At 36.8% G+C, this 72,089-nt stretch overlaps 6 protein-coding genes across 7 annotated transcripts; 4 read left to right on the top strand and 2 right to left on the bottom strand.

Moving 5' to 3' along the window:
* The first annotated feature begins 6,172 nt into the window (after positions 1–6,172).
* Positions 6,173–7,316, top strand: LOC111898546 (uncharacterized). Its single transcript, XM_023894446.2, has 3 exons — positions 6,173–6,325; positions 6,750–6,943; positions 7,023–7,316. Exons 2-3 carry the CDS (start codon positions 6,761–6,763, stop codon positions 7,146–7,148), a joined length of 309 nt encoding a protein of 102 aa, XP_023750214.1. The 5' UTR covers positions 6,173–6,325; positions 6,750–6,760; the 3' UTR covers positions 7,149–7,316.
* On the bottom strand, positions 7,308–16,167 carry LOC111898545 (protein NRT1/ PTR FAMILY 6.4). Its single transcript, XM_023894445.2, has 4 exons — positions 16,042–16,167; positions 8,911–9,243; positions 8,264–8,805; positions 7,308–8,184 (listed from the first exon to the last, which is right to left on the bottom strand). Exons 1-4 carry the CDS (start codon positions 16,165–16,167, stop codon positions 7,371–7,373), a joined length of 1,815 nt encoding a protein of 604 aa, XP_023750213.2. The 3' UTR covers positions 7,308–7,370.
* A 14,154-nt stretch (positions 16,168–30,321) lies between these two features.
* Positions 30,322–34,387, top strand: LOC111898547 (probable plastidic glucose transporter 1). The gene is made up of 12 exons (XM_023894447.3): positions 30,322–30,736; positions 30,807–30,927; positions 31,077–31,277; positions 31,419–31,518; positions 31,734–31,846; positions 31,940–32,033; positions 32,186–32,342; positions 32,431–32,577; positions 32,671–32,744; positions 33,288–33,376; positions 33,456–33,570; positions 33,637–34,387. The coding sequence occupies exons 1-12, from the start codon at positions 30,529–30,531 to the stop codon at positions 33,829–33,831; spliced, it is 1,614 nt and encodes a 537-aa protein (XP_023750215.1). The 5' UTR covers positions 30,322–30,528; the 3' UTR covers positions 33,832–34,387.
* Positions 34,388–35,543: 1,156 nt separating this feature from the next.
* On the top strand, positions 35,544–38,894 carry LOC111898548 (uncharacterized). 2 transcript variants are annotated; one of them, XM_023894450.3, is made up of 10 exons: positions 35,544–36,022; positions 36,224–36,377; positions 36,647–36,821; positions 36,942–37,057; positions 37,469–37,528; positions 37,654–37,786; positions 37,861–37,927; positions 38,017–38,088; positions 38,177–38,242; positions 38,546–38,894. In XM_023894450.3, the coding sequence occupies exons 1-10, from the start codon at positions 35,822–35,824 to the stop codon at positions 38,684–38,686; spliced, it is 1,185 nt and encodes a 394-aa protein (XP_023750218.1). In that variant the 5' UTR covers positions 35,544–35,821; the 3' UTR covers positions 38,687–38,894. The 2 variants fall into 2 exon arrangements, with proteins under 2 accessions (XP_023750218.1, XP_023750217.1); XM_023894449.3 differs by having other exon boundaries at positions 37,651–37,786.
* A 23,761-nt stretch (positions 38,895–62,655) lies between these two features.
* On the bottom strand, positions 62,656–63,504 carry LOC128126019 (protein Ycf2-like). The gene has a single exon (XM_052763698.1). It carries the CDS (start codon positions 63,502–63,504, stop codon positions 62,716–62,718), a length of 789 nt encoding a protein of 262 aa, XP_052619658.1. The 3' UTR covers positions 62,656–62,715.
* A 3,982-nt stretch (positions 63,505–67,486) lies between these two features.
* LOC111898549 (nucleobase-ascorbate transporter 1) lies at positions 67,487–71,450 on the top strand. Its single transcript, XM_052771668.1, has 14 exons — positions 67,487–67,765; positions 68,478–68,575; positions 68,657–68,833; positions 68,914–69,014; positions 69,100–69,175; positions 69,287–69,346; positions 69,448–69,635; positions 69,735–69,831; positions 69,923–70,009; positions 70,111–70,169; positions 70,342–70,433; positions 70,536–70,613; positions 70,719–70,876; positions 70,967–71,450. The coding sequence occupies exons 1-14, from the start codon at positions 67,690–67,692 to the stop codon at positions 71,177–71,179; spliced, it is 1,560 nt and encodes a 519-aa protein (XP_052627628.1). The 5' UTR covers positions 67,487–67,689; the 3' UTR covers positions 71,180–71,450.
* The last annotated feature ends 639 nt before the right edge of the window (positions 71,451–72,089 follow it).

The raw sequence follows: 72,089 nt of genomic DNA, 5'->3' as shown, positions 1-72,089 counted from the left end.
TACGTCCCAGAATCATCAACGAAAATAGGGCTTGTATAATGATTTCATACGTTATCTTTCCATCCTAAGTATTAATCGTAATTTCTATGTTCCTTCGAATGAGTATCTAACTCTTGGACTTCTTAACCGTAGGCGATGCTAAATCTTGCATCTGCTCTTCGTACTATGTTGGACTTTCAATCGTAACCTACGAGTTACAAAATAAATCCTTATTGAGGACTCCTTCTTCTTCTTAGGATAAGTACTTTCCCTTATCTATTGTAACAGATCGATGGGTCATGCTCTAATGATCTCTCATCGTATGATGCAACGCTTAGACTCAAGTCTCTTAGAGTCAAATTCCAGAATGGAATACACCTTCATTGATATAATCACATTTTAGCATGTAGCATTTCTAGCTACAAGCTTCTTTAACAACGAGCGCGATGCTATTGATCGCATTGATTTCAATCTTCTGAATTAAGTCAGATGTTACATCGAACTTGGTTCTCCGAACCACATAACAAACTCATCATAGTCGGACTCAATTTGATATGACCACTAGGGTCAGATTATCAATCATCTTGTTAGTCATTACCAAAACAATGGTGACGACATACTTGAATAAAAAACGGAATCAATCACTAGCTTCTTGGTAACCTTGTAACTTTCCCTGATCCAAGCGTGAGTCATGTGCTTCCAGTAGTATAGATCTCTACTACTATTCACACCTACTCATACTCGTCCCAAGTATTGTCTCGCAGTCTCCAAGTCCTAAAATCATAAAACAATTTAACACATACGAATGTGTCCAAATAATCATAGAAATTTTACTAGACTCTACTAGGACTTCTTCCATGCGTATCTTCAATCATCAATTCTATTTCAGCTCGGTTGGTGATGGAAATTCCAGACGATGGGACAACTTCAAGAATTGCACCAATCGTTCCATCATCCTGCCAATCGAAGGTATACTTCAGACGTACCGTACTCCTCTAAACGTTCCATTATTTTATCAGACATATTCTAAGGCAAGATAACACCTTCGATATCATCCGATAGGTGTCATTCAACACATCTGATAACAAAACTAGGGTTTATATTAATTCTTCAAACTATTACACAAAAGTTCAAGTTCACCCTATACTATGCCTCTAATAGGCTACACTTCCTGATACTAGCTATACCTTGATACGAAGTCTTCATCCTTGATTCCTCGCATTGTCATCTGCTTCGTCAAGGATCATTTAAAATGCTTCTGCCTTTGGCTATGGCAGTGCATTTGGTTTTGCTCCCTCATTCTTCTTCAGGTAGTCCCTAGATAAATTCCCTTCTTCTTGGCATTCATAGCACACCCTCTTTTTGGATACACACTTGATGGTGTAATGCCCTGTCTTTCCACATATGTAACAAATCACCTCTTCGTCACATCTCTCATAATGCTTCAGTGGTACATTTGGATTTGTAGCTTCTTCCCTCTTTGGGCAGTCCTGCTTGAAGTTCCCTTCCTCATTACATTCGTAACATACCCTTTCGTTGAATGAACATTCGTCAGCGTAATGACCATGCTTTCCACACTTAAAACATGTCAGCTCCTCGCCACTTTTTCTAGAGTTTTTCTTTTTGCATTTCCTGCACCATTTTTCTTTACCTCCTCTTTTTCTAGACTTCGAGAACATGTTGCTCTTGTTAGACCTTGAAGACCCCTCAAATTTCCTCTCCTTGCCAACTTCAACCTTGTTGGCAATACTACCATTGATCACTTCTTCGACTGACTTAGCAACCCTGATAGTTATCTCATGAGTAGGTGCCTGGTGTATTGGCACAGTAAGTTCGTCCTTACTTTGTTGAAGTACACGTTTTGTTTCTTCCATCTTATGATCCAACATCATTCACACCATTACGTATACTCCTGCCATCGTGATTGGCTCAGGTGCGGCTGTTAGCTCTGGTGCACTCCTAATCACTTGTGGCTCAGGCTGCGGGTTGTTGTTTCCCAATCCACTTTGTGTGCTTACCATTTCGATCTATACACCAAATTATGCGAATTTCGATCTCTATCATGATAGACATTCAAATCATCCTTATCACTGCGAAACATTTACATGCTAGTTCTAATATCGTAGTCGTACTCCTAGAATCCTAAACACATAAGATTTCCAGATCCGGTCGGCAACAGACCATAGATCCGAACAAACAATTTCATATATGGCAAACATATAGAATTTAGCACATAAAAGCATTTTAGGCATATTTCCAAAAATTTACTCGTGCTCGTGTCTAAAATATGGTAGACACGCATCTCACAATCATCACTTAGCATTCTAAGTTTAAGTCTAGAAATCCTACAAATTCCTAGTTCGCTTAAACTAATGCTCTGATATCAACTATGACATCCCCAATTTCACACCCAGAAAAGAACGATTTGTTTATGCTTTGTTTTAAAATCAGAGTAATCTTTTAAAGAAAACAGTTGCAGAATTTGTTCTCAAACAGAATGTACTTTTCATTAAATAATAAAACATCGGGATGTCATGTTCCGATACAGACCAAAAGCATAAACAATACCATATAGGCCTTACAACATTTATTTATATCTAATGGCCTATAATCCAAAATCCCTCATCATCGTCCAACTATGCTCTTTTTTTCCACTACCTGTCATACATAAAAACTGAGTGGGTCAGGCTTGGGAGTCTGGTGAGCAGTAGGGTTTTCAACCCACAATAAAATATTATATTATATTTAATCATCACAAAATCAACCCAATTACCCACCCCATTGTCTTTTTTTTATTTCTTAAAGATTACCCTACGAATCAACTATTCCTCTTTCATATATTCCTAAGGATTATTCTAAGGAATCGGCACGAAATCCATCGTTGCCAGGGTTTTCTCAACAAACACTATATCCGTAGTTACCACGCGCTAACTCCATAGTCGCCGGGGTTTATCTCGTTTATTGACAGTATTGGTTCCGAGACTCTTCTAGCAATACATATCAATGGGTTTTTAGAGTACACCGGTGATCATCAAGTCCACAACACCTACAAGTTGCGAACTTGCTAGTGTTCCACAGGACTGTCTAGAATAGCCTATGGTTGTCATCCTTACTTTGCTGAATGACATGGGCCATCGTTTGGGTAAAGGTTTCACTCGTTTTTCACCTGTCACCCTCATCTCATGATCTATATCATCTTTCATCTCATCCTCAAACTCATCTTTCATCACACACCAACTATTTCATCTACCCATGTTATACCCAACATATTTGTATATATAAATTACATATATAGTTTACATCATTTAAAAACCTGTATAAAACATTCATTCAACAACCATATCAAGTAAACAAACAACGTATAAACACATAGCACGTATTTCATAGCAAATACTTCATATCTATGCGGTAAAAGAAAGTAACTACACACTCACATGATAATACGATGACCGGACAACACTATGGCTCTAAATGTAGTATTCTTCGGTGAAACTGTGATCTCTTCACATACCGGGCTTCTCGCGGGCAGAACTTCGGCTCGGAAACCCTTTTCTTCTCGGGATCTTCGGAGCTTCGGGACTCGCTTCGGGTCTCGGGATGATGTCGAGGCTTCGAGGGTACTTTAAGAGGTCTAGAGAGGGTATCGGGAGTGAGAGGGGGGGGGGGGGGGGAATTAGCAACCATGGCCGGCTGCCCTTCAACTTCTATTTATAGGGCTGAAATTTTATGCTCACGTTGTGAGCCACTGTGCTCACGTCGTGAGCTCGATGTCATGGCGTTCGTCATCAGGCCACCTTCCCTGGAAGATGTCTATCTCCTGCTCACGTCGTGAGCCACCATACTCACGTCGTGAGCTTTGACACAGGGGTTGAAGTTCGTGCCCTGAACTTCAGAAATTCATATCTTTCGCATATGAGCTCCGTTTTCGACGTTCTTTACATCCACACGTAGGTGAGATTATGCTCTACAACTCTCATTTAGACTTCGTTGGCTAATTTTGATTTTAACTTTAATTATACTATTCTTAGTTGGCGAGGACAGGAAAACTCCATTAAAAATATATAACTCCTTTATCTGACATTCGTTTTCGTCTGTCTTTTTACCGTTGCGTTACTATCGACGAGATCTTCGATTCTCGTTTAGATTGTTTCGGCTAGAACCCACTCGATCTCATATTCGAACTTTTGGCTACATACTGCTAAGTCGAAACTTCAAAAAATCATAACTTCCTCATACGAAGTTAGATTTAGACGTTCTTTTTATGCACACTCTCGGTTTAACGTATTCTACGACTTTCGTTTGGATCACTAAGGCTAAATATCGTTCAATCGTAAATTCACCATTTACATCACACCGTTTCGTACCGAATCTGTCGCGAAACTTCAACAGGTCATAACTTCTTCGTTATAACTCGGATTTCGGCATTCTTTATATATTCGGAAACCTCGCCACGACCACTACAACCTGGTTACGATTATTCATTCTAAATAATCTTTTATCAAAAGTCACTTTTGATGTTTATCGTCTCTAAATTGACTTTCCCGGATCTACGGGCGTTACAATTAAAATATCATTAATCTTATCCAAATATGACACATGTCATCATTTTACATGGGTAAGAAGATAAGTATGAAGAAAAGGTGGGAGAATATTTAATTTCTTTTAAAATTTAGGTTAGGATGTGAAGAGAAGAGCGTATTCTAGCGAGAAACAGAAGAGACGAAGTTCAATGAGTGTTTCTAAATTCGTTCCTAATTTTAAGACATAAGATTCGTGATTTATTGTGATACGATAGATTGTTTCAAAATTTAGTTCTTGGTTTTAAGTTATTCAAGAAAGAATTATATTTTAATTTCAAGGTGTATAAAGTTGTCGTGTTACAAGAATAAACTCTAGAAAGGATACGTGTCATTTCAAGAAGAGTCTTATTAGGATTGTATAGATATAGATATATAGATTATAGAATTTTTTACAAATTTATTATTACAAAATTTATTTCTTATGATCTATAACTTTTTATTTCCATGAAATTTATTATTACAAAATTTATTTCTTATGATCTATAACTTTTTATTTCCATCATTTTTATGCCTTTCATTAATTCATTTCTATGGTACCCTTAGTTATAGGGGTGGAATTGGTATGGTACCGACTTTTTTTTTCAAACCGCGTACCGTACCAACTATAGTTGGTAGGAGAATTTAACTACTAGTACCATACCAACTATACTTGCTACCGGTTTATTTGGCTACCAAAAAAATTGGTTGGTACATATTGGTACTGGTATATACCAAATGTTTTAACTAATTTTTATATTTGAAGAGTTTGACACATGATTAACTATATTAGGCTTCACATTGTAATCATCATCCAACCTAACGGTTAGAAAAATTTTCATAATCGAAAACAAATTAAACAAAAAAAATTGTCATTGATGTTTAGCACCTTTTATATGCATATAAAATAAAATAACTATCATGCACAATACAAAGTAAATGTATTCAACTATGACGTTATATAGTAACTATACCTGTCTTAATTGTAAACATTATATATAAAGAATTAACAAAAAAAAATATATACTAGTCTAAGAAGTGATTAGTTAATTGTTTTTTATTTTCTTGTTTTAAGTAATATACAAGTAATCGAGTAATGTATACGTAATGCCAAACTTGCTACTCTTAATTGAAACATAAAAATGTGATAATTAATATTTCATATATATATATATATATATATATATATATATATATATATATATATATATATATATATATATATATAGAGAGAGAGAGAGAGAGAGTTAGGTTCAAATGTTTTCACTATTTATTGTGTGCCCGTATGATTAATTCTGGACCAATCATTTTAGTTATTTTAAGAAAGTAATTAATGTATTTTAAATGCTAAAGATGTAATTAATACGTATTATATCTTCAACATGTAATATGCATTAATTACTTTCTTAAAATAACTAAAATGATTGGTCCAGAATCAGTCATACGGACACACAATAGATAGTGAAAACAAAATAACCTAACCCTATATATATATATATATATATATATATATATATATATATATATATATATATATATATATATATATATATATATATATATATATATGAATTGGTTGGTACGGTACAACTGTGGTATTCAAAATTTTATATTGTTACTGTATCAAATTTACTTAATTGGTATGGTAATACCGACCAAACGTATTTACATTTTGTTCGGTACAAAATACATTGTTTGCAGCGTTACCTAGTACCACCGTCCACCAAAAGTGTTGATATTCCCGTCGGCGGCGACTCGACTTGTATTTTCTTATTGCAGCGCTCTCTCAGGTTCCTCCCCCACTCCCTCATCCGTTTTTTTTTTTTTTTTTTTTTTTTTTTTTTTTTGTTTCTCGTATTCGGGTGGAATTGATTTCTGTTTGTTGGAAACTAGGCTTATTCAATCATGATTGAAATTAACGAGCTTGCTATTTAGTTACTCACTTACTCTATAAAGTGTTAATCTTGGGTATATGTATATGATGAAGCCTGATCAATTATTTGGTCGAATGCCTTATGCCCCCAAACTGTTTGTAGAAATGCCACCTTGATTATCAATAGTGCGTTCACGTAGAATCAAGAGTCGAAAACCACATCGCAACTACAAAATCAATATGTTTAAGCAAAAGAATTCACAACTACAATTAACAATTACTGCAAATACCGTTATAATTTAGGTCATTAGGTGTTGTAATGATGTAAATCTTATGTGTAGGAAGAAGAAAGATGAATGCTTACAAAGCATGTGCTCCAATCGCATGGAGTCCCAACCTGTACATAACTCTAGTGAGGGGCATTCCAGGAACACGAAAACTTCACAGGCGTACCTTAGAAGCATTGCGTCTTGGGAAATGCAACAGAACTGTCATGCGATGGAATACTCCTACTCTCAGAGGAATGCTTCAACAGGTTTTCAAACATCTACCAGTTTCATCAAAATATCACTTCTTCTTACTTTCTGAATTAACAAATCTAGTCCTTAACACAGGTTAAAAGATTGGTTGTAATCGAGACTGAAGAAATGTTCAAAGCACGCAAACAAGAACAAGAAAAGCATTGTGCACTTCGTCCACCTTTGATTGTCACGCATCTTCCAACACCTGCAAGTGCTTGAAATTACGCATATGATATGAAAGAGACTCCATTGTTTCTTGAAGATATTATATCTTTCTTCTTTTCTAGTCATTGAAATAGTTCATAATGTACCATTTTCGTGATATTTTTTTAGTAGAGAATGGTTTCTTACTTCCTTATCCTATATACATTATATGCTATTTCACTATTCGGCTTCTTTCTTTACAATAACGCTTACATCTTTGATTCATTTCCTATATGGCTATATGTCATCAATCCTTCTTGTCTCAATCTCATTTTCATAATGCTGTGATTTATACTGGTGTCTAGATGCCAAGATTAAAAACCCAAAAAAGTTAAACACTCCTAGAATTGCAAGCATCCAGTAGAAGTTATTCAACTCCCCTTGATCCAAATTGTTCTTGAGCCACCTCTCATGAGTTGCCATATTAGTCAATGACACCAACAAACTACTCACAAAAAACCCCATAGCTAAAGTAGTCTGAAACAGACCTGTACTCATTGACTTCATCTTCTCAGGTGCTTCAGTGATGAAAAACTCAAGTTGACCAACATAAGCAAAAGCTTCACCAGCACCCACCAAGAAAAACTGAGGCACTAACCAAAAAGCATTCGTTTTGACACCATTTTTCATGTCTGATTTCCTTCTTATCTCACAAATGGCAGCAGCCACCATTCCTGCTACTGAAAACACAAGGCCAATTCCAATTCTTTGAAGACTTGTGAGACCTTTTGGATAATTTGTGATCCTTTTAGCAAAAGGAACAATTAGCCTTTCGTTAAGGGAGGTAAATAGGAGAATGGATATGAAGAGGAAGAAGGAGAATGATCCTGGAGGGATGTTGAATCTTCCATGTTTTCTGTTCATGATGTTTGCTTGTTCTACTGTGAAAGTGTTCATCTGAGAGTAAATTGTCCAGAAGAGGATCCCTGTTGACCATATTGGGATTAGGTTTATAACCATTTTGACTTCTTCAACTTCAGTTACACTTGAAACTATCCATAAATCTTCATTTGCTTCATTTGTTGCCATTATTGCAGCCTTGTCAAGGCACCTATATATAATATACCACCACATAATTTATAAATTCATAGATGATTATAAATTCTTCTTCCTTTTAAAATTTTATTTACCTGAGTTTCTCAGTATGTTGAACTTTTGAGGAATCATAGCCATTCAATAAACTAGGATGATTAGGGTAAGGCAATCTCCTATTCTTCATAGCTAAAAACACAACTCTCCATATAACACTCAAAGGGCTCCCTTTTGGTTTTTTATACCGATAAAACCGGGTCCCACACAACAGCAAAAAGACAGCTATACCCATAGTCCCAGCAGACACCCCATACCCCACTCCCCAACCCTTTTTATCTTGTAAATAAACCATTACAGTCACTGCAAAAAGAGATCCAACACTGATACAGAAATAAAACCTGTTGAAAAAGTAAACCATTTTCTTTTCATCTTCAGGTGTTGACTTGTCAAACTGGTCAGACCCAAACCCTGAGACATTTGACTTTATCCCACCACCACCCAGTGCCACCGTGTAAAGTGCTATGTAGAGCATCGCCAGTTGACTTCCGGTGGCTTCTATGCATTTCCACCCGCCTGAGGTCTCACATGATGGCGGCTTCAGGCGTTGGATGGTGGTTGCTAGTGTCAGTAACACCATACCCTGGTTCAAAATTCAAATTCAATTCAACATAGGGGGTGTTTGTTAAAAATTTTAGTTAATGATGTTAATGGAATGTAAGGGTAAAATGGTCATTTGGAAACTTACGAGAGCACAAATAAATGAAAAGATGAGGATGGCTAAGAAACGGCCGATTTTAGCATCTGCTATGAATCCTCCAAAAAGGGCAAGAAGATTGAGAGTGCCCATGAAGTTTGAGACAATATTTGCAGATTTTGAGGAAGAAAGATGCAAAGATCCATGGAGATATGTTACTAAATTCATTGATATCCCTATCACACAGATTCTCTCTGAGAGTTCAGTGCCTAAAATCAGTCCAGCTGCAACCCATCCACCTGTGTTGGACATGTCAGCAGGATTCCCTTTGAAATCTACACATTCTTCTTCTTTCTCATTCTCATTCGTAGAAGTAGAACAAACCTGCTAAAATGGTAAATTTAAACATGAATTAGTAATAGTATCAACTATCAAGTATGAATATGATAAGTGAAGACTTACCATTTTTGGAATGTGTGTGTGAAATTGAGAGGGAGGAAGATATGAAATTATGAGGTGATGGTTTAACACTTTCACTCTAATTTATAGAAATTAAGACCATCTTTTTCGAAAGTCATCTTTTATTGAATTATTGACATAATGTGTGCTTTGATCTATTGATATCATGCGAGGGGTATTTTTGTCTTTTAAGCATCTAGGTGTTGTGTGGTTAGAGAAGTTGGAAGTAGGTTGTTATACTGAACATTTGGGTATTGATATCATGTGAAGGGTCTTTGTGTCTCTTTACCTTGTATGTGAGAATGCATGAGATTGTCATTGGAATCTACACAAAATATTATTTTACAGATTAGTGTAATAGCACGAGGTGTTGATAAATGACATATATACCCTTGGTCGATAGAAATTAAATTAGAAGATAGTTTTGTAATAGATAATTAGGGTTTAAGGTTGTTGCTCGTTTACAAACTACCTTCTCTTCTTTTTTTTTTTAAACAATACAAAATTGTAATGTGAAGTAATAGTATTTTGCAATATATGATTACAACTAGTTTAGTAAAAATGATATGTATATGATGATGTATATGCAAACTTATTTTTGAAAAGGTAGATATTGCAACTTGTAAGTGATACGTGTTAAAATTGTTATATTTCATTATTGGTTTAACCTTCTAATATAAATCATAAGGCAAATAGAACAAATGCGGCATATGCGTATTAGAACAAAATATGAGAAAGCATGTTCAAGTATATGTAAATGCATAATGCACTGTCATCTAATTAAATAACTAATGTATTTTTTGTTTTATTGTTTTGGTTTAGTTTGAATACAAAACGCAAACACTCCACTTTGAGCAAGTTTGTAACCCAAGTTTATTTTATGACAATTAATACATATATCTTAATTTAGTTTGTAAGAATTTTCTTTTATTTATATTTCATTATATCAAATGTCACCAAGCAACTATCGGAGGTTTGGATGTGTTTTCTTAATGTGAAATAAGAATAGGATACCCATGGGGAACAAATTGATAAAAGATACTTATGTCATCTTACATTTATTTTTATAAAAGATGTTTTGTCACAACAATTTCGTACATTCTTCTTTCTCATTATATTAAAATTCATTTTCTTTGAAAGATATCCTATCTCGGATTTTCCTAACAGTTCATGTTACATGGTTTCCACTTTCCACTTTCATCCCAAACTCAATTCCTTATTCAATTTAAGGTTCGTCTTTGAAATTTTAGGATGAAAAAAACATGTTCTTATAAATTAAGATAAATTAGGAGATAAAGAAGCAAATGGGTGCTAGATTATACAATGAAAAGAGGAATATATATATATATATATATATATATATATATATATATATATATATATATATATATATATATATATATATATATATATATATATATATATATATATATATATATATATATATGTTCAAGTTCATTTGAGACCATTCTAATTTTGTGAGACCGTGATACCAAATCTAAAAATAATTTTAAAATGCAAAATAAAGGGAAAAATCCAAAAAATTCTTTTTTTCAAATATTATTTTCGGAACTTGAATTAACTAAAAGAAATTAAAAATAAATAAATAAGGTCTCGTGTTTTTTTTTGAAAAATACGTGAAATATTCTAATAGAATATTACACTGACATATTCTCAAAAATAATTTTAAAATGCAAAATAAATGGAAAAATCTAAAAATTCTTTTTTTAAATATTATTTTCGGAACTTGAATTAACTAAAAAAAATTTTAAAAAATAAAAAAAAAATCCATTTTTTTTGAAAAATACGTGAAATATTCTAATAGAATATTACACTGTACATATTCTAAAAAATAATTTTAAAATGCAAAATAAATGGAAAAATCCAAAAACAAAAATTTAAATATTATTTTCGGAATTTGAATTAACTAAAAAAAATAAATAAAAAATAAAAAATGTGTCTCACGGTCTCACAAAATTATGCCGTCTCACATGAACCTAACCCTATATATATATATATATATATATATATATATATATATATATATATATATATATATATATATATATATATATATAGCTAGATTCAAATGTGGATTGACATCTATTGCGTGGACGTGTAAATATACTATTCTGTGATAATTACAAAGAAAATATGTTGTTTGATAATATGAATACGTTTAATATTATATAATTATTTTAATTATTAAGCATTTTCACTAATTAAATCGTCTATAAGGTTATTATACATTTATTATTATTATTCTCATTCTGTCATAATGTTATCAGGATGTTTATTGAGTCGTATTCTGTAAGAATTAAAATAAATAAAAAAACGATGAATGAGAACAAAAATGAATTAAGTGAGAATACATTAAAATAACAATAGTTCTGTGCGATTGAACGTATTCACATTACTAAACAACATATTCTCTTAATAATTTTCATAAAATAGCATTATGCACACGTCCACACAATAGTTGTCCATCCACATTATAACCTAGCCATATATATATATATATATATATATATATATATATATATATATATATATATATATATATATATATATATATATATATATATATATATATATATAGAAACAGGATCGGGTGACGGCTCTTTTTAAAGTGAGGACTCTTTAAAAAATTTGAAAACAAAAATTTTAAAAATACAAATCATAAAATCGAGCATAGATCTATGTCCGGGAGAAAAAAATTGGAAAAAAAATCGAATAATTAAAATTGAATCATGGATTATAATGATGCAAAATTAAAAATTAAGAATCACTAATCAATTTTAATTATGCAAAAAAATTCAATTTTTTTTCTCCCGAACATAGATCTATGCTCGATTTTATGATTTGTATTCTTTTCGATTTTTTTTCAATTTTTTTAAGGTGTCTTCACGAGTCCCCAATTTAAAATGAGTTCTCAAGAATCGGACCATATATATATATATATATATATATATATATATATATATATATATATATATATATATATATATATATATATATGTTTGTGTGTGTGTGTGTGAGAGAGAGAGAGAAGTAACATGAAAAATAAATAAAAAATCAAATTAAAATGGTAAAAAGATAAATATTTATTTTGAACCAAAGTTTTTTGAACTTTGAAAACAATCAAGTTATGATAAACATTAGGAGATAAAAGAAGCAAATTGGTAAAATATTAGAGAAAATGACGTAGAATAGTAACGAACTATCATTTTTGTTTATATTTATTTATTTTTTGTATATTATTTACCATTGACCTTGTTTTTGTGTTCACAAAATACCATTATGACCGGCTATTATAGGTTAAGCCGGTCAAGATGAATTTTTGAAACATCCTAAAAACACAATCTGAAAATTTCGTTTAATTTAATAATAAAAAACCATAGTCGATAAACCTCATATAAAAATCATAAGAAATGTATCTCAAAATATTATAACAATTGTCAAGTATATCAGAGTATAAACATCCCAGGCTGAACAAATGGTGTGTGCACTGCAATCTTCCCGAGCTCCTCTTTTGAAAACTGAGTACCTGAAACCAAAACTGAAAGCTGTAAGCACGAAGCTTAGTGAGTATCCCCAAACTACCACATACCATACAATAACATATAAAGTGTAACACCGTAAATTTTCAAAACAAATTTTTCATTTTCAAAACAATCATTTTTCACAAAATAACATCAACATATTGTTTCAAATGTATTTATCACAAAGACATCTCCCCAGAATCCAAAACATAAACTCCTCAAGTGTGTACGGATCATGCCGGCGCCTTCCCGCGCTCATCATTGGTACCTGAAACACATCACACAACAACTGTAAGCATAAATGCTTAGTGAGTTCCCCAAATATACCGCATACAACACATACGCCACTCAAGGCTATAATATGACCCTTCGGTCGATATGTCTCAACGGGACCCTTCAGTCCTGTAGCTCGTTGGACCCTCTGGTCCGATCATAGCTCGTTGGGCCCTCCGACCCGGTCTGTATCGTTGGACCCTTCGGTTCGGTCTATAACAACATACACATAACACATAGCACATAATCTCATACATAACACATAAGATGCTCTGGTCTACACAATATACCACTCTAGGTAAGTATAGTGAGAAGATTCACCTCGATGTCTCGGTAAATATCTGTCTCGGAATAAATGTGATATAGCCTCCGCCTAATCACACAAAGTAATACACTCATAAATACAACTGCACTCAACCCTAAAAGTCAACAAGGTCAACGGTCAACTTTGACCGGACTCAGTGAGTGCACTAGGGCGACTCGGCGAGTCTATAGGTGCCCACTGACTCTCTTGGATCCTCTCTTGACACGCCGAGTACCTCCCAGACTCGACGAGTTCCACCTGGCATGAATCGCGGGGCCACCACGACTCAACTCGCCGAGTCTCAAGAACAACTCGGCGAGTTCCGGCTTGACTCAGTTCCCCCGACTCACCCTCACTCACTGAGTCGTTCCCTCAACTCGACAAGACCACTCACTGAGTGGTTACGGGCAAACTTCATACTACTCGCCGAGTTTGTTCTTCAGACTCGGCGAGTTCATGCCATGCATAAACTCAAACCCACTTCTGAGGTCAGATCTGTTCCATACCATCATAGATCTGGCCTCCCCAAGCATGATAATCACGTAAAGTCCAAACCTTGATGCTCAAACAACATCTATTTGCTCTTATATGATGTTTTAGCCCCATATCTCATAACCCTTGGTCAAAACTCCCATGAATCCTCATAAAGCTTAAGGAATAAAGCTTCTCTGGACCTCTATGGATCCCATTTCAAGCCTCATCACAAATAGGGACGAAATGGACATCAAATCTAACCAACAAAGGGGTCAAGAAACCCTAAACCCCCATGTTCATCATAACAACAGAAAGGGAGCCAAAATATTACCTCCAAAGTGATGCTCTGAGCTCCAAATTCGAAGGATGTCCACCTCCCTTGCCTCCTCTTAGCTAGAACCTCCTTTGCCTTGCCAAACAATGCTTCAAATGTTAACAATGGCCTCCTCTCTCTCCCAAAATGCTCAAGATCTCTTTAGGGTTTCTCTCTGGGGTTGGTGGCCGCAAATGACGGCCATAAGCCCCTTTAAATAGGTCTCAAACCCTGGAAATTAGGGTTTCATTAAACAGAGTGGACTCGCCAAGTCCAAACGCGAACCCGTGTGCAAAACCGCGATCCTACTCGGCGAGTTTAGACTCCAACTCACCGAGTCTCCTCACATCACCCAAAAATAAAAGAATAAAAATAATACCTGGGAATTCGGGTGTTACATAAAGCACATACTGGGCCTTGCCCACTGTATCGGACCGAAGTCCGGAACTAACCAGGGCCTTGCCCTTTGCATCGGACCGAAGTTCGGAACTGCATCGGACCGAAGTCCGGAAACAAACCAGGGCCTTGCCCTCTGCATCAGACCAAAGTCCGGAAACTGCATCGAACCGAAGTCCGGAACTGACTGAACATAACATAGCATAAACATATCAACTAGCATAAACACATATACTGCATTGGACCAGGGTCCGGAACACATAATACAAAACATGCTTGAATCACAAAGACATCAAGCAATCTAACTACTGCATCGGACCGAGGTTTGGAACTATTGCTAACTAAACGGGTCGGCATTGTGGCCGTACACCTGTTCCTACTGGAAGGAAACTCACCTCACACTGCCGAAGTCCCGATGACTCAATCCTACACTGCTGAATTCCCGCAGACTCGACCCCAGCTGCTAGATGACAGATTCCCGATCTGTCAACATCAAAATAACACCCAATTAATAATTAGGTTCCACTACATAACTATAATTACATACTTTGGATAATTACTACATTACCCCAATCTTGGCTTACCCAAGCCCAAGGTCCAATCCGTAGGCCCAAAGTCAACTAGGGATCAAAGCCCAACATATTACCTAATTTTCCAAATTGGGCCCAAACCTCTACATGGGCTTCCCTTAAGGCCCAATTGTCCAGTCCAGTCCAACATGCCTCATTCTAAGCGCCCAAGTGAAACTAGGGTTTCACATAAAATGACAATTAGGGTTAAGTGTTTCTCACTTAACCCATTAAAAGCTTAATCCACTAAGGACTTAATCCATTAAGTCCATTATTGCTTAGATTAATTTCTGCCAATGATTATTATTTAATATTTCACTTATTAAATAATTCTCGTGTGCATGTCCCGATAACTTCTCAAAATTAGGTTTTTCTCACTTAGCCCATTAAGGACTTAATCCATGAATTCCTTTACCCCACTAGATAAATGGCATGGAATAATTTGGGCTTAATTCACAATCCAATCCCAATGGCCCACAAGTGGGCCCAATAAGTCTAAGGCCCACTACTCATAATTAGGGTTTTCCACCCAAACATGGCCCAATATGCCCAAAATAACTCTTTAAGCTCATTAAGGTTTTGCTAGGGCAATTAGGGTTTGCTAGTGGGGCACCACCCACTACCACCTCGGGTAGTGGTGGTCAACGGCAACACACGGCAGCGGCCACCACCTTACGGTGGTGGTTATTATTTTCATTATTCATTGCTAATTACAGATACAATGCTTGAACCCAAAAGTACACACACACACACGGACTAACATAATACACACAACCACCCTAGTGGTGGCCAGTGGTGGAGGGTGGCAGTGGCTTTATCCAGCCAAACAACCACCTACAACCTTATGAAAACCAACACAACAGGTCTACTAAGATACACACCCAAACACAAACTCATAGCAGCGACTGGTGGTGTCAATATCTGCCAGAAGGCGGCAAAAGGAGGCTTATACGGCGGCAAGAAGGTAATGGCCACCATGGGGCTGCCATGGTGGTTCCCACACTTTTCCGGCCAACAGCAAGCAGGCGCACACACATGGAGACGAGCTGAGCAAGGGAAAGCACCCTAATCACAGCTACCCTTGTGGCGGCTCATGGCGGTCGGAAGAAAAGAAGCGATGAAACAGCCTCCTCATGGTTGAACAGGCGATGGCGGCGGCAGCTAGCTGCACTCACGACGACAGATGGCGAGCAACAGCAGCGAGATTAGCATCCACAGCGGCGGCGCCAATGACCGGGAAAGAGTGTCAGCCGCAACAGGAGAACGTCCAACGACAGGGGTGGTCTTCAACGAGAACGACAACAGCGCCTCCACGGTGCTTATACGACTGGCCAGCGTGGTTCTTCCCCCTCTATACGCTACGTCCGGTGATTTGGCTTCACCAGTTTCCGTCTTCACGGCGGCTAGGAGATTGCGACGGCTAGAAGAGAGGTGAGGCAAGGGTGGCTGCTGGAGGATCTCCAATGATGGCGGCTGCCTTCATGAGCTAAGGTTAGAGTCACCGGGTGAAGGGTCTTTTATACCCTAATCCCATAAATAAGTTTCCCATATTGGCATATGAGATCCCTCCTTCTTCTTTTCTTTCAAATAAGCTCATATTTTACACTTTTAACCCTGTCTTCAGAAATCTTTACAACTGAATCCAAAACTTACCTTTTAAGCCTTGAGCCCATAAATTTCTTTCATAATAGGTCCCTAAATCACCAATAAACCCTTAAGCCTTCAAATCTCTTCAATTTAAGTCCCGAATGTACACTTTTAACCCTCGACTTTCAAAATTCTTCACAACTTAGTCTGGGACTTACATTTATTAATTTATTTAAATAAACGGGGTGTTACAATTTTCCCCCCAATATATAAATTTTCTAGAGAATATATGAATATTCAGATGAAGCCATAAACACTATGAATAATTTAAACACATTTTTCATGTCTGCTAAAATTTGAACTTCATTCCAACATTAGATCGAGCTGAAAAAGATAACATGGCTACATGAAAAACATACAAGAAATCGGTGGGGTTCTAAGATCAAATATGGAAAATCAAACACTAATATGAACAGTTTAGAAACCCTAAAATTGAATATGGAAATCTTTGGGTTCTTGGTTCGTTCTTGTTCTTTGAACGATCTCAGAAATCCTAGAAAATCGAAAATTGAACCCTTAAATTTGAAAGATTCAAGAAATCCTAGGTTCGTGTTCATGGAATGCAACCTAAAATCAAAAACCTAGGTTCATGTTCTTATTCTTAGAACAATTTCAAAAACCATAGAAATCAATAATAAAAGTTGATGAACAACATGAACTCAAAGTTGCCCTAGAAATCGAAAATCGAAGTTGATGAATAACCTGAACTCAAAGAGCCAAGAACTCACTGGAGAAGGTGACTTAAGTGTCGTCGGAGATGCCAAAGCCGTAGGAAACTTTTTACAACATGGCGTAATGATATTTTGTAAACATCAAAAACAAGTTCAGTACTTGTAGAGAATGTACAAAAAATGACTAACAAAAACAATAGTTTCTTACATTTACGAGTCATTTTCCCAAAATATTCTATGAGAGACATAGGAATATATTTGTCAAGCAATATGTGATAAATATATAAAAATAGAATTAATATTTTAAAAAATAAATATTTATTTGAAATACATGGTTTCGGTGACTCCTTTATAAAATACATTTAAAAAGTTGATAAAATGGAAAACCTCATCATGTAAACGATCAACATCAACCCGTTTTATGTCCACATAAAATATTCATCACATAACACTAACAATAGTTTAAACATGTCAGAGTTTGAACATTAGACTTCCTGTGTGGATATATAAATATATGTTATATGTTAGAAATAAAATTAGAACCACAAACAATGTGGAACTTATTATAACAAGATGTTGTAATAAGTGTGATTACATCTAACACATTTTTTGTTTGAAAAATCCCCATTAATTAAGAGTCAATTTGACATACATTTAACTAAGAGTCGAAAACCTCCTTGTGCGTCAAATTCAACTTTCAATTTGTGACGATTTAGGGGGTGTTTGGATATGGAAAAAATAGGCTGTTTATTGCTTATTGCTTAATCCCACCGCAATAAGCAAATTTAAGTGTTTGGATATTAGTCCTTAAAAATCAGCTTATTGCGGTAGGAATAAGCAAAATAAGCTGATTTTAATAAGTAATGGGGGGGAATGCTTATTGCTTATTGGTCATTTTACTCATATGAGCTGTTTTATTTTGCCAAACACTTAACTGCTTACTGCTTATTGCTTATTCCCACCGCAATTGTAACGTCCCAAAAATACGAGCCAAAAATTTCATTTTTAAAACATATACTTAGTAAAACATTAGAAATAAAACGTTCACCGATCATAACATTTCATAAAAGATATCGCATGTCTGGAAAACATTTTCATAAAACATAATAAATGTCAGAGTACAAGTCCCCAGGAAGATCTCATAGTGCGGAACACGAGGCATGTGTGTGATGGGCCGCTACCGCGCCAACTCCTTCCCCTTCGAAGAAGAGGTACCTGAAACCAAAACTGAAAACTGTAAGCACTAAGCTTAGTGAGTTCCCCCATAATACCTCATACCATACAAAAATACAATGAATAGCTAGGAGATACGGGCCCCGCCCACACTCATGAAGATACGGGCCTCGCCCACACTCCGCTAGCTGGGAGATAAGGGCCTCGCCCACACTCCACTATCTGGGAGATACGGGCCTCGCCCACACTCCAATCTCAAAGAGATACGGGCCTCGCCCACACTCAGCTGCTAACCCATAATATACAAGTATCACACAGACAACGAGTATAGACAATTCTATCATACTGGCATATATCATAATCAACTCAACCAATAGATATGCGCTCGGCCCACACTCTAATACTAACATCTCGTCTATACGGGCCGGCCTTGGTGCCTTAGACCCGTTACTACTGGAAGGAAACTCACCTCGAAGAGTAGCTACCTAAGGTCTGACCGCTAGACGTCTGGCTGCTGCATCGATAATCCTCCGGCTACAAACCCATAAACATAGATTAGCCACTCATAAATACCCTTAGGTCAATTGACTGACCCATCCCTGGTCCAAGGTCAACTCTTGGTCAAGGTCAACTCTTGGTCAAAGTCAACTTCCAGTTGACTGGACTCGCCGAGTCCTTCTCCTACTAACCCGGTCATACTCGCCAAATCCCTCTTTCCACTCACTGAGTCACCCTTGACTCACTACTCGGGACTATGGAACCGACTCGTGGTCCGACTCGCCGAGACCGAGAGCAACTCGCCGAGTTCCACGAGCAGGTCCCCCACTCGCTTCCAATCCTCACCTAAACATCCGCAAGAGGATTTGGGGTTTTGGGACTACGTTACCCTGTTGACCCCTCGTGCAGATACGAAGGGTTGGACCTTCAACACTTAAATCCCTTCTTACTTAGTGAAAGTTCATATGACTCGCCGAGTTTGAAGAACAACTCGGCGAGTTCCAGGCAATCTTCATAGGACTCGCCGAGTCTAAGACCATCTTCATAGAACTCGCTGAGTTCCACTTTGGGACTCGTCGAGTTCCTACGACCCACTCCCCATACAGACCAAAACTGAGACATGCAACGCTTCTAACCCATAGATCTAAGCTCCTAGGGCATTCTTATCACGTAAAGTTGCAAACTTTACGTGCATGCATGGCCCTATGAGCTCAAGAAGGCAAATCCAAGCTTCTTAAGCGGTCATACATTCAATAGGGACCTCAATAACCCTAACCGCAAAGACTTTATACTTCTAGGATGTCCATAAGGTCCCAATCTGAAGTCCTTTCAGAACTTAAAGCATAAGTACATGGAATTTAAAGATTTAGGGCTTGAAACCACTAATTTGGGACAAAAGGGGATCTAATGAACTAATGATCAAGGTAAGAACTTTTCTACCTGAATGGAAGCTTCTCACAGTGTAGATCCCGGATCTACCTCCCCTCCTTGCACACTTCAACCTCTTCTTCCTTTCTCTAAGCTCCAATCCTTCTCCACAAGGCCAAAATCACTCTTAAGAACAATATGGGGGGCTAGGGTTTCTCTCTACAGCTCTCTGGAAGTGTTAGGGACTGAAGAGGCCAAGTTAGAGCGTTTAAATAGGGTGCAAACGCCCGGATTAGGGTTTTTGTCCAAACAGGGTCTACTCGCCGAGTCCAGGGACCGACTCGCCGAGTACAAAGATCAAACCCCGCGCCTTATCCCGCTCCTACTCGGTGAGTTGGTCCTTCAACTCGCCGAGTCCAAGGAAAAAATGCATAAAATTAAAATATTAGCCACAAGAAATACGTACCAGGAACCTGGTGCTACAAATCTCCCCTACTTATTTCAAACTTCATCCTCGAAGTCTGCTGCTCGATCCTGAAACAGCTCGGGGTAATGCTCCATCATCTCCTCCACCGGCTCCCAAGTCCACTCTGATCCCTTTCGGTGCTGACATTGCACCTTCACGAGTTCCCCCCTCTTGTTCCTTAGATCCTTCGACTTCCTGTTGAGGATCGCCACAGGCCGCTCGATGTAATTCAGGTTGTCATCGACCTGAATATCTTCCAAAGGCACCACTGCCGAGTCATCTACCAAACACTTCTGCAATTGAGAGACGTGGAAAGTGCTGTGGATCTGGCTGAGTTCGGCTGGCAGATCCAACCTATACGCCACCTTGCCCACCCGGGCTACAACCCTGAATGGCCCGATGAACCTTAGGCCCAACTTGCCTCGCTTCCTGAATCGGATGACGCCTTTCCACGGCGACACCTTCAGGAGAACCATATCCCCGAATTGGAACTCCAAGTCTGAACGACGCTTGTCGGCATAACTTTTCTGTCGACTCTGGGCAGTCTGGAACCTACTTCGGACCTGTTGGATCTTCTCTATCGTCTGGAGTACCACTTCGGTGCTTCCCATGACTCTCTGGCCAACCTCTCCCTAACATATCGGGGTCCTGCACCTCGAAGGGAGGATCATCGATGCTTGCATGATAGCTATTATTATATGAGAACTCCGCCAACGGGAGGTAGGTATCCTAACTACCTCCGAAAACCAGAACACATGCCCGCAGCATATCCTCCAACGTTTGGATGGTCCGCTCACTCTGACCATCTGTCTGCGGGTGAAAAGTTGTGCTGAAATGCAGACGAGTACCCAACTCGTCATGGAATTTCTTCCAAAACTTGGAAGTAAATCGCACATCTCTGTCTGAAATCACTGATACGAGCACCTCGTGCCGCGCCACTACCTCTCTGATATAAATGTCGGCCAACTTCTCGGCCGAGATGCTCTCCTGAATTGGGATAAAATGGGCGCTCTTGGTCAACCGGTCCATGATGACCCATATAGAATCCACTCCCTGCGCGATCCTGAGTAACTTTGTGATAAAGTCCATCGTAATATCTTGCCATTTCCACAACGGGATATCCAACGGCTGCATCTTGTCGTGCGGTCTCTGATGCTCGGCCTTGACCTTCCTGTAGGTCAAGCACCGCTCGACGTACCAAGCCACATCCCGCTTCATGCAGGGCCACCAATAGTCCAGACGAAGATCCCTATACATCTTCGTCTCCTCGGGATGAATGGAGAATCGATATTTGTGCGCCTCCTCCATCAAGACCTGGCGCACGCCTCCGAGGTACGACACCAACACCCTGCGGTGTAATGACAATAATCCCCTGCTATCATAATCGAAGGAGGAAACCTGACTCACTATACGATCACTCTTCCGATGTTCCTCCTTCATGGCCTCCTGCTGGGCCTCCCGAATCCGCTCCAAAAGTGGGGTCACCACTGTCATCCGCAGGTAAATATCCCTGATCGGCGCCGCCTTGCGGCTAAGCGCATCGGCCACCACATTGGCCTTCCCCGGGTGGTAAAGGATCTCACAATCATAATCCTTCACCACATCGAGCCACCGACGCTGCCTCATGTTCAGATTCGGCTGATCCATGAGGTACCTCAAACTCTTGTGGTCCGTGTAAATGGTACACCGAACCCCATAGAGGTAATGTCGCCAAATCTTGAGGGCGAAGACCACCGCCCCCAACTCTAAATCGTGCGTCGGGTAGTTCGCCTCGTGAGGCTTTAGCTGCCTCGAAACGTAGCCAATGACATGAGCTCTCTGCATCAGCACCGCGCCCAACCCCGAAATGGACGCGTCACAATATACCCCAAAATCCTCTATGCCCTCTGGCAGGGCTAAGATTGGCGCCTCGCATAATCTCTGTCTCAGAACCTCGAATGTTGCCTGCTGCTCAGGCCCCCATCGAAAGACCACAACTTTCTTAGTCAGCCGCGTTAGGGGTACGACTATCTTGGAGAAGTCCTGAATGAATCTCCGATAGTAGCCCGCTAATCGCAGGAAACTCCGAATTTCGGATGGAGACTTCGGAACCTCCCATCTCATCACGGCCTCCACCTTGGCCGGGTCTACTGAAATCCCATTCTGGTTGACGAGGTGCCCAAGAAACTGCACCACGCGCAACCAAAACTCACATTTGGAGAACTTAGCGTACAAGCTCTCCCTCCTCAAGGTCTCCAAAACCTCTCTCAGATGCTCCTCGTGCTCCTCCTGCGTCTTGGAATAAACCAAGATGTCATCAATGAAAACTATTACAGAACGATCCAGCATCGGTCTACATACGCGGTTCATGAGGTCCATGAACGCGGCAGGAGCATTGGTGAGCCCGAACGGCATCACTACGAACTCATAGTGGCCGTAACGCGTCCGAAACACGGTCTTCTGTACATCCTCCTCTCTGACCCTCATCTAATGATAACCTGAACGCAAATAGATCTTGGAGAACCAAGATGCTCCCTGCAACTGATCAAAGAGGTCATCAATCCTCGGGAGTGGGTAACGGTTCTTAACTGTTACCTTATTCAGCTCCCGATAATCAATACACATCTGATGCGACCCGTCCTTCTTCTTCACGAACAGGATCAGGGCTCCCCAGGGTGAACTGCTTGGTCGAATAAATCCCTTGTCTAGCAGCTCCTGCAACTGCGTAGACAACTCCTGCATCTCGGGAGGAGCCAACCGATAGGGCACCTTGGCTATCGGAGCCGCACCAGGAACTAGGTCGATCCTAAACTTTACCTGACGCTCCGGAGGTATTCCAGGAAGCTCCTCCGGGAACACATCAGCGTAGTCTCGCACCACTGGAACCTCGCTCACCGTCGCCTTACCCGCCTCCCGGGTATCCATAATGTACACGACATATCCCGCGCAACCCTGCTGAAGGTAGCGCCTAGCCCTTGCTGCTGAACATACTGTGGGTCCACGTTGTGGCCTTTCGCCGTGGATCACCAACTCTCCCCCACTCGGGGTCCTGAGCCGCACCAGCTGTTGTGCGCAATCTATCACTGCTCTATTAGGGCTCAACCAATCCATGCCTATAATCACCTTGTTCCCACGCAACGGAATGGGAACCAAATCCACCAAGTAGCGCTCCTCAAACAACTTAGAACACAATCCCTGAACACTGTTGACGCTCGTACTGATCGATCATCGACAATCTCCACCTCTAAAGGGCAATCCAACATGCCCGAAGACTCAGTAAACCTCTTGCTAAGCGCAAGGGAAACAAATGACCGGGTGGCACCCGAGTCAAACAATACCTGGACAGGAATACTGTTCACACGGAACGATCCTAATGCATATATACAGAGCACATATCAATATCATAACATCATAAAAAAAAGATAAAGGGAAAGAATCATATCTGTCACCACATCGGGTGCGGCACGTGCCTCCTCTGTCATCAGCTGAAACGTCCGACTCCTCACCACTGGAGCCTCTGCCTTGCCCTGCCGGCCATCTGTAATCTGCAGGGTAGCTGGAGCCGGCGCCTTAACCGGCGCTGATGCTGACAACTGGGGGCAATTGGCCTTCTTGTGGCCCCTCTTGTTGCAGTGGAAACACAACAACTCAGATGTCTGAACAACCGAGACAGGAGCAGTACAATCCCTGCTAAAGTGCCCCGTCTTGCCGCACTTGTAGCAGCCTGATGATCCCAATCTACATGCTCCCTCATGCGACCTGCCGCATTTCCCGCAGCGGCCCGGCCCTCCTTGGCCTTTTGGCCTCCCATCTGAACCTTTGGGCTTCTTCCCCGAAGCCCCAACCACCTGCCCCGCCTCTGCCTTTCTCTTTCGAATATGCTCTAAATCAATCTCCCTTTCCCTCGCCCTGGCAATCATGGACTCCAGGGTAGGGCAAGCTGAAAAGCTAACATGCTTCCGGATGTCAGCCTGTAGCATGTCATGATAGCGGGTCCTCCTCATATCCTCATCTCCCACATACTGGGGCACCAACAATGCCCTCTCCCGGAACTTGGCGGTGATCTCCGCCACAGTCTCTGTCGTCTGTCGCATATCCAAGAACTCCCTGGCCAGCTGCTGAAGCTCGACAGCCGGCGCGAACTCTGCCCTGAACCTGGTCGCGAAGTCCGACCAGGTCATAGCCTCGACAGTCGAGGCTCCCAACGAGTCACCCACGGACTCCCACCAATCCCTAGCTCGATCTCGTAAACACCCTGCTGCAAACCTCACCTTCGACTCCTCAGGGCAGAAGCTAATCATATGTGCAGACTCAATGTCTGCAATCCATCGTCTGGCAGCTATAGGGTCCTTCGCCCCATGAAAATCCGGCGCACCACTGCCCGGAAGTCCTTGAAGGACAGTGTGCGAGATCCCGACTGGCCGGATGCCATGTCGCTCCTGAATGTCCGGAGGCAATCCTCCATCAACTCCAATATCCCTTCTTTGATCGACCCAAAAATAATGGGGGTCGACTCAAGGATGCCTCTGGTGATCTTTGACGCGATGAACTCGCGTAGCCCCTCATCTACTGGCTCGGATCCTGATCCCGAACCCAATCCCTCTCTTGTACTGCCAACTGCTGGCCTCGAACGTAGTACCACCATTCTGCAATACATAAATAATAACCGTTAGCGATACTGATACCTCTGGAGGGATCACTCCTACTACAAGTTTCCTGGTCTTATCTTGGTCCTCCTCGGTTCGGGTATGGATCCTCTGCTTTCAGTACTACGGGCCCATACTACCTTCCACATCTATCTGTACCTTCTCCAAGGACTGCCTTGACTCCACCAGGTCCCTTTCACTATCTTTGATCACTGCTATACTCATCCTAGGCTTGCCCTAGGAAAATCTCTAACTCCACTCTACCCGGTCCTCAGCTGCTGAAGGCCTCCTTGTAATGCCAGTTAGCCATTACCTGAATACCATCACACGTGGTGAGGCTCAGATAATAATTCGAGTAACAGACTCGGTTCTACAACAGTTAGACTCGGACAAGAGCTGCGCAATAGAGCCAAGTCCAGCACTCTAAGATTATCCAACCCTGAGCACATGTGACGCAACGTATTCACCTAATGTCTAACCCCCATCACTCAGAGTCCCACAAAGCACAAAGCAAGCAACATTCAGACCACAGGAAACAATCTCAAGCAAATCCGTCCTCATAAAGAGAAACCGACTAGCATACAATGCTAAACTCATAGTCTCATACTATCAGGTATAACCTAAACAGGCTATCCTACTACTGTCTACTCAATTCTAGCATGCAGTTTTCATTCAATGAAGCACATAAAGCAGGCACATAAGGCATCACTCCTAGATCCTTAGTCCTAGTCTAGCATGTTGTTCTACTGAAACCGATAAACATAACATAAGCTTGTATGGGTACTTTGGGGAATACTTACTTGAGCTCGGCCGGTCGCGCACATCACACACTTCGTTCCTTCTTAAAACTCTTTACTTAGCTTTTAGATAATATTTTCTTCTTTAAAATCTTTTAATCCTTCGATTTGAGTTCAGTCACCCCCGAAGGTGTGTCCGAATCCCTCAAACCAGGGCTCTAATACCAACTTGTAACGTCCCAAAAATACGAGCCAAAAATTTCATTTTTAAAACATATACTTAGTAAAACATTAGAAATAAAACGTTCACTGATCATAACATTTCATAAAAGATATCGCATGTCTGGAAAACATTTTCATAAAACATAATAAATGTCAGAGTACAAATCCCCAGGAAGATCTCATAGTGCGGAATACGAGGCATGTGTGTGATGGGCCGCTACCGCGCCAGCTCCTTCCCCTTCGAAGAAGAGGTACCTGAAACCAAAACTGAAAACTGTAAGCATGAAGCTTAGTGAGTTCCCCCATAATACCTCATAACATACAAACATACAATGAACAACTAGGAGATACGGGCCCCGCCCACACTCATGAAAATACGGGCCTCGCCCACACTCCACTAGCTGGGAGATACGGGCCTCGCCCACACTCCACTATCTGGGAGATACGGGCCTCGCCCACACTCCACTCTCAGAGAGATACGGGCCTCGCCCACACTCAGCTGCTAACCCATAATATACAAGTATCACACAGACAACGAGTATAGACAATTCTATCATACTGGCATATATCATAATCAACTTAACCAAGAGATACGGGCTCGGTCCACACTCTAATACTAACATCTCGTCTATACGGGCCGGCCTTGGTGCCTTAGACCCGTTACTACTGGAAGGAAACTCACCTCGAAGAGTAACTACCAAAGGTCTGACCGCTAGATGTCTGGCTGCTGCACCGGTAATCCTCCGGCTACAAACCCATAAACATAGATTAGCCACTCATAAATACCCTTAGGTCAATTGACTGACCCATCCCTGGTCCAAGGTCAACTCTTGGTCAAAGTCAACTTCCAGTTGATTGGACTCGCCGAGTCGTGGAATAGACTCGCCGAGTCCTTCTCCTACTAACCCGGTCATACTCGCCAAGTCCCTCTTTCCACTCACTGAGTCACCCTTGACTCACTACTCGGGACTATGGAACCGACTCGTGGTCCGACTCGCCGAGACCGAGAGCAACTCGCCGAGTTCCACGAGCAGGTCCCCCACTCGCTTCCAATCCTCACCAGAACATCCGCAAGAGGATTTGGGGTTTTGGGACTACATTACCCTGTTGACCCCTCATGCAGATACGAAGGGTTGGACCTTCAACACTTAAATCCCTTCTTAATTAGTGAAAGTTCATATGACTCGCCGAGTTTGAAGAACAACTCGACGAGTTCCAGGCAATCTTCATAGGACTCGCCGAGTTGTTCTTCCAACTCACCGAGTCTAAGACCATCTTCATAGAACTCGCCGAGTTCCACTTTGGGACTCGCCGAGTTCCTACGACCCACTCCCCATACAGACCAAAACTGAGACATGCAACGCTTCTAACCCATAGATCTAAGCTCCTAAGGCATGCTTATCACGTAAAGTTGCAAACTTTACGTGCATGCATGGCCCTATGAGCTCAAGAAGGCAAATCCAAGCTTCTTAAGGGCTCATACACTCAATAGGGACCTCAACAACCCCAACCACAGAGACTTTATACTTCTAGGATGTCCATAAGGTCCCAATCTGAAGTCCTTTCAGAACTTAAAGCATAAATACATGGAATTTAAAGTTTTAGGGCTTGAAACTACTAATTTGGGACAAAAAGGGGATCTAATGAACTAATGATCAAGGTAAGAACTTTTCTACCTGAATGGAAGCTTCTCACAGTGTAGATCCCGGATCTACCTCCCCTCCTTGCACACTTCAACCTCTTCTTCCTTTCTCTAAGCTCCAATGCTTCTCCACAAGGCCAAAATCACTCTTAAGAACAATATGGGGGGCTAGGGTTTCTCTCTACAGCTCTCTGGAAGTGTTAGGGACTGAAGAGGCCAAGTTAGAGCATTTAAATAGGGTGCAAACGCCCGGATTAGGGTTTTTGTCCAAACAGGGTCTACTCGCCGAGTCCGGGGACCGACTCGCCGAGTACAAAGTTCAAACCCCGCGCCTTATCCCGCTCCTACTCGGCGAGTTGGTCCTTCAACTCGCCGAGTCCAAGGCAAAAATGCATAAAATTAAAATATTAGCCACAAGAAATACATACCAGGAACCAGGTGCTACAGCAATAAGCTAATCCAAACAGATTTTAAAAAAATGCTTATTCTCACTACAATAAGCAAATAAGCAATAAGCTAATAAGCTAAAATTTAATTATCCAAACACCCCCTTACTATCGACAATCACCGGGAATGATGATATCATTAGCCAACTCTAGTGCTTTTTTGGTTGAAATATGTATTTGAAATTCTTGTTATAACTTTGCATGAAACGAAGTTTAATAATGTATTTACAAAACTTACATTGTTTGGCAAATGAAATAGCAAAATGACAACTTTTTATGGCTTAGATTAAGCATACCAATCCATATTAATTCATATTTGCTTGACAACTAGGATATCTAAATTGTTATATATATATATATATATATATATATATATATATATATATATATATATATATATATATATAGAGAGAGAGAGAGAGAGAGAGAGAGAGAGGTAGGTTCAAATATGGATTAAGAAATATTGTGTGGATGTAGGCATTAATATGTGTCAAGTATTATTTAATTTTAATAAATAATTAATTAAATCTTCCACCCTTTAATTTAGGCAAATTACTTTATTTAAAACCTTACTGCCTATTTCATCCACAGCCACAAAATTGCCTCCCGCTTCCATCGAAGATGTCAAGATCGTCGACACAAAATCGCCTCCTGCTTCCATTGAAGATGTCAAGATCGTCGGAGGGAAGTTCTCAGGTGCACTGTTCGCCATTCCGGTTGTCGTGACTAATCGAGATTGTCTCTAGGTTCGAAGAGGTTGAAGAGACAGAGGGAAGAGAGGAGGTCGTCGTCTCCTAGGTATGTGAGGCCGAAGGGGAAATGCAGCACATGGTCTGCTCCGATAATCAATTGTGAAGAGAAGGGAGAATGATGATCCGAGAGGGTCACGGCAAGCAACAACAACACACAATCTGGGGAGATGCGAAGGAGGTTGCTGCCCTCCTGACCACTGTGTGCTTCATCAATTCAGTCGACCCTATTCTCTTAGCCATCATCGATTTCTCCTAGGTGAGTTCTCGATTCCACAAAATCGGTACGTTGTTCGATCCCCAATCTAAATCTGCGTTTTTTAATTTTATTTTTTGTCAATTCAATTGATCAAAGTTTTCTTCCTGCAATTCTAGATTCGTTTTACCTGTGAGTATTTTGGTTAACAATATGCTTAATTGATCATTTCATAATTTGTTTTACATGTAATTCTATAAGATGCACTTCAAATCTTCTTCAAATGATAGTTGAAGAATGTTCTTCTTCTTCAAGAATGTCATTTTGAATCTCAACCAGTCAAGAAAAAGTTTGTATCAAGAATGATGTATATTGAGGCAACAAGTTGTATGTATTTATATTCTTGAACTTCATTTTTTGTATGTGTTTTTTTTCAGGACCACTCGGAATGTAGCAAAGTTATTTTGAACAACAATGGTGAAGAACGACTTACTATAAAGCTTGTATTCTTATAGAATGTGGCAAAAATGCAAAAAATGACATTGTGTTTTTATAGAATGTGATAGTAAAAATTGTTTTTTTTTGTTTATTTTTGGACCTTAGATTCTTCAATAATATTAATAATAGATGAATATTCTTTAAGAATGTTGTTATTCTTCAACTCATGGTTCAAAAATTTGTTATTATTCAAAATGTTTATTCAAACAGAATATATATTCTATTAAAATATGTATTTTAAACTTTTGGTCCACATTCATTCCTACATCTACACAATATTTACCATCCACATTATAACCTAGCCCTATATATATATATATATATATATATATATATATATATATATATATATATATATATATATATAGAGAGAGAGAGAGAGAGAGAGGTTTATTTAAGACCAACTATATTTTGTGAGACATGAATACCAAATCTTAGTCTTTGATCAAAACTGATCTTGTGGCTCATAAAAAAAATGATTAACTCTAATTAATCTAAGTGATGACAAATGCAATAAGCCTTTAATTTTAACTTTAAATAAGTCAATTTCTATTTTATTATTGACATCACAAACCTTGAAATATCTTTTTAAAAACATATTCTAAACGTTGAAAATTATTTAAAACTATTATTTTATTTACAATTTTCCCGTCCATGAACCAAAAAGACATGAGTCAGTGATGACTCATGAGTCAAGATATCAAAATTAACGTCTCTTTCTAAAACCTAGATATGGATTTACATTTAACAAGGACAATTAATGCAATTGGTATTCAATCTGAGCCTGAATCCAATTGTAACCCATTGATTTTGCTGTTGATAATCCGAATTCTTGTATAGATTACAATCTAGTCCACAAATCGCCAACTTATTGTTCCCAATTCATCCACCTCATTGATCCGATGTTGGCAGCAGCATGCACCGCCGCCATATTCTACCCGCGTTTTACTCCAGACTCCGCCATCCGCGCCGCTCCGGCATTGAATCCAACTCTTTCCGTTAACTACTCGCTTCACCGGCCTTGTCGTTTACTTACTTCCTCACCGCCGGCTGATTTCAAGGTTTATGGCGACAAGAAGTCACAGCTTCCCGAAGTGTTCGATTCTTCAGGTTTTATCTTCTATATTAATATGTAGAGCGTTTTTAATTATATCATCTCGTTTTTGCTTTCTGTGAACAGAGAATGAAAATTTAGTGTCGGAAGAACAAAGTTACGAAGAAATCGACATCGGATGGTTACCTGCATTTCCTCATGTATTGGTTGCTTCTATGTCAAATTTCCTTTTCGGTTTTCACATCGGGTAAATCTCCATCCACGAATGAATATTACGTGAATGTAATCACAATATCACATATATATATGAATAGAATCACCAACAATTTTAAATTCAAAATTTATAATAGACTTCTTGGGTTATGATTTTGAATATACTTTAATGGTGTAATGCAGTGTAATGAATGGTCCTATTGTATCTATTGCCAAAGAGCTAGGGTTTGAAGGCAATTCAATACTTGAAGGGCTGGTTGTCAGCATCTTTATTGCAGGTGCTTTTCTGGGAAGTGCAGGCGCTGGTTACCTGGTTGATCGACTTGGTTTCAAAAAAACCCTTCAGGTTGACACAATACCTCTGATTCTTGGTGCCATTTTAAGGTATTTTTTGTTTGAATTCATATAACTTTCCTTTCACAATTTTAGTAATATGTCTAGTCCTATGTCTATACTCTAAAGTTTATACAAGAATTTACAAATTGTTAACACTTTTGACACATAGAATCTTTACTGGTTTAACAGTGCACAAGCCCACTCTTTGGATCAATTATTATGGGGACGATTTTTTGTGGGTCTTGGTATAGGAGCAAATGCAGTTCTTGTCCCTATTTATATATCAGAGGTATATTTCTTTCTGAGGCTTCTTGGTAATTTTTTGTTGAATGAATTGTCCTAAATCTTTCCCAGATATATAAGAACTTAATCTGATTAAAAGCTCAACGTTTCAAAACTAAAAATAACACAATCTTACATTAAAGAATATAAATGTCATAAAGTTGCAGCATCTCATTACATCATGAAAGCAAATCCTTATAAAGTCATCACCATTTTTTTCAGGTGGCTCCAACAAAATACAGGGGTACATTGGGGAGTGTGTGCCAAATTGGCACATGTACTGGAATTATCGCCTCCCTCTTTCTTGGAATTTTCTCAGACAGTGATCCTCATTGGTAAAACTCTTTGAATTATGTTTTTGTTAATTAGTATTTTTGGTTAACAAAATGGTCTTTTATTTTTATCACCATTTATTGAACTTTTGACAGGTGGAGAACAATGTTGTATATTGCAAGTGTACCTGGTTTTATTCTAACACTTGGTATGCAGTTTGCTGTAGAGAGCCCCCGTTGGCTATGCAAAGTAGGGCCCATTTGGGATTTTCTCAACTTAACTCCCAAATAATTTCAATCACAAGTTCTTGAAAAAAAGGGCACAATTTTGTTACCAAGTAAAAAATAAGCTTACAATGAAAAAAAAATGATTTCAGAAGATTGTATTGATTGATTGTGAAGGCTGGGAGGCTTGATGAAGCTAAAGAAGTTATCTTTAATCTGTGGGGCCCATCCGAAGTTGATAAAAGCATTGAAGAATTTCAGTCTGTTCTTAAAAATGATGGTGGTGATTTGGACAGCAGATGGTCAGAACTTCTAGAAGAGCCACATTCTAAAGGTAGTGTTATTGTTTTTAAATATTTTGTGTTGTATTTGTATGTAAAATTTTAAATGAATTACGAATTTTCATTGTTTTAATGTTATAGTGGCATTGATTGGAGGCAGTCTTTTTGTACTTCAACAGTTTGCTGGCATTAATGCTGTTCTTTATTTTTCATCTTTGACTTTCAAAGATGCTGGAATCTCAAATGGAGCATTGGCAAGCTTATTTGTTGGATTAACCAACTTTGCAGGTTTTAAATGTGGTGTTATTTATTTACATTCTGGTCTCCTCATGCATGAATCAATATGCCACTAAATTTTCTTATTTTTTTAAATAATTACAGGTGCACTTTGTGCTTTGTATTTAGTTGATAAACAAGGGAGGCAGAAGCTTATAATTGGAAGTTATCTTGGAATGGTAAGATTAAGATCTAACAACTTCTTCATGTAAATCAATCATTATAGTCTAATCACAAAAGATACATATAATGAGCTCTTATAATGAGGGTAATTTTGTCTTTTAGTAAAAGTAGGAAGAATGGAATTGATCACCTTCTTCTACACACCCATAGCAATTGTGAAATCCATGAAACATGAAATTTGAAGGAATTGATTTGGCAACCAAAAACGTCATGTAAATTGTAATGGAATCTTGAATTCCAAATCCGTTATATTCCCCTAGAATCCATGACCCAAACAAGTTGGTAAAATAATGCAAAAATTGATAAAAAGTTGGTAAAAAAAATAGAAACATGGCTATATAAATCAGTAAAAAGTTGGGTAAAGAAATGAAACATAGCTCTTCATAAATTGGTAAGAAATCCACTTTGATGCATAAATTGATAAAGAAAAAAAAAGGTGCAACTTTATTACATAAATAAGTGTTTTACCCTATTCTTTATGTACATTTTTTTTATTTCTTTCCCTACTAAACTTAAATTATTACATATTCATATTACAGGCAATATCAATGTTTCTTGTTGCCTCTGGTATCGGCTTTCATTTAGATGAAGAGCTTCGTAACAACTTATCAATTTTAGGAACCATCTTGTAAGAATAGTGTTATTATATCATCTTTAATATCAAAGATTATATATATAATTTTTTAATTTTTTAATTTAATATTAAGGTACATATTGACTTTTGCAATCGGAGCTGGTCCAGTAACGGGTCTTATTATACCTGAGCTTAGCAGCAGCAGGACACGTGGAAAGATCATGAGCTTCAGTTTTTCTGTTCATTGGGTATGATTTATTTATTTATTTAGTAGTTGTTGATTTTTTAATATTATTTTGTGTATTTTAATTCAGGTGTGTAATTTCTTGGTTGGACTATTCTTCCTGGAGGCGACAGAGAGATTCGGTGTGGCGCCGGTTTATGGGAGCTTTGGTGTGGTGTCGTTATTGGCAGCGTTGTTCTCTTACTCTTTCTTGGTTGAAACTAAAGGAAGGTCTCTTGAAGAAATTGAGATGTCACTAAACCAAAGTTTCACCAAACGGGACTAGTAAAATGATTTTTGAAAGAGAGTTGGATAATTTGAATGAAGTCTGTTTGAGTGTTGACTTTATATTCTTAGTTTGTTATGATGAAACCTAATAAGATTTAGAAATCAAACATATTTTATGTTTTAGATTTTGATTAGTTTCATATTTAAAAGGAAGCTTATCGTAGGAAAGGGAGAATGGAATCTACAAACTAGCTAAAGACGAAGGGACAGAGAAATCGTTAGGTTTATTAAGGACGCCAAGAGTCCAAGAGTCGAGCTTTAGTGAAGGATGAGGATACAAGAGGAAATCTCATAATTATTTTCGTTCTTTATTTAATGAAGGATTTGAATGTGGAACACTTTGTTTATCTCCAGACATGCGAAGAGGGTTCTTGAATGCGGATTAGTCGCGAGGAAATGAAAGTGGCTTTGAGGATGGTGCTTTCATTCGCATGGGGTGTAGAGTTGACGCGCATATGTAGGTTTGATTGTCCCGTCTCACATATAAAAGTGTTACCACGACTAAGAATGTTAAGTTCTTTGTCTTTTGTTTCCATTTGAAGATTTCTCCAACATCTTTTTCTCGAGTTATTTTAAGGAATTAGTATTTTGATATTTTCATCATACCTGACGGGTGATTTTGATTTTTAACAGAGTTAGTCATAAGCATCAACATGTCTTGTCTAGCATTATCCTAAAGTTGATACCTTTTGAAAACCACTTGGACCATTACTAAATCTTCTCTAAAAATTGTCATGATATATAGAACAAAAATTAAAGATTTGATCCATTTGGTTGGCACCAATGTACAATTTTGGTCCAAGTATTCAAAATTTGAAGCGACTCTTGTGGTTTGTAAATGACTATATTATCCTCATTTTTACTTTTTATTTATTTATTACATTTTGGGAATTAAACATTATAATATTGACCCCAAACAACCACCGTAATCAGATATCTAACCTAAAATCAAAACCAAATTAAAACCTTTGAAAAGTCAAAACCAAATTCATGCGTATTACTGAAAATTCAAAACATAAACAATATTTGATTTCAAGTTAAATTTAACCCTAAATTTGAATGGGAAGGAAAAAGGAGGATGAGTAGATGTGACAATGTCAGACGAGGTAAACGTAGCTAGTGCTTTACTTGCTCTTGAAGTGAGATGAAAGAAAAAGGTGGTCGGAGGAGATGAGGCAACGCATGAAAGACAGATGATAGAAGGATGAATTTTGATGATTGTTTTGGAGGTGGTGTTGATGGGCCATCAACAAGAAGGAAGAGGTGGGCGATGGAGCTAAGGTGGCGGGGGAGAGTTGGTGGTCGTGAGGTAAAGAGATGAGATGGTTGGCAATGTAATTTGGATCCATGGATACGGTGACTAACTCAATCACCAATTATTTCAAACAAGACAAATGTTGTCTCTTTCATATTTTACAGAAATAGTGTATACAGTTTATACAAAACAAAGAAAAAAGACATATTAATGGTAGATTAGTCACTTTACCTATCATAATATAGTGTGCTTAATGGGAAAAAGGCAAAAGGATTAGGCGTGCAAAATTTTCAGACCATGAGGATGAGCCGCAAATTTTTTGAATATTTGGGCCCAAAGTGCAGATTATTGCTAACCATATGGACCAAAATTATAATTTACTCTATTATCTACTAATAATTAATTTTTATTAATTTACATCCGTTTAAATAAAAACCAACCAACCAATTTTTTATACACAAAAAATGTGCGGGAGTGCACCAACCAGGATCCGCCAACAAGGATGATGGGATTTGCACAGACATTGGCTGCTCGGTTGACCGTTGGCATGTCACTCTCAGTTTTCACGCATTGACAAATCGGAGCAATCATCGTCGTCGTCTTCTTCTTCTTCTTCTTCTCTCGATGCGCCGGGGCTAGGACTATCTCTATTGGTCTTATAGATTTTGGTTGTGTATTGACCTAGTTCGATCAATTTTGAGAAGAGATAGGGTTTCTCTCGCATGTAAAAGAGATGGATTCCACGGGTATTGATGGCGGTGGCGAAGGAGTGAGTTTAATAGAAAGAGAACGGTCTCATGTGGTGGAATTAGCGGCGTCGACCGAAGGTTCCGATCCAGTTTCGGAGGACCAGATAACTCCTCTTTTGACGCAATCAGACAAGCCCAAACTCAGTATATTTACCGTCTCGTACCCTAAGCGAAAAAACAACAAGGTATTTTAGAAATCCATACCACAAATTGAAGAAAATAAACCCTAGTTTATGCGTAGTTTGTTGCTCATGTCTGTAGCTTTGATGTCGTTTTATGACTAGAGCTCACTTTTTTTGTAGGAATTATTCATTCTCGCTTATATCCGAAATTGGTTATTATAGTGTTTCTTGATGAGTAACCAGTAATATTTGTGGCCATTGCAGGACCAAATTGCAAGATTAATTGAAGCGGAGACATCCCCATTTACACAGTTTATAATATGGACATGGGGCGGATCTAGGTATTCCGGTATGCTAAGCATGGTTTTATCATCTTCTATCTACTTCATCATGGAAGTTCTTCAGGATGTTGGCTCTGGTTAGTAATTTCTTACTGTATTGGAACAATTGCCTTTACTAAATTACTAGAATAACAGTAAATGTGAACATTATATAGTTATGTTCTAGCTACACAAAAAAACTGACAAAAAGACTAAGCTTAAACTGAATGCTTGATGTGTTTACTAAGTTTCTTATGCAATCAGAAATAATATGTACAAGAATTTCATGTTACTGCTTGGATTATTGGCATTAAGGATTGCTACTAGTTTGTCACCAGTTTATCTCACTTTTTTTTTGTAATGACAGCTCAAGCAATTCCTCTTTTTGAGATAGCATTTACAAGATGTGTAATGATCTCCATATTATCATATATGTGGTTAAGAAGAAGTGGAGAACCAATATTTGGGCCTCCAAATGTCAGGAATCTTTTAGTTTCAAGGGCTCTTACTGGATGTATATCTTTGTTAACTTTCATTTACAGGTAAGTTTTCTTCCAACACCACCTGCAGTTTGAAAAATTAATAGTAATTTATCATTTGTCTGGCAGTGCAAATTTCTCTTAATATTTGATTGACACTTTATTTATTTTTTGATTTTGCAGTGTTCAGAGATTACCTATGTCTCAAACTATGATATTAAGCTTTACAACTCCAGTTATGGCTTCAATCGCAGCACGCTTCATTTTGCATGAGAATTTGAAATTAGCAGAATTAGCAGGTAAAATAGCAATTCTATTTATGAAACAACTGATCATATTTAGAATTTGATACAATCAATGCATTTCAAAATTCTACAATGTATATGATTGTAATCAGAGTCCATATGTCACCACTAACACCAAAACCTAGTAAGTTAACATATTGTAGGACTGTTTTTACAGAATATTTAGAGTTACATTACCAAACATTACCCAATTATGTTGGTTGCTAAATATTTAGAGTTACATGTTTTTCTGTTAATTATCATTTCCAACAAGTTTGATAAACATAATTCCAAAATAGGATCAACTTAAGTCTTGAAATGAGAGGGTGTTAAGATTTGATCAAAAATGTCTAAAATATGGAATAGATTGAACGTATTGGTTTTTCATTTTTTTCTTATGATTGATTTTTTTTTTTTTGGTTTCAGGTATTGGTTTCAGTTTTTTTGGTGTGCTCTTTATACTCGGATCACCTATCAGCATACAAGGTACATAAGTGAGTTGGCAAATCCATGTAACAGCCACATAAGCAAAGGACTATAGTTGTCAAGAATACTTTTTTTAAAGGGTGAAAAATGGAGTTACCAAATCTCTTCCTTTTGTTGTTCAGAAGTTTCAGGAGAAGGTGGAGGTGTCCATGGAGCAGGCCATGTTTTTGCTGTTTTGATTGGTTCATTATCATCATTGGCTGGTGGAATAAGTTACTGCCTTATAAGGTCTGCAGCAAAAGTCTCTGATCAACCTATGTAAGTGTGACTTTTCATTTTATTATCATTATTATTATTTTAATATAAAATAATAATTTTGATTTCTGTTTCAGGGGTACTGTATTTGCATTTGGCCTTCTCTCTAGTCCTGTTGCAGCAATATGCATGATTGCTACCCAAGTAAGACTATGATTTGGTAAAAATTAGATTTTACTGAATTTGCTGTGTTTATTATCTTTATATCTTATTTGTTTAATATTTTGTTGCAGGAGTTTGTGCTTCCTAGCTTCTATTCTTTCATTCTTATGATTGTTCTCAGCATATTGGCCTTTTTTGCTGAGGTGAATATGCTTAAACTTAAATAATATACAATAAGCATTCTATTTATTTTGCAATTTTTTCCTAAAAAATAATATTATTTTGCTGCAGTTATTTCTGGCACGCGGGCTTCAACTTGAAAAAACCAGCAAAGTTGCAAATATTCAATACCTTGAGGTAAGTTCTAATTCTGGTCAAGAAACATGTTTCATTTAGCTCCAACTTAAAAAAAAAAAAATGGCTTCAAATTTTCATATAAAGTAAAATTTATGAGATTGAATTGGAAAAAATGGTCCCAAAAGTTTTGGGATTTTTTGTGAGAACATAAAGAACATATTCTTGATGGATAAGGGTAGATATATTGTAACCTTTTGTAGTATGCACAATCGCATCTACCTTTATTACAAAGGGAGCTTCCTGGAAGCCCGCAAAAATGTCAATACAACAATAATAGAAAATTTGTTTTTTTTTGTTTTTCAGGTGGCTTTATTTGAGTTATGGGGAATGGGATCTTCACGAGTGATTGTGTCATTTGGTAAATTTGTTGGATGCTTTCTTGTATTTGTTTCAGCTTTTTGTACCATTTATTTTGGACCAGAGAAAGAGATAGAGATGGAGTGACATCAGCATGTCTTACAAAGGTTAGCCATGCCATTGCCATTGCCATGTCACCACCCATTTTTGTTTTTGTAAACATTTTTTTTCTTCTGAAAGAAACAATATACCAACCAAAATCAGATATATATATAGAAACAAATTTGGTTTATTTACATCACTTCAGTTATGTTTAAAAAATATTCCAAATACATGATGTAATATTATCTACTAATTTACATGTCACGAAATCAGGGCTAGAATAAGATAAGTTGATACGTTTCGTTATCTAGCTACAATTATAGTATAAAAGTTAATGAAGTTTGTTGTTTAACAAAAAATATCTTTTGGATCATGCATGTTATTTATTCAACACATGGAAGTGTTTGGATATTCTATAAATGCGATTATTGTGTTATTTCATAAATTTGCTTTTGATTATCATTTTGTTTTCTACAGCAAATTTATTTTTAAGATTAAACTATAAATTTAATACTTATTTATAGTTTTTATCGGAAAGTAGACCGGTAGATGCATAGAACATTGTGTAATGATCTATAAGTTTGAATTCTAAAATTGCTTTAAACTTCTTTTAAGTTGCACATGTTACTTGTGTAGCGGCAAAAACAGAAATGGTTGAAACATGACACAGATCAGAAAATCTTAGATTGAGAATTTCAATTCAATAATTAGCCATTAATATATATATATATATATATATATATATATATATATATATATATATATATATATATATATATAGAGAGAGAGAGAGAGAGAGAGAGAGAGAGAGAGAGAGAGTTTTCAATAGAGAACCATTATTAATCAAGAAAAAAAAAACTAATTTAAAACGTCGAAATTTAAAACGATCAACGGCAAAAGTAAGGATTGTAAACGACAAAAGTAAGGATTGTAGACTTTTATAATATATATATACACCGGATTATAAGAAAACTGAGTTCCTTTTATTTTTATTTTTTTAGGCCATGTTTTTTATTGAAAAAAAAAAAATCTGAATATATCATTATTAATGATTTCTTGTTCTCTTTCCACGAGATCCATATTGATATATAAAAAATAAAAAAAAATAACTCATTTCATTATTTGTTATTTGAAAAGTTAAGGCCTATTTTTTATCGAAAAATTTTAATAAGTATATCAAAATTTATAATTTTTGGTTCTTTTTAAACATAAATTCATATTGATGTAAAAAAACGAAATTTCAGTATAGATTCACAATGTGAATAATAGTAAGTCAGATTCACATTGTGAATGTTAAAATTGAAATACTTATAGTTTAGCTTCACAATGTGAATCTGAACTAATCGATTTTTTTTTTTTTTTTTTTTTTTCCAATCGTTGATGATGTTTATTAATAGATCGGCCCTTAGATAAGTGATCATTTATCTCTTCCTTGTTCTTGACATCGTATAGACATGAGACATGGATTAGAATCAATCTCATGGTCCAATATTTTGTTTCTCGATTTCCCGATTTGTGATGACGTCATCAGACAACTAATTAAATACATCAATTTTGTCCTAGTTGGGCCTTGCACTATAATGTCAACATCAAATAACCGAGGGGCCCAAAGATATCGTTTTTCCTAAAAGGCAAAAGGAACGAATAAACTTTTCCTAAAAGGCAAAAGGAATGAATAAACTTTCACTATATAAGCATAACTTTTACTCATCATATCATATATGGAATTACACTTTATAACATCCAATTATAGATGTGTTGCTGCAAACCAATACACAACATATTCGCATACTATGACTTATATGTACCTCTGTTTTTAAGAATAGAAGATATTATTGTCTTACAATTACTCGTGATTGAATCCATGAAGTAATCTATAAGCGTGTGTTTAACCATTTCTCAAAATCCTCATTTTCTAAGTACTTGTGAATATTGCAGCAATCCTTATGCAATGTCCAATCCCTATGGACAATCTACAAACAATTCATGACAATCTTAAAAGAATGATCGAATGGAAGTCTGGATTCTGGAGCAAAAACGAAAACAAGAAAATTAGTTGACTGATAAATTGAAAATATCGTTGTTGCCCTGTTGATTTTTAAAATCTGCATGAATAAAGCATACTCTATAACCGCAGAAAACTCAATCGTCCCTACCTCACGCTCTCTGCACGCTATTCGCTCACTCGCTTGTTGCTCATGCTCACATAAAACTGGACATCATTTTACCTCTCTGGACAGCTGGAGTTTGACTTCTAGTGATAGTGTTGGATAAGGTGTCTAAGTCCATAACTATATTTAGTATGAATTTGACCCGATTTGGCATGGTACATTTGGGTTGCATGACATCATAACACTTGGATAGACAAAATGAGAAAAGAACACTTATGGTTTGATTAATATCTTATAAGCTCTAATATATTAATATGCTATTTAATTACTATTGATCAAGAATTAATTTGGAATTAGTTTTGTGATCAAAAGAGACTAATTAAATATATGAGGATTGATTTGTAAATCATTCATTCTTATATAGCGAGCATATGGTTCATGATTCACTAGATTGGGCTAGGACCCATTGGGTGCTCTATGGATGCTCCATGGAGGTTAAAACCCATGGATCATGGGGGAAATGAAAATCCATGCACATTAGGGTTTACATGGTGTAACCCTACATGTAGCACACTATAAAAGGACCCCATAGGCTAGCAAAATTGGCACTTAGAAAAGAACAAGGATGGATAGCCGATTTTGTGGTGAAGTGTTCTTCTCTCAAGTTATTCCAAGGGTTCTTGGTGTTGTGTGAAACATTTGAGGCATCACACTTGGGGTGCTAGGCTCACAAGGTTTCAAGGAATCAACTCCACAAGAAAGGTATGTCATTCTACTGGTTTTTGTATTACAATTACCCCATGTCATGCTAGTTAGGATGTAAACCTTCGAAAAAATCAAATTTGCATGTATATTAGAGAAAACAAAGATCTAAGGTTTCTAGGGTTGCATGTACACCATAGGAGTGTTAGAATGCTTAAAACCCATCAGATAGCTAGGCCTAAATCTGATTAAAATTTTTATTACACATAATGTAAGAGACAAAATTGGGACCTTGAAAATAAAAGTGTAATACCCTGTTTATTTATTAGATAAATAAATTAATTAATGAGCAAATGGTAGCCCTAAAATAAATAATTATATATCAAAGGATGGTCTCGAGTTGCTAATAGTCACAATTTTAGAAGTCGGTGGTTAAAAGTGTAAGTTTTGGATGGGTTCCGTAAAGAATTATGAGGGCAGGGATTATTTAGTAATTTTTGGGACTTCATTTGAAAAGAATTGGTAGAAGAGAGGCTGTTTTAGTAAAAATCGGACTTGATTTGTAAAGGGTTATAAGAGACAGGGTTAAAAAGGTAAAATATGGACTTATTTTGAAATAAATAGGAGCTAGAGGGACCATTTTGGTCATTATGGTGAACCTTTAAATGAAGTGGGTATTTAAGGGTTGCCAAACCCTAACTCCAAGAGAAGGTCGGCCGCACCCCGTTCCCTTTTCCTCCTTCAGCCGCAACCCTATAGCTCTCTCTCTCTCTCAGTCATCTCATCGCCATCACCAAAGGACCACCGAATAGCTACCATATTCCGTCGCTAACAAAGTCCGAGAGGCATGACGAGATCGGGAAACTCGTTCGTGAAGGCCGCTGCTATTCGTTATGGGTTGCTGCCTTAAACCACCGTCGCCGCCGCCGCTATTCTTCTTCTCTTCTTCTGTGTAACCCGTTGCCGCCTTGTGAGTGGAGGAACTCATGATGTTAGTGTTTGGGAGCTGCTGTTAAAGGCCTTATGGTGCTGGTGGGGTTTTGGTCGAGTAACTGTGAAGAACCACCATGGCAGTCGGCCATGGTGGGTGCTGCTGCCACTTGTGGGTTCGCTACCGCCGCCGGACGCCACTTGATCGATGGTTGGATCATGTGAGCAAATCAGAACCGTGTAGGTTTGTGGAGGTGTTGCTGTTGAACTCGAGACTGGTGGTGTGAGGGTGGTTGGCCGGAATTAGTGAGAAAAGCCACCACAGCCACCACCATGAGGGGTGGCTGCCGCCATGTGCCGCCGATGTGTGTGTGTGTTATTTTTGTATAGTGTGTGTGTGTTATTTGGTGAGTTCATTGTAATTGTAAAAAATTGGATTAATAAAAGACAAACCGAGAACCACCACCTTAGGGTGGTGGCTGTCGCCTCCTGCTGCCACCGGCCGCCGTGTTGGGTGGCGGTGTGCTTGTCTTGTGAGTCGACTCGATTGGGGATGCTTGAAACCCTAATGGGCTCAAAGGAGCTCTAATGGGCCCAATGAAGCTTAATGGACTCTAATGGACCCAATAAAACCCTAATGAGCTTACTAAGATTTTAGTGGGTTTAATAGGCCCGATAAAGCCCTATTTGACATAAAAGGCCAACAAATTGATAAGTGGGCTAATATTTGGATTGGAAAACCCTAATGCCAATGAAAACCTAACTTTAAGAATTAATCGGGTCATACACACAAGAATTATTTAATAACTTGGAATATTAAATAATAATCATTGGCAGAAATTAATCTAAGCAATATTGGACTTAATGGATTAAGTCCTTAACGGGTTAAGTAGGAAACTTAACCATAATCATCATTTTATGTGAAACCCTAATTTCACTTGGGTTTATTGTTGGGCCTTTCTATTGGGCCTTGATGATTGGGTTATTGAATGGACTATCCAAGATCAAGCAAATGATCTAGAGTAATTTAATGGGCCTAGGGTAAGGTCCATGTAAGGGGCTTGGGCCCAATTTGGAAAATTGGTCCATAGATGGGCCATAGTTTGGGCCTTAATGATTATATGATGTTGGGCCTTAGAATGAGACCATGTATAGGCCTAGGCTCAATTTGGAAAATTGGGTCATGTGTTGGGCTTTGATTTCTAATTGACTTTGGGCTTATGGATTGGGCCTTGGGCTTTAAGCCAAGTTAGGGGTAATGTAGTAGTTACCCAAAGAATATACTATTGGTTATGTATTGGGATCCAATTATTAATTGGGTGTTATTTTAGTGTTGACAGTTTGGGAATCTGTCAGCCAGCAGCTGGGGTCGAGTCTGCAGGGCTTCAGCAAGTGTGGGATTGTGTCTTCGGGACTTCATCAATGTGAGGTGAGTTACCTTCCAGTAGCGGTGGGTCTACGGCCACAATGCCGGCCCACCAGTAGGAATTGTATGATAGATGTTTGTCTCTGTGATATTCATCTAGGGTTGCTACTACCTGTGATATGTTATTGTGCTAGTATGATATGATGCTATGTGCTAGTGACAATAGGGGGAAGATAGTCCCCCATAATACCGGTCGGTAGGGCCGAAGGGGCGGTCATGCCCAACCATGCTAGATAGATTATGTGATATATGTGTTATGTGGTAGTAGTAGGGGTGAAATAGTCCCCATTATCCGGTCGAGAGGACCGAAGGGGAGACCAACTCCCAGATATGCTAGTCAGTATCCGGTCGAGAGGACCGAAGGGGAGGCCATCTCCCAGACATGCTAGTTAGTATCCGGTCGAGAGGACCAAAGGGGAGACCAGCACCCAGACATGCTAGTCAGTATCCGGTCGAGAGGACCAAAGGGGAGACCAGCACCCAGATATGCTAGTCAGTATCCGGTTGAGAGGACCGAAGGGGAGGCCAGCTCCCAGATAGACTAGTCTGTATCCGTTCGAGAGGACCGAATGGGTAGGTCGGGCACCCAGATATGCCTGATAATATATTTATGTTATGTGATTGTATGGTATACAGTATGATGGGGGAACTCACTAAGCTTCGTGCTTACGGTTTTCAGTTTTGGTTTCAGGTACTTCGTGTTTAAAGGAAAGGAGTCAGCTTGATCGCAGCGCATCATACTATGGTTTTCCGCACATGAGATCTTTGGGATTACCCTTTGATATTAATTTATGATAACATGTTTGATTATTTCTACTTTGGTTTCGACATGACATGATATTACGGATGTTTTATTACACTGTTGGTTTTATAATGACGTATTTAAAAATGAAATTTTCGGCCTGTATTTTTGGGATGTTACAAAAAGGCCCTATACACAGGCCCTTCTTGCGCACCCCTATCACCCGCAGTGTCTTAATCCATTAGGACATCCTAGTACATGCATAAGGAAGAACTAAAAACCAAGATCATATTTTTATGCTTCAAGACATCTCAAAACTTATGAAAGGACGGTTTATTCAGCTAGAGTATGCAATACTCATAAATGTCAAGATTTGGGACCAAAATGCTTCAAGATTCAAGAGCTAACAAGATCTAAAGAAATGCAAGCCAATTTAAGAACTTTATACCTCCCGGAGGTTGCTAGATAGATAAGGATTCTAGATCCAAAGCTTCTTCAAGCTCCCAAGGTGATTCTACTTCCTTCCTTCTCCTTTAAGGTCACTAAAATGCACACCAAAGGTCAAGAATGCTCAAACAAGGAACTAGGGTTTTCTAAGGTCGAGTGAGGTGATGGAGGCTGGTGAGAGAAAATACTTGGAGGCCATAAAGATGTTTAAATATGGTCCAAACCCTAAAAATTAAGGTTTCAGATCTTGCCATGTATGCCTAGCGTACGATATGAGTACGCCCAATGTACGTGCCCCACACCCATTACAAAAATTCAATTATGGGCCATTTTACAACACTTCTCATACACAATGGCTAAATGCAATAATCTTCATACTTAGGGTTAAAATTTGGAAATACCTCAACATCAGGATATTACAAATGTTGATAATATTGGTTATGAGATTTAATCCCTTAATTTGTGTGTTAGAACCACAGGATTAAATGGTAAAAGTGATGTTTGACCTCTTGCATGACTTAAGGAATTTAGTTTGGTATGTTTTAAGTTAAAAGTAATTAGATGGAATTGTGTGGATTTTCAATATCTTCACAAGGAGATAAAGATCGCCGAAAACGAAGTTGAAAAGAAGAGGTTATGACTGTTTGAAGTTGGAGTGGATTTGGGTGAAAACCCGTCATCAGGAGGTGAGGAGTGGATCCTCATGACACGATGAGTCATAACGAGGTGACAATCAGATTGTCACCAAGTGACCGCTAAGCAGCCCAAGCCCATAAAGTTTTTAGGATTTTCAAGGTATTTAAAGGTAAGTATTCATGTTTTAGGGTATTTTCTTAGCCTCCATCACTCCTAGAACTCCTTAGGAGCAACTATACCCTATCTTCAAGATTTGATTTCCTCCCTTCTCCTCTCTCCTCTTTTAGATGCTTTTAGAGGTATTTTGATGAAGCTTGAAGATCAAGAAGGTTCTTTTGGTTGCAATGAATGTTGTTTCAATGCTGGATCCATCAAAGTTACTCCATTTTTGGACTAATGTGAGTATAAAGTTCATATCTTGCTCTTTAGTTCTTTAGATCTCTACATTTGTGGCTTTTGGCACTTTTGTTCCATTTTATGGGTTATCTTGGAGTTGAATGGAGTCCAACATCTTTTGATCAGTTTGGAATGCTTTTTGGACCTCATAGACTAGGAAAGTTATGATCTTTTGACTTCCCTTTTAGCCATGCCAGTTATCTTGGTCCTTTAGGTCATTTTGATGTATTAAAGTTTAGATCTTGAAAGTTTGAGACATTATTATGGATAAATTTGGAAACTATATCCATCTAAACCTCATGTTGATTCAGTTCTGAAGGTTGGAGACTTGGACTTAATCGATTAAGTTGAGAAAGATGCATTCTTGGCCCCTTTGAGACTTAAAGACTAGATCATGGTTATTTGGACCATCCTAATGGATAAAGTAAGGAACTTTATCCATTATGAAGCTATTAGAAACCAAATATGATGTTATGACCTTTGGTCTTTAAGGATTACGTTCTTATTAAAGAAAAATCTTTCTGACCGAAACCACGACGTGGCCAAGGAAGGCCCATGACATGGTGGCGTGTTGCAACACGTCTGTTTTGTTTGGACTTGACCACAACGGGGCAATGGAGTTTCCACAACGTGGGAATCATCTGAGTTGACAATTGACTTTGACCGTTGACTTTTTGACTAGTTTGACTTTTGGTCTCGGTTCGGCTTTAGGAAGCTTGGGTTGGCTGTTATGTTAGTGAGGTAACTATGGAGCTTCTGTTGAGTAGTTCAGGTGGGTTTTCTCACTATATTATGTAGGATGGTAGTTGTCTTTGTGACACGTACATTGTCTGTTAGGCGGGACCCGTTTGTATGCTTGGCAGGGCCCGTTATGTGGGTGAGGCCCGCTGTTATGTATGATATGTGGTATTCTGGGGGAACTTACTAAGCTTTGTGCTTACACTTTGTGGTTTAATTGTTTTCAGGTTTTCTTATATTAAAGGAGGGGCACGTTTCAATTGCATCACGCCCATTGGAGATTTCCGCACATAATAACTTTTGACGATGCTCTAATAAATGTTTTGAATCAAATGGTGTTTTCTGGATCTTTGAAGTTGTAATTTGAATAAATATTTTCATTTTTAAATGAAAATTTTTGTTTGAAATTTGGGACGCTACACAACCCAAAAACGACTTACTTTTATTCGTCAATATTATACCAATTTAGTTAAGATCTTAAACACTTAATCCAACAAATAATTGTTGTGTTATATATTAACATGTTTAATCCATGAATAATCTAATTATTCTAAAATTCCATAGTTGATCATAATTTTGGGAACAATTATAAAGTAAGACTAATATGAATTAGATTAGTTAACTATTGTAAGATGAAATTGGGGAAAGGGTTGCAACTAAGATTCATAGGTATTTTTCAGAGAACAAGTATTAGACATGACCCATTTCAAGATCACATCATGGATCACTATCATGAGTGATACTTGATAAAGTTACTATCTTTGTATCCTTAATGCCTGATATACAAATTGGGAATTGAGTGTATGGAATACTATACTTTGATATGGTTAAATGTTGTTCTTTGACCAAGCAGTTACAAAGGCTATTATCATGTATGGTATGAACTATGCAAGAGTCATATGTAGTCAAGATGGGGTTTGTTCCTCTTATATATTAAGAGTTAGACATCTAACGCGCGTTAGTAGAAGTTGAACACCACATGAGATTGATTGTGATCTATATCTAATGTTCGACAGAATGTCTGTAACAAAGGGATAAATGATAAACTTACCTTATACATCAATTGAAGCTTTGAGCTTTTATGGAATTAGATGTTATGGAATGGCACTTCGTCATGTTTTATTAGGAGAAGTGAAATTTTGTTAGACGTTCACCATTGCCTGTATCAATATGGAATGAGTCTTGTGCAAGTAGTATATTATAAGCTTAATAATCGTTAGAGAATGATATTTACTAATAATATATGATCATAATGAGTCACACTAACAACAACTTGGTGCAAATATATTATTTATAATAATTTTATTCTTGAATATTAATAACTCTTGTAATTAATTGGAAATTATTTATTTTTATGAAAATAATTATTTTCAATGTCAAATATCATAATATATCATAAGGTGTGATTTATTAAGTCATGTACATCTTTTTAGACTACAATGACTTTTGTCTTTTAGCTGAATAAATAAAGTTTTATATCTTATAAAGACTTGAAAATTTTTCTTAAAAAAACTTCATATTTTTCCTTATTAAAGTTGTGAATTGCATGAACAGAGACAAGGTAAGGACTTTTGATTATTATATTAAGACATGCATGCTTCTAAAGTGTGTCTTGACATAATGATAAAACAATGGTCTTAAAGTGCTAAGACCCATGAGATAATGACTTGAAAGAATAAGATTAAAGCTAGTTTTTTTTTTCTTCTTTCTTTCTTGATGATTTCCGCAACTTGCATGCTTTTTCCCTCTCTTCTATTCCTCACTTAAAGGTTAAGATCTTGTTGGATAAAAAGTTTATACTTGAACTCTCATTTAAGACAAAATCTTGGTTTTGTTCTTAAAGGATTAAGAGATTCTTATTATTACAAGAAGGACTAGCATCCATATCGAGTTGGCAAATTGTTAGTGTATATCTCTAGAGGAACTCCACTGTGTATTATTGCCATATTCTACAACTTCCAACCTTGCAAGAGGAATCACAGTCTTCAATTGTTGTTATTCTTTCTTCATATGGTTGTTTTAATCTTCAATGTTCATGCAAAATGATCATTGATAGGTTAAAATGGTTTTAAGTTTATTCAACATTTTAAAGCTTCCATTGCTATTTTTAGTGTTTTTAAAAACCAATTTTTGAATAAAACCCAACAGTGGCATTGTATTAAACAAATTGTATCTTTTCCACTAGATCATTATCCACCAGATACATATGGATAGGGTGGAGATACATATGGATAGGGTGGAAAATCGAATAGTCAGTGTCGTATTTTTTTTTTCTGACACGACAGGACAAGGTTATATATAGTTTCAAATCATGTACATGTGAGATGTACATGATTTGAAACTTGCTTAATAATCTTTTTAATTTATTTTCATATTACCCTCATCAACTATCTCTAATAGTGTTGGAAAGACAAACTGATATATGCCTCAAAACCTATCTTGTGTTTGACCAAATTGTATAAATCTAGGAGATTTATATCTAACGGAATTTCACCACCTTTGTTTTTAAAAATCGATCTAACTTATTACTTATATCAATTCTCCATTTTTTACTGTAATGAACCACTAATACAAACGACAATAAATGCTTATATGAAATGTTTAAACTCATAGTTTTAACAAGATTAGAAAGGGTAAGGTGAAAAAGTTTGCTTACAAAACGATATAAAGAAATATCCAAAAGTTTGCTAAAAAATCAGACAAAGAGATTTAGCGTGTTTTTTTAACAAAATAATGTTTTGTAAGATAACCGAATATAATGTACTAATTTTCACATTACGTATGTACAAAACTCCGTGACCAAAATTTTCAAAAACCAAAATTTCATTTGTATCCTATTTGGTACGAAACTATAACCAAACCTTTTTTTTTTTTTTAATTGTAGCTTGTATTCTACATTCATGTCATTTTAATTATTAAATTGCAAGTTTACCCGATTAAAATCAAATTTAGATTGAGACGATTTCAAATCATAACCAGACCAAAATGCTATCAAATCAGTTTAAAATTTCACCCATTTTAAGTTTCGTTTTTGGAACACAAATTCGTTCACTGTAAAAATAAAGAATGTGGATACTATAGCTTAAAAGATAATAAATAGATAAATGAAAAGTAGGTGCAATATTGGGCATTAAAGTTGCCCTCGGGTTCCTCTGGCGCTGGTATGTAGTATGTACGCACCATTGATTCTAAGAACCGCCACAGTTAGTTTTACATTAATACCCTGTTTTTATTTTCACCTACCCAATTTAGTCCTTTTTAGTTTTTTTTGTTTTATGTTCTCTGAAATATTTAAATATATTTTCTATCTGAAAACAAATGTGGTATTAAATTAATAACATATATTTATAATTCATCCTATTGACGCCACTGTTGTTTTTTTTCTTCGTGGATAGTAATTGTGTTTTTTAAAAGTGTCCTATTTAATTCGGTTGAGAAAAATAATATAAATATATTATTTTGTGTAATCTCTATTTTGGTTTAATAAAATAATAAATTATTTATATTTTGTATTAGTTAAAATTCAACAAAGTTCAATATGGCATCCATTTGAATCCAAAGATATAATCTCAATGCTTGTAATTTGTTACTTTGTCTAACTTCTTCCTAATTTTTAATAAAATCATTGTCGTTTAAAAAAAAATACAAATTTTAAATAAGATAAATAAGTTAATGTTGGTAATTTTATTGTTACCAGACATTTTGTGTAATTGAACTGACATGTGAGTTAAGAGGTTTATCATTTGTGCTCTATATTATATTTTTGGAGAATGCGGAGTGCATGCATATATAAGATCGAATTATAAGTCGGTACGGCAGAAAGACGGGGGCCAAAGGGTTCACATCCCCTTGCAGGGCCTAGGGGCAGCGCCCCTAGTGGGGTCAATTTGGTAGTGAATTCAAATTGCACTACATGAATATGAATGAAAGTATTGCTATGTCGAGTGTAATTGAAAAACTTCCACCATCATGGAAAGACTTCAAACATAATCTGAAACATCAAAAGGAAGAATATCCATGGTTCAATTTGGTAGTCATTTGTGTATTGAAGAATCTCTTTGTGCGCAAGAGAGTGACAAAAACAAAGGAAAATTTAAATCTGGACAGCCGCGGTTCATATGGCTGAAAACAAGCGAAGAAATTCAAACAACAAAGGACATGGAAAACACAAGCAGGAACATGTCCCAAATACCCCCAACAAAAAGAAAATGGAACTGGTTTGTTCAAGGTGTTTAAGGGTGGGACATTGCAAGCATGATTGTCGTGTGAATCTAGACAATAATGGTACTGGAAACAATGGAGCAAATGGAAGTGGAAACGGGTCCAAGGACCAAGTGAAAGGAGGTCAGTTATTGACTAACATTGATAATTTTAATCGGAATTATATTTATCATGTTTCCTTTATTCCTAAATCATTCTATGTACAAAATGATGACGTTACTTGGTGGATCGACTTGGGTGCAACAAACCATGTATGCATGGATAAAAGGTTGTTTGAAACATTAACATTGCTTGAAGATGGATATGTGTTGCATATGGGAGACGATTCTTTTAAACATATTTATTGTGTCGGTGATGTTTGTTTAGAATTTACATCTGGAAAGATAATTAAGCTTTTTGATGTTTTATTTGTTCATGAGATTCGAAAGAATCTGGTTAGTGGTAGTTGTTTGAATTTGGATGGTTATAAACAAGTTTATGAATCGAAACGATATGTCCTATCTCGAGGTGGATTATTTGTTGGTTTTGGATATTTGAATAATAGAATGTTTCGTTTGAATGTTATTGATAAATTGTCATTTATTCAAAATTATGCTTTGTGCCATCGTTTTCATCTAAAATTAATGACTCTATGCTTTGGCATGATAGATTGGGTCATGTCAATTTTAGAAGGATGCATGAAATGTCAAAAGATGGTCTTATACCACCGTTGGACATGAATCTTAAAAAATGTAAAACATGCATGCTTACAAAAGTTACAAAACAACCCTTTCCAAATGTTTCTAAAAAGTCGGTTATTTTGGAACTTGTACATAGTGATCTGTGTGATTTCTACTCTACTCTATCTTTGGGAAATAAAAAGTGTATGGTCACATTCATGGATGACTGTACTCGGTTTTGCTATGTGTATTTGCTTAATCTTAAAAATGAAGCATTAGAAAAGTCCAAAATATACAAAACCGATGTAGAATTGCAATTAGGCAATCTGGCTAAATGTCTTAGAACTTATCAGGGAGGTGAATATATGGATTTCATACACTTCCAGTCAGTGGGTATCATTCATGAAATCACATCACCATACTCGCCCCAATAACATGGAATCGCCGAATATAAAAATCGAGTGTAACATGGGATTGAGTGAGGGATTCTGGGGAGAGGCCATGTTAACGGTGTAACGCCCGTGTTTCTAGGCTAGACATTAATGATGATGTAATAGCCTAGGTTAACCTTTGTAACTCGTTGTGAAATAATAAATGTATTATTTTGAGTGTCATGTGTTCTATGCTTAATTGTGTAACTTAAATGAATTAAGAACAAGAATAAGCATAATAATAAAATATTAGATAAGCATGATATCTATGAAGGAAGTTGTAGTGGTCGTGGAAAGGTTACCGAATATATAAAGAATGCCAAAATCCGAGTTATAACGAAGAAGTTATGACATGTCGAAGTTTCATGACAGAACCGGTACGACACTGCATGATGTAAATAGTGAATTTACGATAGAGCAATATTTAGCCTTAGTGGTCTAAATGAAATTCGTAGAATAAGTTAAACTGAGAGCGTGCATAAAAAGAACGTCTAAATCTGACTTTGTATGACGAAGTTATGTTTTTTCCAAGTTTCGACTTAGCAGTATGCATCCCAAAGTTCGAATATGAGATCGAGTGATTTCTAGCCGAAACAATCTAAATCATAATTGAAGATCTCGTCAATAGTAGTCCAACGGTAAAAAGACAGACGAAAATGGACGTCAGATGAAGGAGTTGTGAATTCCTAACAGAGTTTTCCTGTCCCAGCCTACTAAAAATAATATAACAAAAGTTAAAGTCAAAATTAGCAGACGGAGTCTAAATGAGAGTTGTAGAGCATAATCTCACCTACACGTGCACATAAAGAACGTCGAAAACAGAGTTTGTATGCGAAAGATATGAATTTCTAAAGTTCGGGGCACAAACCCCGACACTGTGTCAGAATTCACGACGTGAACACAGTGTTCACGATGTGGATTCAGAAGTGACGCCTCCCAGAGCAAGTGGACTGATGACGAATGCAATGACCTATGCCTGACTGAACTCACGACGTGAATTTTGAGATCCAAGACGTGAATCCAGAAAAATAGCCCTGTAAATAGAAATCGAAGGGAAACCGGCCATGGTTGCTATTTCCCCACTCTCTCACTCTATACCCTCTCTAAGCCATCTTCAAGTACCCCCGAATCCCTGGTATCATCCCGAAACCTAAAGCAAGTCTCGAAGCTCCAAAGATCCCGAGAAGAAAATAGTTTAGAGCCGAAGCTCTGCCCGCGAGAAGCCCGGTGTGTGAAGATATCACGGTTTCATCGAAGAATAATGCTTTAAGAACCGTAGTGCTGTCCGATAATCTTCTTATCAAGTGAGTGCATAGTCTCTTTCATAAACATGATTTTAATACAAGTATTGTTTGAATGTATTAAGTATATGTTTTCAGTGAGTGTGTAGTTGCTTTCTTCTAACACATAGATATGAATTAATCTCTATAATATATGTGCTATGTGTTCATATATTATCTGTTATCTGGAATGTGAATTGAATGGATATATTATATAGGTTTTAAAGTTGTATAAGTATATATATATATATATATATATATATATATATATATATATATATATATATATTGATATTGATATCTACTAAAATGTTGGGTAAAACATGGGTAGATAGTTGACGTGTGATAAAATGATGAGTGACATCGATGTTGTTGTTGATCTAGTCATCTAGAGGAGTATGGATGACGACCACGGACTCTTTCTAGACAGTCCAGTGGAATGCTGGCAAGCTCATAACCTGTAAGTGTTGTGAACGATGTGTTCACCGGTGTACTCTATCCCCTTCATGGTTGCCTTTAGGACATCTATTGTTGAGGAAACCCCTTTGCAGTAATGTTCATCCTAATGAAAATTCTAGACTAGGTCCCACGTGATAGTTGTTGTTTTAGGGACGTAAAGTGAGGATAACGGGAATGGGTAATCGGGTTATTGTTGGTTGGTGAAATTAAATATAATTATGTATTGTAGGTTGAAAACCCTATATGCTCACCAGGCGTCCTAGCCTGACCCACTCAGTTTCTTTGTATTACAGGTAGTGGCGCGAGAGCATAAGTTGGACAACTTGTGAAGATATTTTGTTTATAGGCCAGTAGTTATATATAACTGTTGTAAGACTTATAATGTGCCGTTTATGCTTTTGGTCTGTATCGGAACATGACATCCCGAGTTTTGTTATATATGAAAATACATTTCTTTAAGGAATGCTTTGATAAATTTTATTTATCATATTTTGTTCTGGGAACAACTTCCGCAACTCTTTTAAATCAAATGATTACTCTGAAAATTATTTTAAAAGCATAAATTAAATCGGTCTTTTCTGGCCGTGATTTTGGGGATGTCACAAATGGCCTGCTATTTGCTAGACAAGGTTCCAAATAAATGGAACAAAACAGTCTCATATGAACTTTAGCTAAAGAAAAAGTCAAATTTGAGATATTTTCGGGTTTGGGGATGTCGGGCAGTTGTAAAACTCACCGAGCCCAAAAGGAAAACTTTGAAATAACATTGAATAAATTGTATATTCATTGGATATTCTGAAAATTCTAAGGCTTATAGGTTTTATGTAATAAAACCTAATGATTCGGTACCGATAAACACTGTTATTGAGTCACGTGATGCAATTTTTGATGAGGTGCATTTTTCATCGATTCAAAGGCCTAAGGATCTGACTTTTAGCACTAAAGAATTGCAAAATCCAGAAAGTCAAGATGGTGGTAATGGACAAGAACCACAAGAGCTTCGTAGAAGCAAAAGAGGCTGAATTGCGAGAAAATTTGGATCCGACTTCCAAATGTATTTGGTGGAAGGTTCAAGGGATGAAATAAGTCTTGAATAATCATATTATTATAGTATTAAGGATTATAAGAAGACATATCAAGAGGCCATGGAGTCTTGGGATTTCGTCTATTGGAAGGAAGCAATTGATGATGAAATGTCATCAATTCTTGAGAACAACACTTAGGTGTTGTCTGATTTGCCTCCTGGTTCTAAACCACTTGGTTGCAAATGGATTTTCAAAAAGAAAATGAATACTAATGGGACTATACAAAGCACGGTTGATCATTCAAGGTTTTAGACAAAAACCCGATGTTGACTATTTTAATACGTATGCTCCGGTTGCACCTATTTCTACTATTATATTGTTGATTGCCTTGGCAAATATTCACAATCTGATTACCCATCAAATGGATGTCAAAAAAACATTTTTAAATGTTGAATTAGATGAAGAAGTTTACATGAAACAACCAAAAGGTTTTGTCATGCCCGATAAATAGCATATGGTATGTAAACTTGTAAAATCTTTCTATGGGTTGAAACAAGCACCCAAACAATGTCATCAAAAGTTTTATGAGGTTATTTTTGGTGGGTTTTTGAGCATTCCAACACTCCTATGGTGTACATGCAACCCTATATGCATTGGATCTATGTTTTCTCTATTATACATGCATACATTCAAAATTCCAAAGAATCATCCTAACTAGCACACAATGGAGTATTTATACTACAAAAGTCTAGTTAGATGACATACCTTTTGATAGAGCTTGAATTCTTGAACCTTTAAGAGCTTAATTCACCAAGTGTTGCACCTCAAATGGAATCACACAACACCACCAACAATTGGAATAACTTGAGAAAAGGTTACTTGGTTCACTCTATGAAATCGACTTTGCCCTCTTTGTGTATCCAATAGTTCCTCCTTAGTCCACTTTCATGAACCATGGGGTCCTTTATATAGCGTGGCTCATTTAGGGTTACACCATGTAACTCATGACTTTTCCACATTCCTCATGATCCATAGGTTTTAATCTCCATGGAATATCCATGGGTTACCACATGGGTTAAGCCCAACATGAAGGACTATGGATCACAAGTCCACATATATAAGAATGAATGAATTACATAATCAATCCCCATATATTTAATTAGTCTCTTTTGATCACAAAATTAATTCCAAATTAATTCTTCATCAATACTAATTAAATAATATGATTTCATATTAATATATTAGAACTTATAATATATTAATATAAATAACCTTTGCTCATTTGTCTATCCAATTATTCTGATGCCATGCAACCCAAATGGACCATGCTACTCTCGGGTCGAGTACATACCAATAATAGTTATGGGCTTAGACATCTAATCCAACAGTCTCCTACTTGGATAAGTCTACAACTATTATTCAAGTATGACTCCAAGATCCCGACTAGCAATCATAGCTCTTAAAGCCGTTGTCGAACTCTGATCTAGACAATGATGTGTCCATTAGATAAGGGATCATATATTCCTCCATTCTATATATCATATGGAATGAGACATGGATTATAATCATTCTCTCTGTCCATCTGTTGTTTCCCAATTTCAACATATCTACATACCAAATCAACAAAAAGGAGGCGTGGTTACTCACTTATACGGTTACTTGAGGATGAATTTCATATTGTTGCAATTCATAATCAACTTTTGTCTCTGAAGCTGTCAAAACAACATATTATGGTTGAGTCTAAAACCTCAACAATATAACAAGTTTCTCTATGTATATTTAGCCACATGAGGTTACCTAACCAGCCTCACCACCAATTCAACTTCTACATGGTTTGAGTCTGAACAACTAGTTTACTCCTTTTGATTTTCTCACTACAACTTTAATATACACCAATATATAAGCATACAATATTATTTCCAAGTTCCTAACAACTTACCCTAAATTAGGGTTTCATTCATCATCTCCGATCTTAGCATATAAAGAACTTGTGTTTCTAATTGGAAATTTGAAGCTAGAAAACAAGCATTCAACACTCTACCTATTATAGTTCATCAATAATTTCACTATTAAAGATTATAAGGTAATTAGGGTTTACAAACCATTCCCCAATTCAACTGTGAAATCAAGGATTATCAAGTGAATAAGAAGCTCTACCTTTGATTCAAGTTAGATGCAAGTATTCTTGCACACCCTTGATTCTACTCAGATTCCTTCAAGTTGATGTTCAAAAATCTTTTAGCTAGGGACATTCTCCCATGTTTAGAGAGCTTCTTGAGGGAGTTGAATGTGTTTTTGAAGGAAAATGCCTGACTTACCTTTAAATTAGGCTCATAAGCACTCAACGACATTAGACATGTAATGTTCCTCACAACATGGTCGTGTCCTTCCTCATATATACCCATAATAGCATTATAATTCATTAGAATAAGTTTTAAAAACTTTTAAACCATTACACGAATCATGTTTTCTCAAAACATGCTCATGCTTTTCTCCCAACCTGGCACTAGGACAATGTACTTTCAACAGAAACTTCAAACAATCATAAATTCCTCATTTGGTCCCAGTTTTAGCCGATTCTTTCGCTCACGCGTTCTATACTGTCATGGATACATTACAATACCAAGAATCAATAATTTAAATTTGTTAATTATTTCTTTCATAATCCTAAACCTTTTTTATCAACTAGCAACTAATTAATATGAAACCAACAAATCTTGTTGAAACAACACAACTTTCCATTGTATTACATTACCAACATATCCTTTGGGCCTTAGTGGGCCATCAAAAGTCAGATAATTTGGACCAAGAATATGTATGGGCTTAGGGTAAGGCCCATTAGAGGGATTGAGCCCAATTTAGAAAATTGGGCCACTAGTGGGCTTGGGAAGCCTACCTAGTGTTGGGCCTTTTTTGTATTATGGTTTTGGGCCTTAGATATGGACCAATTTCGACTAGGGGTAAAATGGTCATTCTACCCTAAGGAGGATTATTGTTTTGGACTAATTGTTATTTTGGGCAATGGTAGCTCGGGGAGTCGAGAGATCAGCAGTTCGGGGATCTGCCAGCTAGCAGCGAGAGGTTTATCCGCAAGATTCTTCAAGCAGCTTGTGAGGTGAGTTTTCTCCTGTAGGAACGGGTCTAAGGCACCAACACCGTTCCGTTTATGTATGTTAGTTATACCGGATTTAAATCCGATGTCGGGGTTAGCCTGATGTAGTTTTTATGCTTCCGGATTACAGTCCAAAGTCGGGCGGGGCCCGAGGAAGGTTTACATGTATGTTCCAAACTACGGTTTGATGTCGGGTGGTACCTGAGGAAGAGATACATGTTTAGTTATACTTGTTGTCTTTGTGATACTTGTATGTGCCTGGTAGGGAGATAAGTGTGGACGGGGGCCCGTATCTCATCACTAGCTGAGTATGGATGGGGTTCCATATCTCATTAGTAGCAGAGTAAGGGCGGGGCCCAAGATATGCGGGGCCTTGAGACTAGCAGTTATAGTGTTTTGTTGCTTGTTATAGCTTGATTATGATTATATGTTTGCATGTGTATAACGGGTGGGGCCCAGAGACATGTGGAGCCTGGTAGAAACATATATGTATACCAAGCGGGGCTCGATACTAGGCAGGGTCTAATGTCGGGCGGGGCCCGGGGTAGTGGGCTAGGCCCAATATTTGCAGTATGTGATTATGTGCATGGTATGTGGTAGTTTGGGGAGACTCACTAAGCTTCGTGCTTACGATTTTCAGTTTTGATTTCAGGTACTTCCAGTTGCAAAGATAAGAGCTCGAGATGACTGCATTGCACACACCAAGATGTTTTAGCCTAGGATGTTTACTCTGATGTTTTGAAACTCTGATAATAATGTTTGAGATATTATAACTTATGTTTTGATGAAATGGTTTGATAAATGTGGTTTTACTATTAGATTATAATGAAATTTTTGGACCATATTTTTGGGATGTTTCAAAAACCCGGAATATTAGGGAGCGGTTAACATGTCGTGTTCCAAGAGGAAACATGTAGTGTTGCCCAAATAAAACCCACGCCTTTTAATATCCAGACACGCCATGTTGGTGCCTCCAACACGCCGTGTCCAAACCTCAATTATACCCAAAAGTGCTACCACTTGACCAATTGACATGAAATAGAATTATAGGGATGAATTTAAAAGTACCTGAACATCGGGGTGTTACATTCATCTCTGTGTTTACATGCCAATATGGCTTGAGTAGTTTCATATCTTTCAACTTAAGGAAAACGTGATGTTGGGAGAGTTACAAGAGGAGGAAGTGGAAGAGTTGAATAGAGATGATATACAGTTCCGCCATTTCCTAAGGAAGGGAAGACATTTTCACCTTGGCTTGAAAGTGGAAGACCATCTCTAAGATATTGATGAAAATCAATTTCATAAGAACGAGGAAGACCAATTCTATCCTGTTAAGACATCAAAATTAAGAGGAGAGAGAATTCAAGTTAGTTGATTTTAATCCTTAATTATTAACCCAAAATTTAAATTAAGGCTAGTGATTCGACCGATTTTTTCTTATACATATAATTAATTTTAAATGCAACATACGTTGAATAACAGAAACCTAGTATTAACCCTAACAATTTTGAAATCTTGAAATTAAGGTTAAGGGTTTACATACCTTAAACTTGTTATAACAAACAAGTTACTTGAATCCTTCATTTGAAGTGCTTGGAAAGTTAGAACCAAAAGGATGATGTCTCTAATGAGTCACACCCAAGCCTTAGAACTAGAAGACTCTTGAGGAGAGATGAGAATTTCGTTCATAACCCTCTTGGAAGAGAAAACCATGAATTACAATATCCAAGGGGCCCTATTTTTAATTTAGCTAACTTAGGGACAAAACAAGATTTAAATAATTAAATAATGAATTTAATTTCAATTCAAATCCTTTCCTTATTAACATCCAGGAGACTTTTGGAAACCCTAGAAAGGCTCCCAAAAAAGTCCACCCTTGGATGGTTCTAGAATTAACTCTTTTCTTCAACTATTAAACAATTACAATCCACCTTTGATTAATTCCAATTAATCCCAAATTAATTCCAAATTAATTCTGATTAATAATTAATTTTTCTACCGCTTTGGTTTATATCCTGAATAAAGAAATTCAGACTCCCGTCCATGATATCCCGTTGGAAGGAATGTTGCAAAGAGCTCACCGGCTCCACCTTACCCTTAAGGAAGTCGTACGCCTCCGCCCTTATATTCGTATATGGCGAAAGTTCCATGATACGATAAACCTTTTGCTCACCAAACATAAGATCGAAGAGCCTATCTTGCAATAGACCCTTTCTTTCTAATACTATGAGTTCAAAATATTCTCTATCAAGTATGGCCCTATAATGGGGCACATCAATAGCTTGCTCAAAGTTATTGTGAACAAGCCCCTCATACTCCCCGGGAATATTCTGGGGAGGAAGGTTGTAGTAATCACGGCTCTGGAGACTCCGTATGTGAGCATAAATCTCAGCTTCGTTATCGGCCGCTATTTCGGCTTTAAACGTAGCCAATGATTCACTGCTCGAGGAAGACTCCAAAGCCAGAAGACTACTTTCATTTCCACTTTCGGAAGATACTTGCCAAATGCAAGCGCTTGTCATTCCTGCCAGCAGAGAAAAACACAAATATCTAGCAAAAGTACAGAATACGTAAATTAGAATGAGAATGACGAAGAAAAAGAAAAGAACTCTTCTTCCCTTTGGAAACTCAAATTATATAAACCAGTATTAAAGTGACCAAAAGTAATAATAAAGCGATGACGGTGGAAATTATGGGGCAGCTGTCCGTTCCTATAAAACGTCTGACAAAGAAAGCCGACCCGAACATCGGAAAAAGCGTAAGGAATAAAGTTAGTGGCATCTTGATTCAGTGATGTGACTTCTCCTGCTCCAGTAAATCAGTTTGGAGACTTGCTAATTCAATTCAATTGCCTTGGTTTTTCCAAAAATACATGGGAAAAATAGGGAGAAAGAAATGGGATTGTGTCAACAGGCCCCCACTCCGACGAAAAACAGCCCCTTTTCTTTTTGTTTAGCCTGTTCCTATCAGATAAATTCTTAAGAGAAGAGGAAAAACCCTCCGACATCAATTTCGAAGTGAATTTCCCCAGTTGAGGCATCTTGATTGAGAATAAAGGATTCCCCCCTAGGGTTTTATTTTCAGGGTGGTAACGCGCTACTACTTAAACTACTTATGCTAATTCTACTTACGCTAAATAAAAAAAAGAAATGTAGCTCCCTGTTAGGATCGACAATTGAGAGAAGGGCCCCATTGGAGGATGGGTCCCGAGCGGTTTTGCATTGAGTTTTCTTTTAGTGGGAGTGAGGGAACGGACTCATCGCTCTCCTGTCGTGAGTCCTTAAAGGCGGGAGAGAGAGTAGAGCATACTAGGTAGTTACCGAATGCCCCAAAGCATCTTCCTTTTAGGACCGGCGCTAGACTTCCTCTCTTTTCTATAAGATATAAAAGGCGAAATTGATGCTCTTAACTACCCCTTTTTCTTTGAAAAAATGGAACGAATCGTCGATTTCAAACTGAACTAACCCTTTTTTGCCCAGCCCACTTACCCCTTCTTCATGATCCGGCTTGTCCGTGATATGAGAATACCTTTGCTCGAAACGGATTCCGTTAGCGCCAAACTTAATATGATGCCTGCTATTGTGACTTCCAGTGCTCTTGCCCTATTTTGGCTCCCACTCCCACTAGTTCCTGGTCCCTCCAGCTTCAGGTTGTTTTCATGAGTGCGAAGAAAGAGGACTCCTTTTCAATAGAAAGGAAGAAAAAGAAAAGAAAGAAATATAAAAATATAACAGAAGCCAGAAATCACACCGCATAGATGAAATGGAACAATAAATGAAGAAAACCTGAACGGAGAAACAATAATTAAAGCCTTTTTGAAGCTCGAAAAAAGTCGGAAAACTGTAAATGAAGCTTACATCACCTAACCTAAAAAGATTTGTGCATATTTTGAAAAAGAACCTAAATCTAAGACTACCCATCAATCATCCAACACAACCAACTATTCAGAAAAGAGAAATGAATTACAGAACTCAGTGAGTGAAATAATACGGCGATCCAAAATAATGGAATAAAAGACCTAGGAACGAGCAAGGAAGATTTTTATAGGTTTGATTGTCCATCTTTTTGATATATTGGATATCTATATTTGATATATTGGATATCTATATAAGGTATTCTCCGGATAATTCAAATCGAAGCAATTGGATGTCCAATTCGGGCCTAGATGACATGACTGATCAATAGAAATACTCAAACACTCCACTTTTATCATATATTCCATACATCACACTAGATAGATATCATATTCATGGAATATGATTCACTTTCAAGATGCCTTGGTGGTGAAATGGTAGACACGCGAGACTCAAAATCTTGTGCTAAAGAGCGTGGAGGTTCGAGTCCTCTTCAAGGCATAATATTGAGAATGCTCATTGAATGAGCAATTCAATAAGAGAGCTCGGATAGCAATACCGATTCGATCCGAGCTCTCTTGGAATAAGTTCGGCAGCGGATCACGAAATCTTGGTCATCTTCTCTATCTAATGAATGGGGAGTCCGCTTTAAAATCGTCCGCCCTGCACCCACTCCCCGAGTATATGCTTCAACAGGAATCACACAAGGGTAGATTATAACTAGTAAAATGACCGCCCGTAACCCAACAGATAAAGTACATTACATAGCATTACATAGTCCGTTTTAGGGATTGGCGACTTACCCATTCAGTGACTTTGGTACTGGACGTTCCCTAAACGGGTACTGTCGGGTCGGGTGAATTCAATAATAGACGCCTGTTGGCATTCCAGCCTTCCTTCGCCTTTCATGGCCACATATCTTTCTGGCTAAGGAATGGGAAATCCTTATCCTGTTCCATGAATCCAATTTGCATTTCATCCGGGAAAAGCCATCTTTTTCTCAACAATGCCTTTGTCATTTGATCCAATAGTGTTCCGTTAGATAGGAACAGATTTGATAAATACTGATAACTCTCGGATAGAGTATTAGAACGGAAAGATCCATTAGATAATGAACGATTGGTTCTAAGCCATCTCTGGCGATTAATCAACAATTCGAAGTGCTTTTCTTGCGTCTTCTTGATAAACCAACGTTTATATAGAGATGTAGGACGATTTTTTTGGGGAGTAAGAAGCCCCTTTGACATTTCTTCATCTGCAAATAATTCTCGATGTGAAAACACAGAGACAAAGGGCTGAGCTTTGAATAGGAAAAAGAGTGGATCTGCAGGGTCCCAAATGAATTGGCTTATTCGAAAAAGGCCTTGTTCTTTGGAAGATATATCTCGTGTCTGGTACTGCACGGTTCCACTCTGCAAGAACTCCGAATCATTCTCTTGAAGCTCATCCTCTTCATCATAAACGATCCGCTTGCCCCGAAATGACCTGGACCAATAGGGAAATCCCAATTCATTGGGCCTTTCGATACAATCAAATAGAAAGCCCCAAGGGCGCCATATTCTAGGAGCCCAAACTATGTGATTGAATAAATCCTCCTCTATCTGTTGTCGCTCGTCCCCCTCTTCAAACTCTGATTCGTCTTTTTCATAGAGAAATCTCTGATCAAGGATAGAACAAGTTCCATTTTGCATCATATCTAAGGGATTCCTTGGTTCGGGTCGAAGAAGCAATGTCACTCGATCCTTATCAAACTGACTGCATGCCCGTGAGGATCCCACCAGAGCGCCTTCCACTTCTAATAGGCCACGAACTAGACCAGAATCATTCTCAACGAGTCCATAAGGAGTGATCCCATTTTTTTCATCAGGTCCGGGTAGAGACCAAAGATCTTGAGTGACCGATCCGGCAGAACAACTCAACTTCCTCGTTAGCCAGTCTGGCTCTCGACTTGCTTCAGTCTCTGGCTGCTGGGACTATTGCAATACTTCGTTCTGCTACCTTCCAATGTTGCTTACTACCAATCCGATAGCTAACCTTGCTTTTTGTCTACCTTATCAGTAACTACTATATTCGGAGACTTTACCTGAAGAAAACGGAGACATAGAACTACTCGGATTCCATGCTTTCTCAAAGAAATGCCCTTATCTCGATCTTTCTTAGAGGCTCTAATTGATTTCTCGTTAATTTATTAATCATATAAATTAACAAATCAATTACTTTAACCATTGTTCTCATATTAATTTATTAATCACATAATAAATTAACAAATCAACTATCTATTTCCAATTAATATATTAATCATATAATATATTAACAAATCATTTCCTCATAATTTCTAATTAGTTTATTAATCATATAATAATTGAATAAATCATCTTATCTCTATAATGTCATTCTAATCAAGTTCTAGTTATGAGGGCAACCCAAAAAAGACTTTGTTTTTAATTACAAAAATATATCAATTTAATTATTGGCTTAGATACATTAATCTAACAATATATTGCTTTGAGTACATATATGCATACTTCTCCATGTTGGGCTTGTGATTCAGCTTTGTCAGTTTCTCTCTTCTCATATATTCATGTTTCTTTGCATTATAATGGTTGAAATTTTATATCCAATTAATTATGACATACAACTATAAAGTTCACAAACCAGTAAGTTCGCATCCTAATGTATGCATGTCATGACCCTTTAAATGACATTGGTTATATAGCTTATAAATAGCAACATGTGTCCATTTTTGAGTTAATACGTGTCAAATAATGCAACATACTTCATGCAAATACCTTAAATGTAACAATGTATGAATACAAAAGATAATACACGTATACAACCATGAATCGTATTCATCATCTATAATAAGTAATAGCTTTATAAACTTAAATATCATCTATAATAAGTAATAACTTTATAAACTTAAATATCACTTTGATCATATATTTTTAAAATTATTCTTAAAATTTTTAAATGATTTGTAATATGATATATTTTAAGATAAAAAAATATGGAATAGAGTAAATTACACAAATGGTCCTTATGGGTTGGGCTGATTTGCGCGCTGGGTCCCTAACTTATTTTTTTAACTCGGAAGGTCCCTACTATTTGTTTTTGTTACGCGCTTGGTCCCTACTGTTTGTTTTTGTTACGCGTTTGGTCACTGTCTTACCTAAAAAGACTATTATTTAAATAAGAAAAAAATGATGAGGTATGTAAGGTAAGGTGATGGTTGGGGTTGAGTTGAGTTGTGTTTATTTAAATAAATTAAAAAATCAAGGGAAAAAATAGTTTTTTTAGGTAAGACAGAGATCAAGTGCATAACAAAAACAAAAAGTAGGGACCTTCGGAGTTAAAAAAATAAATCAGGGACTAAACACGTAATTACTCTAAACCATATGGATCATTCATGTAATTTAATGTAATTTACTCTATGGAATATGATTTAGTTTAAGTAAAATAAAGACAAAATTACAAAAATGGTCCCTGTGGTTTACTAAAGGTCACAATCTCAATCCCTATAATTTTTTTATGCAAATGGTCGTTGTGGTTTGCAAAACTTGCAAGGATAACCCTTTTTACTAACTCCGTTAAAATTCTAACGTTAGTGCATCCAATGTGGGGGTATTTTAGTCTTTTTCAAATATAGGAGGGACTGAATTCGTTACATTTAGCAAACCAAAGGGACCATTTTTTGTTATTTTTCTTAAAAAGTCAAGAAAATGGGTCGAACTCACCACCTCCACCTCTTATGCATATACTTGGTTCCAAATGAGCTGATCAATCCCATGTTTTTACTTCCTAAAACTAATTATATAATAAGAAAACCGTTAAAACATAAATAATAAAAATATACAAAAACATATTTTTTTTTTGATTTTTTTTAATCAAACAAATATATTTTTTCGTATTATAAAAAAATATATACAAATAAAGTTTTATGTTTTTTTTATGTAATTTGCTTTGTAAAATATGTTTTTTATATGTTTAAAAATACATTTTCCGGCAAAAAAAAAGTTATGTTGTTTTTAATACATATTTTTTTAACCGAAAAATAGTATTTAGAAAACCTATTGGGCCAATACAAAAACTTATTCGACGATTTTGCATTCCAATACAATGTAATAACATATTATATAAAAAAACGTATTTTTTAAATACATATAAAAGCATATTTACATAAAAAAATACATAAAAAAATAAGTTAATTGTATACTGTTTTTCGGTTTAAAAAATATGTATTAAAAAAAATAACATAACTTGTTTTTTTTGCTGGAAAATGTATTTTTAAATATATAAAAAACATAGCAAATTACATAAAAAAACATAAAACTTTATTTGTATATATTCTTTTATAATACGAAAAATATATTTGTTTTATTAAAAAAATCACGAAAAAATATGTTTTTGTATATTTTTATTATTTATGTTTTAACGGTTTTCTTACTATATAAATGAGATTTAGGAAGTAAAAACATGTGATTGATCCGTTCATTTGGTTAAAGTATATGCATAAGTGGTGGAGGTCGTGAGTTCGACCATTACCACCTTAGTTTCTTGACTTTTAAGAAAAATAACAAAAATGGTCCCTTTGGTTTGCTTAATGTAACAAATTCAGTCCCTCATATACTTGAAAAAACTAAAATACCGTCACGTTGGATGAACTAATGACTTTTTAAGAAAAATAACAAAAATGGTCCCTTTGGTTTGCTTAATGTAACAGTCTCTCATATACTTGAAAAAACTAAAATACCCTCACGTTGGATGAACTAACGGCAGAATTTTAACGGAGTTAGTAAAAAGGGTTATCCTTACAAGTTTTGCAAATCACAATGACCATTTGCATCAAAAAAAGTTTATGAGAACTGAATTTGTGATTTTTAGTAAACTACAGCGAACATTTTTGTAATTTTGTCTAAAATAAATCGTTAATGTTGCTAATGTGTGAAATCTCCATGAGCAAACACAAATAATAGTTTGTTCTTGATTTTTTTTTTTGTTTTTGATTGATGTCTTATGTTTAAAATACACGTAATTACAATCTAAAAAGTCGACACTCTAGATAAAAATACGAATTTACAAAGTATACTGAAAATTAAAATAATAAATATATTTACATCGTCTTGTATTATTTTCTAATACCTTTTTAGTAAATTGTTTGTTTAAAAAAATTTATCAACATAGTTTATAAAAACAAGAAATTTAAAAACAGAAAACCAAAAAGACGGAAACAAAAATAAAATATAGTTATGCTTATTTAACCATGTTTGCACATTTGTTCCCAAAGGAATAAGTCAACAGCTTCTTAATTAATGTCAAAATTAATCCAAAATATTCGTTGAGTTCAAAATTTAATGCTACAGCCTACAAGTCCACAACATTGCTTATAAGATTGAATTATATTTAAAAAGTTACTTTAATTAATTTTCATTTCATTTGTTACTTTAAAAAAAAATTATTTTATAAAAGAATTTAAAATACATAAAAAATAAACATACATATTCACATTTTTTTTACATTACATACATGAAAATCGTATAAAACTAACTTTACGATAAACGTAAATATCTGATTGGGAAACTTTTTAGTTAAATTTTACAAACTATAAAAATTAAATTAAAATAAAAAATAAAATTGTGGGGTTTCAAGTAGCTAAGTACTAACGAAGAAGTAACTATGATCTGTTTCACACACACTCACACAACCCCCGTTTCTCTCTCTCTTTAACTTTTGAATTTTATTTTGGTTTCTTTTTCCAACTTTTCCACCAGGGGTGCTTTACTTTGTTCCCAATCTTCTTCGTCCATCTCTATCGTGTTTAGATTCTCTATCATCAGTGCGACTGTGTGTTGGAGTTGGAGTTCTTCACTCAAGCTTTATCAATGGCGGACATAAGTCACCCGCCCATGGAACAACTTCAAGACCTGGAGTACTGTATAGACTCCAATCCGCCATGGCGTATGCGTCCTTCTCCTTCTCCTTCACCTTTTTTTTTTTTAACACAAAACGTTTGAGAAGGGTTTTAGCTTTTTATATTAAGTCGCAGGGTTTTACCTCTCGAAACAGAGCATCCGATAGAAGTTACCATGCAATCTTCTATCCCGATTTCAAAATTGGGTTGTTTTGTTTTTGGATTTTTGGGTTTCTTGGGAAAATTTTTATAATGTTGGATTATTTTATTTTTATTCTCTGGAGATGGCATTTCTGGGATGAGTATGTCTGTCAGGTATAGAAAATTATTCGTGTTTTGTGATGGAATTGGGAACAGGAAAAGCAGAACACCAATGCGGTTTTTTTTTTAAAATAATTTCTTCTATCGAAATGTGTAGAAGAAAAGTCAAGGGTTCAGAATGTTGTCTTTGATTATTTATTGACCAAGTGGGTCACCCAATTTTTCATCATTTTCCTAATAATTCCTTCTTTTTCTTGTTCGTAAAAAGGAAGAACAAATCTATCTTTTTTGGATTGGAATCATTCAGAAATCATGATGATTTGAATGTGATCTTTATGAACTATAATTAGGGTTCTATCAAATCCATTCTCTTAAATCATGATCGGTGATTGCTAGTGTGCTACTTTAGGGTTTTTTTATAGCAAACAATACATAGAAATAAATACGAAATCAAGATTCATATCTCAAATTCTCAATTAATATAACATTGTTTTGCAGCCGAAACAATTCTATTAGCATTTCAAAACTACATTCTTATGCTTGGAACAAGTGTAATGATCCCTTCACTACTAGTCCCTTTGATGGGTGGATCAGATGTAAGCATATTTTAATTTTCTTCCTCTCTCTTTCTCCTATTTTTAATTCAATTTTTACTTTTTTAAATAATTTTCTTGTAGGGTGATAAGGCGCGTGTTATACAAACATTACTATTTGTAGCTGGGATCAACACACTTCTTCAAACACTATTTGGAACCAGGTTACCTGCTGTTGTTGGAGGCTCATTTGCTTATGTTATGCCCATACTTTACATCATAAATGATTCATCTCTGCAACGAATCCCCGATCATCATGATGTATGTTGTAAAATGTCTTTTATGCCCTTGATTACATATATAATGGTGAAAGAAATCTTTGTGTAAAATTGATTCTGCAGAGATTTATACAAACAATGCGAGCTATTCAAGGAGCTTTAATCGTTGCTTCCAGCATTCAAATTGTTGCTGGTTATAGCCAGCTTTGGGGTCTCTTCTCGAGGTATATTCAATCATTTCCAACCCTTAAATTCTATTTCATTTTCCTTTCTTTTCTAATTTTAATTTTGAAAAAAAAAAAATTGCAGATTTTTCAGCCCACTTGGCATGGCCCCTGTTGTTGGTTTAGTTGGTTTAGGGCTTTTTCAGCGTGGATTTCCCATGGTATGTTGTCGTTCATTTCATTTCTAAACAAAAGGGTAAAATAGTCATTTTACTCTGATTCAGACTTAATCCAATACATGAATACATGACTTAATGTTAGTGCCATTTCAGCTAGGAAATTGTGTGGAAATCGGGTTGCCTATGCTACTTTTAGTCATTGGAGTTTCACAGGTAACTTTTTTTTTTTTTTTGGGGGGGGGGGGGGGGGGGGTAATTCATTTCAATGATGTATTATTGCGTTAAAGAATCTAATAATTCCTAAAAAATTGCAGTATTTAAAGCACACAAAACTACTGAAAGAGGTTCCGATTTTTGAGAGGTTTCCTGTATTGATATGCATATCAGTTATATGGATCTATTCAATCATACTAACAGCTAGTGGAGCATATAGAAATAGACCAAATGCAACTCAAATAAGTTGTAGAACAGATAGAGCAAATCTCATATCCACTGCTCCATGGTTAGTATTTATTACTAATAAACTATAAAACTTCATTTAATATCTTTTTACATATTTGGTTTTGGTTCTAAAATAGTAAAATCATGTGTGAGTTTTCAGGTTTAAGTTTCCATACCCGTTACAGTGGGGTCCACCTACTTTTTCAGTTGGCCATTCGTTCGCGATGATGTCTTCAGTTCTTGTGTCAATGGCTGAGGTAAGCGCGTGTCATAATTTTTAAAAAAAGTTCCAAATATGATTTCTTTTTTCTTTTTGTTTTTAATGAGATTTCGTTATGACACACACAGTCAACTGGTGCTTACAAGGCTGCATCAAGGCTGGCAATTGCAACTCCACCTCCTGCTTATGTACTTAGCAGAGGCATTGGCTGGCAGGTGATCAATTGAGTTCTTATTATATTATATAAAAAAGATGAGATTTTTAAGGTCAAAATCTTCAAGTCAAATTTGTTTTTTTTTTTTTTTTTTTTAATCAGGGAATAGGTGTGCTTCTAGATGGTCTTTATGGAACAGGAACTGGATCCACAGTGTCAGTGTAAGAACCAGTTGGTGCTATTTAAATGGAAATTGACATGTTTCATAATATTACATGTCTTTATATAAATGCATAATTAGACATGTAACAACTAATATGTGGAATTGGCTATAAGTTGATGAAATATCTGCAATTCCATAGAACAAGTTTGAACAAAATCATCTTGTTTCAGGGAAAACGTGGGTCTTCTTGGATTAACCAGAGTTGGGAGTCGAAGAGTTGTTCAGATTTCTGCTGGTTTCATGATTTTTTTCTCCATATTAGGTTAGTCTTTTCAAGATTTTGTAACATTAGTCCCCTTTTGAGAATGTTTCTATATATGAAGTGATATTTTTTTTACTAAGATCCATATTACGTGTGTTTCAGGGAAATTTGGAGCAGTTTTTGCATCCATACCATTTCCCATATATGCAGCATTGTATTGTGTTCTTTTTGGGCTTGTAGGTATGTCACTACAACTCCTTGTGATGGAGTATAAAGTACATTTCCATTTTCTTTATTGTCTTTAAAGACTTTATGTATGCATGCATATATGGTTTGGTTTTGTAGGTGCAGTTGGATTATCGTTTCTTCAGTTCACCAACATGAATTCCATGAGAAACCTGATAATCATCGGGCTTTCTCTGTTTCTTGGAATTTCAATACCTCAATATTTCAATGAGTATGTAACTCTACATCATGGGCTAGTTCGCACAAATGCTGGTTGGGTAAGTAGAACCTTATAAGTTGATAGAAAAAGATTTAATTATGGTGAGGTGAGGTGACAAATAAAAAATGAAAATGGTTTGTTTTTGCAGTTTAATGCGTTCTTGAATACGATATTCTCATCACCACCAACAGTAGGGATGATGGTGGCAGTGTTTCTTGACAACACATTGGATGTGGTGAATTCAAAGAAAGATAGAGGGATGCCATGGTGGGTGAAGTTCAGAACATTTAGAGGGGATAACAGGAATGAAGAGTTTTATACGTTGCCATTCAATCTAAACAGATTCTTTCCACCAACATAACAAACACAAACAGATTTTGATTTTGCAGTTGAAAATCATTTTAACTTTATGGACAAGAATGTTCCTTTAATTTTGGGACTGATTAGGGTTGGTTGTTTTTTTTTTGAGGGGGGCATAAGTTGAGAGAGTTAAAGCTTATTGTGTTGATCCATTAGGTGGTATTTTGTGTAGGAGCAGGGTACAAATATTGAAATGTAGAGCTTTTCATCATTGGTTCCTTTTTAGGATTCTAAACTAATAAAAGGAAATAGCATAGAGAGATTTGATCTCAGAGTTTGTGCTCCTTTTGCTTTATAGGTCTCTCTCTCTCTCACACACACATACACGTATTTATCTATACATTGATTGATATACATATACATGCATACATAATACATATACATCTTATATCCATATACCTTGTACATTCGGATAAAAACCAAAAGGTGTACGAGCAAAACAGGAGAACTTGGAAACCTTAAAAATATGTAGCTTAACCTTTATTGTATGTCAATTCGGATTGCTTGTGTATCTATGTAGCTTGCTTATAGCAAAAGCAATGTGATGTGTGGTATTTCACGTTTGGTTTAAAAGGAGTATTGAATTACTTTATAGTTAAACCTTGAAACTTAGTATCTTCTCAATGTAGTGAGACCCACTTATAGTGATATGATCATTTATCCTCATCGACATAGACACCAAGAAAGGTATTTACATCTTTAAGATCTATTTTAAAGTCTGAGGATATGTCGTTTTGTTTATCGGTAATACCACTTGGAGTCGTATCGCATATCAACGTATCATTATATATATATATATATATATATATATATATATATATATATATATATATATATTAAAGCGCATGGGATCTAACAACAGGAATGTTTAGAACTTTAGGTTTTTGACTTCTATGGGGGGTTTCATAATT

Source organism: Lactuca sativa, chromosome 5 (assembly GCF_002870075.4).
Source record: "Lactuca sativa cultivar Salinas chromosome 5, Lsat_Salinas_v11, whole genome shotgun sequence".
Lineage (NCBI taxonomy): Eukaryota > Viridiplantae > Streptophyta > Magnoliopsida > Asterales > Asteraceae > Lactuca > Lactuca sativa.
This window is presented reverse-complemented; position numbering and strand designations above follow the sequence as displayed.

Excerpts from the sequence above, each read along its gene's own strand:
- LOC111898546 (XM_023894446.2), top strand. The coding sequence starts at position 6,761 with ATGAATGCTTACAAAGCATGTGCTCCAATCGCATGGAGTCCCAACCTG. Across the intron at positions 6,944-7,022 it reads TCAGAGGAATGCTTCAACAG|GTTAAAAGATTGGTTGTAAT; the intron begins GTTTTCAAACAT and ends TCCTTAACACAG.
- LOC111898545 (XM_023894445.2), bottom strand. The coding sequence starts at position 16,167 with ATGGTGGCCATTACCTTCTTGCCGCCGTATAAGCCTCCTTTTGCCGCC. Across the intron at positions 9,244-16,041 it reads TTAGTAGACCTGTTGTGTTG|GTTTGTTCTACTTCTACGAA; the intron begins GTTTTCATAAGG and ends CCATTTTAGCAG. Across the intron at positions 8,806-8,910 it reads TTTCATTTATTTGTGCTCTC|GGTATGGTGTTACTGACACT; the intron begins GTAAGTTTCCAA and ends ATTTTGAACCAG.
- LOC111898547 (XM_023894447.3), top strand. The coding sequence starts at position 30,529 with ATGTTGGCAGCAGCATGCACCGCCGCCATATTCTACCCGCGTTTTACT. Across the intron at positions 30,737-30,806 it reads CGAAGTGTTCGATTCTTCAG|AGAATGAAAATTTAGTGTCG; the intron begins GTTTTATCTTCT and ends TTCTGTGAACAG. Across the intron at positions 31,519-31,733 it reads TCCCTATTTATATATCAGAG|GTGGCTCCAACAAAATACAG; the intron begins GTATATTTCTTT and ends CATTTTTTTCAG.
- LOC111898548 (XM_023894449.3), top strand. The coding sequence starts at position 35,822 with ATGGATTCCACGGGTATTGATGGCGGTGGCGAAGGAGTGAGTTTAATA. Across the intron at positions 37,787-37,860 it reads AAAGTCTCTGATCAACCTAT|GGGTACTGTATTTGCATTTG; the intron begins GTAAGTGTGACT and ends TTTCTGTTTCAG. Across the intron at positions 37,928-38,016 it reads TATGCATGATTGCTACCCAA|GAGTTTGTGCTTCCTAGCTT; the intron begins GTAAGACTATGA and ends ATTTTGTTGCAG.
- LOC128126019 (XM_052763698.1), bottom strand. The coding sequence starts at position 63,504 with ATGATGCAAAATGGAACTTGTTCTATCCTTGATCAGAGATTTCTCTAT.
- LOC111898549 (XM_052771668.1), top strand. The coding sequence starts at position 67,690 with ATGGCGGACATAAGTCACCCGCCCATGGAACAACTTCAAGACCTGGAG. Across the intron at positions 69,015-69,099 it reads CTTTGGGGTCTCTTCTCGAG|ATTTTTCAGCCCACTTGGCA; the intron begins GTATATTCAATC and ends AAAAAATTGCAG. Across the intron at positions 69,176-69,286 it reads TTCAGCGTGGATTTCCCATG|CTAGGAAATTGTGTGGAAAT; the intron begins GTATGTTGTCGT and ends GTGCCATTTCAG.